The sequence below is a fragment of the Pleurodeles waltl genome, chromosome 7 (assembly GCF_031143425.1).
Source record: "Pleurodeles waltl isolate 20211129_DDA chromosome 7, aPleWal1.hap1.20221129, whole genome shotgun sequence".
NCBI lineage: Eukaryota > Metazoa > Chordata > Amphibia > Caudata > Salamandridae > Pleurodeles > Pleurodeles waltl.
The window spans coordinates 995769143-995841231 of record NC_090446.1 but is presented as its reverse complement, the minus strand read 5'-3'; positions in this window follow the sequence as shown (position 1 = coordinate 995841231).

Genomic DNA, 72089 nt, shown 5'->3' with positions numbered 1-72089 from the left:
TGACGTTCACACTGAGGCACAACAACAATTGAAATAGCCAATTCACAGACATAAACACACAGGCAATGAGTGAATGTACAAAGTTGCATAGCCTTGCTATCCTCTATTGATGCACCACCTGCTCAAACTAGGGAATACCAATTTAAATTCCAAATGTTTGGGTTGCTGTTGCGTCAGTTAAGAGTGCTAATCCAGCACAACAACATGAGTATTATGGTCCACAGTAGTGCGGTCTGCCACATGTGCCCAAACACTGAAACACACAATGCAGGCCCTAACAGCCTATCTCTGTATAGTTACATCTTTCATGTACGTTACAAATGAGAGAAATGACACAAACACAGTTAAAGACAGATATTTTGATGCAAACGCGTCAAAAAAAGACGCATATGCGTCAAATTTTGCTGCATATGCGTTGAAAAATGACACTCACAGCCATTATACATCCATTGGTCGCTGGCAGTAATTCCTACACTGCACCCCATGAAATTGGTTATCAATGAAAAATATATTGAACTTTGAATGTGGGGAAATATTTAAGCATTTGCGTCAAAACATTTTGACGCAAAGCCCGTAAGCGTCATAAAAGTTTCACGCATCATAATAAAAACGCACCGCATTTGAGACAGGAAGTGATGTAATAGGATATCATGTTTACAGAAATTGTACAGTGGGTGTACTTTCACTTTCACTTTGCAGTCTATGATTCTTCTAGACTGTGTGCCTGTGCTGAGAGTTTTGTCTGTCCAAATTGTGCTTTTGTCTCCTGTGTGCCATTCTAATTGTCATCTGTTGTTTTTGTAATTGTCTCAGTTATTCAGTGTAAGTGTGTTTTTCTCTTTTTTGGTGTCTAATTTTGTCTTTGTACTGTTGGGAGTGTGTAGTGGGTATTGTTAGCTTCATTTTCCTCCCTCCTTTCCCTGTATTTTCCTCTTTACCCTTTCCTATTCCTATTATTTCTGTCATGTTGGGTAGGCCACGTCTGGGGAGAATGGGTGAGGAGGAGCTGGGGGCATTCATCTGGCTGGTGTGCCACTTCCTCCCCCTGATGTTAGAGGCTGGTGGCAGGGTGATACAGGGGTATCACACGGAGGCGAGAAGGCTCAGGTGGTCCAAGGTGCTGTACCATCTGAAGCGAATATTCAACATAAAGCGCAACGACCACCAACTCAAGCATTGCTGGGCTGACCATGTTGCCAGAGAGCAAGACCTACTGCACCACCTGGGTGTGGTGATTGGTGGGCCTGTTGGTGAGTACAATTCAGACTAATGTGCTCATTTAAATGCTCTGCAGTGACAGAGTGACAGTAGCAGATTTGTTGACATGCTGCATGCAATGTTTGTGGACATGTGGAATGCAAGTTAAATATACAGTTGCCCTGATTTATACAATATTTGCTACACATTACCGTTGACGCAAAAGCTGCACAAACTTACAAAACGCAACTTGATCTTGTAAATTAGTGCTGCTTTGACGTCAACAGATGATGGTAATGCTGCTCAAACTTATGTTTTATTCACGGTCTGTGAGTGTACCAGGAATGAGATGTATTTCTAATGCTAAAGCAAGGAATTAATGTAGTCCACAATTATTTGGAATACATGTCTGAACTGTATTCATGGCCATACGTACAAAGTTCTTCCTAACCTCTGGTAATATCTTAGGCTGATACTTTGACTTGGTTTGTGCAGGATTTATATTAGAAATGGATGCCAAAGTAATGCACACGGGATAATGTCTAAATGTTTGGTGCTACTTTCCATAGCTGTAGCGTTAAACATGAAGCAAATGCTACAATTGAAGAAACAAATATCTGGCCCTCTATTCATTGTTCCTGTGTGTTTTAATTTGCCTTGGGCACAATTGCTGGAACAGAGCTGATGCATTTGCCATCTGTGTCACTTTATAGCCATGCAATTTTCATAAGTTAATGGTCATCATGGAATACCTGAACTTGGTGAATGCATGTTCACAAATCATTACTTGCATGATGTTGGACAAGGGAAACCTGACCGCTTCCATCATACATATAAAGTGATGAAATAGTTTGCTAGTTTACGTTTGGTACACCCCTGCTGATCTAGTGCAGCACATGTATAATAGACAGACATGGGTGTATGCTACGATCAGCAGACCAGCATTCCTGTGACTGCTGTCATTACCAAGATGCATACAAATTAAGACCTAACTCATCAAGATTGCCACAGTCGGACATTTGCTAAACCATGTTTCAATTAGGGGACAGTGTCAGTTTGTTGTATACCCGCAGATCAACCAACTTGGCAAATGTTAGATGATGAATGTGGCTAACTGTGATTTACAATACCCGATATAGGTACACAGGGCAATGAGTGACACATTTCAGGTGCAATGACTACACCTGTGCCCATGCATTCTGTCACGGATTATCAAAATAGACACTGTCAGTATATATCTCTTTCTTGTTTTGATTTTGATAAATGGCCAATCCATGTTTAGCGTAAGATTGTCATCAAGTAACACACAGGATCCCTGCCATCATGGTGTCATAGGGGGCATATCTGGCTCTGGGTACACTGGCAATGTGGCATTTGTAACCTACAGACAACACAGGCCACATGTAATGAACCATAGAAAGCATAATAATTCAAGAGCTAAACTCAACCCACATGAGAATCACACACTAACTGATTGTCCCTTGATGCACAAGCCACAATACCTGGGTGACTGTGATTGCAGTGCACCAGGAATGTGGCTTTGCAAGTCTCTCATAACAACAAATGAAGAAATGGAGTACCCTCTATAAATGAATCTGCAACCAATTGAGTAATCAGGTTTGTCACCACATGATAGTTAGGGCCACTGCATGTGTGCATATGTGTGTCTATCACTCACTGGAGTGACAGGGTCAATAAATGTTTGCAGTGGTATGTCTGTTGGGGTGTCTACATGCCTGAGGTGCTGGTCTATGATATATAATGTCACACACAGTCATTTTTTGTTCCAAGTGTTGTACAGTGTGCAGACATTAAGCACATTTCACCCTTCCATGTTTTACAGGTGGACCAGCCCCCTATGCAATTGGAGAAGTGGATCGATTTGCGGACCCAGACATAGTCAGTAAGTGTAGATTTATTAGTTCTGTGTTGTGTTTGTAGCTGTAGTGTGATTGACTCCTGTGTGTCGGACACATAGCAAGGTATGATGTGCTGGCACATGATCTGATGTGGGACTTGACTGGCGTTTGCCTTGTTTTTCCATATTTGAATTGGACAACCAGTGGCGTAGAGTCATAGTTAAGAATCTAGTGCTGCGCTGTAGGCATGGGCAGGTGAACAGGGTGATATTAGTTGCTACATTTATGCCAATGAAACTTTTGGTGGTAGCCATTTTCATTATTTAGTCAGCAAGTCATACCCTGATTCACACAGAACAGGGATACCAAATTATTACCCACAGACTTGAGCCTCCCTGTTAACTAATGAACATGTTGGACTGTACGTTTGACTTCCTAGCAGCATCTAGCTCCACATGTTGTGCTACGTTTATGTGGCACTTGAGTAGAATGTCATAGGTGTGCATGCAACTCAAGCCCAGATGGGTGCTTGCATCTGTGTGCTTGTTTTGGGAAAGGTTATTTAGTGGTAGCAAATGATGTGGACAATTGTCTGCAACTAGGAACATAAATGTGGATGTGATTGTCCAATGTTTGTGTCTATCCTAGTTGGAAGCCCTCCTTACCTGTGGTGGACTGACTAAACCCATGGACAGCTGTCCACAGCTTCCTGGCTGTCCTTGATGTTTGATAGTATGTGTTGCATGTCCATCACCCCCTGAGGCACAGTGTTAGGGTTCTGAAGTATGTGTACCTAGGTGTGAGGATCCCAGTGTAGAAGACAGACATGTAAGTCCAACATTCATTTGTTCCGACCTAGGATACCCCCTCATGATTAGCAACTGCATACCATCCTGGCAATTCCATTTACAAATCACAGATCTTGTGGGTCTTGATTGTCATCCAGAAGATAGTCATTAGTTGGCCTGTTACATGTGGACTCCTTGCAGCATTTGTTATGTGACTAATGGCATAACAATGAAGCATAGATCATTTAAGTAGGTACACACATTTTTGAGCATTGTTGTGCTGTTAGATAGGAGAAGCGTAGGCTGCGTTGGCATGTACTTCCTCAGGGACAATCTATCATCTGTACTGTGATTTGGGCTGTTTAAGCTAATTTTGAGGAAGTGTTTGAATATCATCAGTAGATGTATCACACAATGATGTAACTAATGTTTGGCTATCTTATTTTTTAGAGCTGCCAATATGGATGCCAATCAGATCCGAGAATTCCAGAGGGGGGCGATGAGTTACAGCCACATTCTGGATGTGGAGTCTGGGTTCCACAACATGGCACGGCGTTATCGCCATGAGAGAGCCACAGGGGTCTGGAGGGCATTTGCCCAAGGGGGCCCATCTGTGTCCACAACAGCCGCTATCACCAGCACCACCACTCCGACCCAAGTGGCACCAAGGATGACAGCCACCGTTGCAGGTCCCTTGACATCATCCACTCCTGGACCACTAACATCAGCTCCTGCACCTCCCCCTCAAAGCATGGCACCAGCACCTGCACAACCATTCACTAGTGGCACAGAGACCACCCCTGCTGCAGTCATTGTCAATGCGGAATTTAGGAACATGCAACGTGACATGCAACAGATGGGAGAACAACAAAGCCTCCCAAGGCCGGAACCAACCATCTCCACTGCATACTCCTCAACACCCGCTCCGCACGCAAGCACGCCATCGCACTCTGTGACCTGCTCGATACCACTGCCCCAGATGTAGCCTTCCTGACCGAAACCTGGTGGAACAAATCTTCGGCGCCCGTCATCGCCATAGCCATCCTGGACAACTACAAGATCACCCGAAGAGATCGGACCAACGGCATCGGAGGAGGAGTAGCCATCGCCCACAAATCCACCCTCAAAGTCTATACCCACACGGACGACACCCTCAAGACCGCCGAGCACCTACATTTCCGGATCCACACCGACCCCAACACCCCCCTCAGAGGAACACTCATCCACAGGCCCCCGGGGCCACGAGCACCTTTCAACGACTCCATCGCCGACCTCGCCAGCACCCACGCACTCACCTCCATGGACTATATCCTCCTCGGAGACCCCAACTTCCACCTAGAGAACAACAACGACCCCAACTCTACCAAATTGATCGCCAACCTCGCCAACCTCGGACTCCGACAACTCGTCACCACGCCCACCCACATCGCCGGCCACACACTTGAGCCCATCTTCTCCACAAGTGCCCACATCACCTTCAACCACACCACCGTACTCCAGTGAACCGACCACCACTGCATCCACTTCACCTTCAAGAAACAAACCAAGCACCACCACACCCAACAACCACCCCGCCGCTGCTGGAGCAAAGTTACTGAAGACCAACTAACCAGCACCCTCGCCCAGAACCCACCTACCGACCCCACCGACCCAGACACCGCCGCTCTCAACCTCAGACAGTGGATCACCAACTGCGCCAACTCCCTAGCACCACTCAAGAATCCCCCCAACAACCAAGCCTGCAAAAAAGCCACCTGGTTCACCGACGAGCTCCAAGTTTCCAAGCGCGACTGCCGGAAACTAAAAAAGAAATGGCTCCACGAACGCACACCTCACAACCACACAGCCCTCAAGGGCGCCACCCGCAGATACCACCAACTCATCAGACTAACCAAGATGTCTTCCTTCAAAGACCGCCTGGATAACAACGCACACGACAGCAAAGAGCTCTTCAACATCGTGAAAGAACTCTCCAACCCCAGCGCCAACGTCAACGACATCCCACCATCCCAAGAACTCTGCGACTCACTGTCCACCTTCTTCCTCCAGGAGATCACCGACATCCACAACAGCTTCTACACCACGACCACGCCAGACCCCATCCCCGCAAGCACCACCCGCACCAACCGCCTGACATCCTGGACCAACGTCAACGACACAGAGACACTCAAGATCATGAACTCCATCCACTCAGGATCATCGCCCCCCAACTACGGAAGGTCATCACCATCTCCTTCGAAACAGCAACATTCCCGAAATGCTGGAAGCACGCCGAAATCTACACCCTCCTCAAGAAGCCCAAAGCTGACACCAAGGACCTCAAGAATTTCCGACCTATCTCCCTACTCCCGTTCCCGGCGAAAGTCATCGAGAAAATCGCCAACACGCAACTGACCCGCCACCTCGAAGACAACAACATCCTGGGCCCATCCCAGTCCGGTTTCAGACGGAACCACAGCACCGAGACTGCCCTTCTGGCCGCCACAGACGACATCAGATGCCAACTGGACAACGGCGAAACATCAGCCCTCATCCTCCTGGACCTGTCTGCCGCCTTCGACACGGTTTGCCACCGCACTCTAATAACACGCCTCCACGAAGCCGGAATACAAGACAAAGCCCTCGACTGGATCACTTCCTTCCTCTCCGACAGAACCCAAAGAGTCCGCTTCCCTCCCTTCCGTTTCAAAGCCACCAACATCATCTGCGGCATACCCCAGGGCTATTCCCTCAGTCTGACACAGTTTAATATCTACATGGCCCCCCCTCGCACAAGTGGCCGACCAACACAACCTCAACATCATCTCCTACACCGACGACACCCAGCTCATCCTCTCCCTCACCAAGGGCCCACACACCACCAAAACCAACCTTCACGAGGGGATGAAGGCCATCGCCGAATGGATGAGAAACAGCCATCTGGAGCTGAATTCGGGCAAGAGGAGGTCCTCATCCTCGGACCTAACCCCTCTGCCTGGGACGACTCGTGGTGGCCGACCGCTCTGGGAACCCCACCGACACCGACCGACCATGCACGCAATCTCGGCTTCATCCTCGACTCCTCCCTCTCCATGTCCAAACAGGTCAATGAAGTCTCCTCCTCCTGCTACAACACCCTCTGCATGCTCCGCAGGATCTACAAGTGAATCCCGACTGAAACAAGAAGAACCGTGACACAGGCCCTGGTCAGCAGCAGGCTAGACTACGGCAACGCACTCTACACAGGCATCCCGGCCAAACACCTGCAACGCCTCCAACGCATCCAAAATGCCTCCACCCGTCTGATCCTCAACGTACTCCACCGCAGCCACATCTCCCACCACCTGAGAGACCTTCACTGGCTCCCCGTAGACAAGAGGATCACATTCAAGCTCCTCACCCACACACACAAGGCTCTCCACAACACAGGACCAGCCTACGTGAACAACAGACTCAGCTTCTACACCCCCACCCGCCAGCTCTGCTCAGCAAACCTCGCCCTCGCCATCATTCCCCGCATCCAACAAAAGACCTCAGTCGGCAGATCCTTCTCCTACCTCGCCGCCAAGACCTGGAATTCCCTCCCGACCAACCAACAGCAAACCCAAGACCTACTCGCCTTCAGAAGACTCCTCAAAACCTGGCTCTTTGATAAGTAGCACCAGCCCCCCCCCCCCCCCTTCTACAGCGCCTTGAAACCCTTACGGGTACGTAGTGCGCTTTATAAATACTTTGATTGATTGATTGATTGCGCAGGATGGACAGGCGGCAGCAGGAGGTGTCCCGCAACAGCAGGAGACAGCGTGGGATAAAAAAGATCGTTCGGAGGGCAAACTTGTAACTGTTGGACCCTCAGCCATGATTCCATCCCCTCCCTCCTCTTTCCTGGTTCTTATATTTAGTGGGTTTAGGGGGCTTAGTGTTAGGTTTGAATAGGCTGATAGATTAGTTAGTATAAGCGGGTTGGGGGTGGAGGGGACTGTATTTTTACATGTGTTTTATTTGTGGGTGGGTGGGTGGGGATGACGGGGTTTTTGTGTATAAAAATTTTAAAAATGAAAAAAGACCCTCGCCTGGGTCTTGTGTGGATCCTCCTGGCTGGTTCCTGGTCGGTTGTCATCTTCCTGGGGTCTCTCATAGCTTCTGGGATCCATTTTGGGTCTCCTTTGCACATTTTGCTGTGTATGCGGCGCTTTTTGACACTATTGCTGCAAAAAAAGGCGCGTATCCAGTTTGCGACGTCGTAAACCAGATTAAAGTCATTTTCGCCATGTTAGCGTCATTTTTCTTTACAACATGGCGCATTGGTTTGAGTAAAAAAAAATGACTCTAACCAGTGGTTTCGCCGCTGAGCGTCAAAGTATACATTTGACGACCAGGTGGCGCAAAGAAATGGCGTTAGCCGGCGTTAAACTTTTTGATGCAAAACTGCGTTGGCGCATTTGCGCCGCTTTTTGATGCAAAACTGGCGCAAACTTACAAAATACAGTTGTATTTTGTAAGTTTGCGCCACTTTTGCGTCAAAAAATGATGCAAATGCGGTGCTAAAAATGTATAAATATGGACCTAAATTTGGAATGTTGTTTTTTTTCTGGAAAAAGATCTAATTGTGTTTCTTTTGGTAAATAAATTCATTGAAGAGGTAGTTTCGAACCACTACAGCTCACCCTAAAACTCATACACCAAGAATTCTTTGCATGCCCTTTCATGCATTATTCTTTTTTCGAGTGCTAAGGTTTATACAAGAAGAGGTCTTCCTTTTGTTTCAAAGCTTACCAAAAGAGATTTCAGGTGCAAAGGATGCGCTCGAGGGCCCTGCAGATTGACAGTCCTGTCCTAACTGTTGAGAGGAAACATCGATTTTCATGCTGTGTTCTCAGTAACTCTCCCCGGGACACTCAAGAGAGCTTCTCAGATTGAGTCAGTTTTTGTCAGTGCGTAGCTTAGTTTTCGTCAGACGTTTACACAGAGCACGAGACAGAAAGGCAGCAAAAGCTTAAAGAAGGAGGAAGAGAAAGATAGGAAGACAGTTACAAAAGAAACAGACGGAGCCGAGATAAACAGACTACCAGTGTGTTGCGATGTCAGAAAGGGTAGGAGGTGTAATCAAGACTACACAGCAACACTAGCATTCAGGTGTGCCTGGTGGTTCAGAGAAAAAAACCTTTCGTCCCTGCACTTTTATTTTTTTTTGCAAATTAAGCATTTCGGGGCATAAATATGAGAGGTTTGTGCTGCGGGAGTGTCACTTTTATTGACGCTCCGGCTGCACAAGACTCATCTATATTTTTGAGCCACTCAAAGCCTCTTTGGCCCATATTTATACTCGCTTTGCGTCATTTTTTTACGCTAATTCAGCACAAACCTAACTCCATATTTATACTTTGGTGCTAGACATGTCTAGCGCCAAAGTTGTGGAGTTTATGTCATTTTCTGGATGTGAAAACCTACCTTACGTCAATGAGATGCAAGGTAGGCGTTCCCATCCAGAAAATGACGATATGGCCTTTGCACCATATTTAACCCCCGTGCTAATATCTAGCACTAGGGAATGGGGGCCATAAATAATGGCGCTAAACTAGTTTAGTGCCATTATTTAACGCCTGGGTCAGGGCAGGCATTAGGGGACCTGGCATCAGAGACCATGGAAAGTGCCCACAGGTGCCCTTTCCTGGCCCCAGGGGCATCCCCACCCACACCAGGGGGACACCACAGGAAGGGGGACCCATCCCAGGTAAGTCCCGGTAAGTATAATTTTTTTTTTTCCACCCGCTCGGGGGCCCTGACTTGGGGCCCCCTGCATGGCGCTGGCCCCAATCGCCATGCCCAGGGGACATTGTGTGCTGCATTTTGCAGCACCACAGAAAGAGGAAAACACCTCTTGCAATTGTTTTTTTGCAGGAAGGTGTTCCTTCACATACAAAAACAATCCTGCATGCAACACAGGCACTGCCTGCGTTGGCCCCTAGGCAGCCATTTGTGCACCAGTGCAGGGGAAAAGGACAGGAATGCACTATATTTCATAAATGCGGTGCATTCATGCCCTTTCACGTTGGATTATGCCAGCACAGTAAGAAGACTTGCAGTGCTGCCCTAAACCAATTCCCCATAAATATGGGCCTTCTTATTTTAAAAGACCAGGAAGATTTCTGGAGGTAAAAAAGTTGGGAGATGAAGAATATATACATTTATACATTTTGGCAAAGAGTCATGATAGTTAGAACAATCAGAAAAGAGAGAACGGGGCTCAGAGATACTGAAGTCAGAATGTCTTCATATAGATAACACCCACATTCATAAGACGGTGTGAGCAGATCACACAATCGCAATGTACAAGACTTGGACTGAAAAAGACAGTCATTATTGTATAAAAGGTGTTGTAGTAATATTTAGCGGAAACGTGACTAAGATTCAGGTATTAGTCTTTGGTCACAAAGAAGTTAAGTCATCATGGTGGAATTGTATCACAATACAGAGCTTTAAGTACAATGCTACAAAAATATTGTAGCAAAAATATTGACGTTCAAAATATCAACAAGGTAAATATATATATTGGAATGTATAGGTTTACTAAACCTAACTCTGCATATGTACCTTGAAAATAATAAATATATATCTCCATGTTACACAGATGTGGAGTTAAGGATAGTGATGTTATATTTATTAATCTAATATAAACGCCGCAATATTCTGTTTATCGATATTGTTGCTACAACATACTTGTAGCACAGTTTTTCTATTTGCAGTATTTTGAGACACAACCCCTCATGGTACATCTTTAAAACTGCAGCACCTCTTGACATTGCTATTTGATAACTTTCTTGAGATCAATGAGATCGTCAACTCATTCTATACAGTTACGCTAAGCTACTATTGAAGGGGTCACTATAATAGACTGCTTAAAGTGATGATGAGGTGGGCACTCGTCATTCTACTACATGGGGCCCATTAGCTGTAAATAGTTCCAGTGGCAACATATGAATCACTGATATAAAACCATAACAGAACAAGTGCTTAAACTACACTGTAAATTTTGAAAAAGACTTTGCACGTTTTCGATGTGAATAGAGTTGGCTTTCAGTGGCATTGTTGTGCCAGGCATAAGGTGAAGTTATGTGGAGGTCTTTCACATAACAAACTAACCACTGAAATAATGTAACAGTTTCGTAGGCCAACTACCTTTAATGAATGCTTATGATCTGCTCAGGGTGAAGAGCATCATAAACATATACATGACTAGGAACCCCACTCTGCTTTTAAGCTGACATGGTGCCAACTTGAGGGGTTCCAACTATGAGATCCGGTCAACCTGTGGATTTTCACCCTGTAGCCAGCCAGTGATGGTCTGAGGGTCTTAAAAGGCTTTTCGGTGAATGATGTCACAATGTGTCTCAAAGACCAAGCTGACATCATCTAACTATGCAGTATTCTACAATGCCTATTGTTAGTGATTGTTAGTAACGCAGGACTAGACAAAGAGAACTGTCTTTTTCTCAATACTGAATGGCCATTTTAAAGGTGAAACCATGGGACAGGATATAAATCAACACGGAAGAATATTTCTATCTTCTGTGTGTATTTCACACTTGGAGGGTCCTCAGTATTCATTAGGAGCACATTTGGTCTACCAAATGCAGTACAGTATTTCAGTAATGACCTTAGATGTTGAATGAGTATATGACCTATGTTTTGTCCTTTCTCACCCATGTGAATACACAGATTAAAATCCTCATCTGAATTAAAGACTTCAAATTTGCCTAATCATTCCTTGCTAAAAATGAAAGAGTCAGAAAACAACAACTAACACTAGTGAAAAGACCTTCTTGGTAAAATGATCTCCATGTCAGAGAAATATCCATTTGGGAAGCTTTCTAATTAATGAGGGACTAACAATTTTGAAAATTAAAGTAATACTGATGACCAATAGACAAAGGGATTGTTCAGACTAGGGTCTAGCTATATTTCATCAACGATCTCTAGTGTACTAGAGCTAAGAGGTTAAGAGACACAGGGCCATTTGTACTAAAGCATTTTCCCATAGAGACAGAATGGGTAAAATCCTTTGGTACATCTGGCCCACAGTTCTTCAGTCCCTCACCATCAACCGGTGGGGTATGGTGCCAGAATTTCATAAACAAACTCTTACCTCACAGAAATATTGTAACTCAAATATGGTTTACAAAGCCTGATCTACCCCCTCCTAATCCCACTCATTAGGAGATAATAATGACAAATCTACAGCCAACAGAATTATATTTTTTGTAATCAATATTAGGATCACAAAATTTCTGTCAGGCAATATTTAGTAGACAATATACCTACAAACAACCAGTAGCGGTAGTGAGGCTTGGACTAGTCTACCATCTCTGTGTGTGGGGAGCATGAGACAGAATAGATCTCGAGGAAAGGAAAATGAGTTTTATTCATGAACATTTACCTTGGCATATGCTGAAGATCTGGCCCTTATTCTTCAACATATCAAACAATGTACTCCACTCAGTGTATGTGCAATCGTACAGACTGTGGTGTTTATTTTAAACTATTTGTGCCTCAGTGGAGAATTTTTTCATTTAAAATGTGCTGAAGCGCCTGAAAATGGATTTTAAAATGTGGTCAGTTAGGAAACAAATGGACACGGGTTTACTTTGTGTAGAATGTGTTAGTTTCTCTTTGTTGTGAAGGTCCGAGACCATCTCTTATGATTAATTGATATCAGAGTGAGCAGCTTGAGGGCTGGACACTAAGATTAGAAATCAGAATCCTAGTAAATAAACCTGTTGACTTTGCTGAAACTAGAGGTTGTTTACTTTGCAGAAACTAGAGATTGTTTGTCCATCCCTGACGTTTTCTGAATTTACTGATCTTGGTAAAAATGCTACTTTTTGCATTTTTATTGTACTCTCTTACTGTGAGTTGGCATTTTCCCAGTACGGTGTCATCTAAATAAAAAAGATTGGAGTAGTTCAGAAAGTTGTATTGGCAGACTGAGAGTTGCGGGTGAACTAATGCGGTGCTGTGGTAGTTTCGTTGAAAAAGCAGCTGTTTTGCTCAACGTGCAAATAACGATGGGCAGTTACTGGAATTAGAATGGAAATTATACTGGCAGACAATGTGCCACATAATTTACTTTTTTGTCACATAAGTTGGATAAATATGTAGAACAATTCGGTCTTCCATTGACATAATCCTGGTATCTCTGACATGAATGGTATCTCTGACTGTGATAATGCTCTGCAGAATGGTTTAGGGAACTATCATTATTACGATGAAGCATGATATATTTATGTATTTCATGGTTCCCTCTGAAATGGTTTTTTATACCACTGCAATTTGTGCAACAAAAGTATCCCAACATCCTACAGAGAAAGTGTACTAACAAGAAACACAAATTCAGACATTATCACCGCACAATTGTGAAATCATGTGTCATTACCACAGGTGACAGAGATCTGGCTCTTCTGGACCACAGTAATCTTGTTCTTCGCTGATCCACAAACTGAGCATGATGAAGAGGATTGTGCTTTCGCTCTGATTAATACAATTGGCCTAGGCCTGAATAATAACTACCTTTGTTTCATAAAAATCCCATAGAGGAACATATATAAATCATTTATGCAGATGTGTATGCTGTTTGTTAGGGTAAACGCATCATGACCCACTGGAGAGTTAGACTACTCTCAGACATGGTCCCTCCCTTATGGTAATAAATAGTATAGAAAATTCTGCACATCTGCTCTGCATTCAAAGAAATACACCCCCCACCCACCCCAAACACACAGCAACTGGCAACAATCCCCGAACCTGAATCCATTGTTTTTTTGCCCACCATGCCACCTGAGCTTGGACCCAGCCATATGCAAAGCAGTCGTGACCCTGCTCCTCATGGGAACATGGCTCAACCATATTTGATTATTTGCTCTGGGGTGGAAAAAATGTTGAACGGGTTAACTACTACGCTAACTACGCTAGTTCCTGTCTTCCTGTCGTCAACTTTAATGAACCCTTAATAAAAGTTGTTATCCAATGGGAATGCATTTATGTAAATATAGCTAGAGATATACCTAGATACAAATATATGTATGGCCCATAGATTCAAACATATAAACATGCACATTCCACGCATATCTAGGTACATTTATATATAAAACTTTAGTTAACTTCTTCCAGTTATAATTCTGCAATACCGGTTACATGATGAATAGACCATTATCTCCGCAGCCTTGCGGAAGGTACCCATGTAGAGCTGCAGAGCTCCATCATTACACAGACAGAGATCTGAGACTCTTGTTCACGAGGCCCTCGCAGCCCAGCAGCCTGTCATGTACTGATTCCGGAAATAAGTTCCGGCGGCATCAGTCGCAGGCCTCTCGCGTGGTTACACGAGCAGCAGCTGGCAGGATCTAACCACGGAGTCAGCCTGGACAGGGAGATTCCCTGACCATCTCATTAATTCCAGAATCTGCCGCACTCGGAAACACGCATTTATATTCCTGCGGTGCTGAGAACAGGATATTATTGGGTGCCGGGATGCAGGTTGATTGACCAAAGCTCTGTTCTTTTCTCTCCTGTCAGTTCTCTGCAGGGTCACTCTCAGCAGCAGCTAATGAGAAACCTCTCATACATGGAGTCAGGGGTACTTGACTGTTTCTAATTCAAGGATCCAGGTGCATATCACTGCCAAATGCATATGTAACAATATACTTTCCAGAAAAAAACTTCAGTTGAAGAGAGGTTATGGCCATGATCAAGACCTGAAAAAATGAGATAACTCAAAGTTATCAAAGCAATCCGAAATAGGGGCTTGTGCGGTGCAGGTAGCCTAATGCACACTCCATAAAGAGCCTTGAAGCACCAACTGCTAATCTATCAAGACACTGGGAGAAGGGAGAGTGGAGAAGAGAAAGCCATCACAGGGGAAAGTGAAAGCCGGGTGGTCTGTAGAAGCCGCTGGATTTCTCTTGTAAATCATTTTATACATTGATGCTTGCCACAACCTTGTGCTGTGGAAAGAGGGACCATGTTTTGCTTTTGTGGCCGAAGAGAGAATACATTTGATATTCAATATTGTTCTTCTGTCAGAATGTCTGACAAGAAGACACATCCTGGTCCTATACTGAGGCTTGAGCTGGCTGCAAAACTGTAAAGTCTTCTGCAGAGCTCAGACAATGCCCTTCTATCTATCCTGCCAATACAAAGCCACCCCAGCACTCACAGAATTCTCACAGATCTCCTCCATTACAATTTGCATCATGCATTATTAAGACATAACTTAAAAGATCTGCAAAGCTCTCATTATGTACTTCTGTCCTGCTCTATGTAGAGCACTAAATGCCAAGCATGGAAACATCCTCCGAGCTCTCATCTCTATCCTAGCCTGTCATTTGCAATAGAGACTCAGAGACATATGCAGAGATCTCACAATGAAAAGTCTCCTGATTTACATTGGGCTCTGATGTGAAAAAAATGAGAAATTGATAAACAATCTCTCACTATACTTCTGTCTAGCTTGAGATGGTCTTCTTTTGCTGAGATATAGACTCCTAATGGATTTCCAGCCAAGCCCCCACATTTCGCCACTATCCCAGTGCTTATCTATTCACATTGTACCTCTGTTAAGACTTATACATTTCACTAATATCAATGTACTAAAAAATTCACAATGCAACCCCTAGCCTGCATTGCATCGTGGACTAATGGTTATATGACGGAACACCGAATCTTAAACTACTACTAACCTTAACAACGAGGTCGGAACACTGACCTCGTCTTTACTACTAATGATTTTACCATGAATGCCTTAACAACGATATTTCGTTGTAAAGGCATTCCTGATAAAAATCATTAGCAATAGGCACCATTCACCCTACATCCCTCACCCCACCCCCCCAACCCCACCCCAAAACCTAAAACCCCCTGACCCTCCACCCACTCCCCAAAACCAAAAACGCCCCACCCCCCCAACCCCACCCTAAAACCGAAAACCCCCTGACCCCCCCACCCACTCCCCAAAACCAAAAACGCCCCACCCCCAACCCCACCCCAAAACCTAAAACCCCCTGACCCCCCCACCCACTCCCCAAAACCAAAAACGCCCCACCCCCCCAACCCCACCCTAAAACCTAAAACCCCCTGACCCCCCACCCACTCCCCAAAACCAAAAATGCCCCACCCCCCCAACCCCACCCTACAACCTAAAACCCCCGACGCCCAACCCCCCACCCCCTCCCCAAAACCAAAAACGCCCCACCCCCCCCCAACCCCACCCCAAAACCTAAAACCCCCGACCCCCCACCCCCTCCCCAAAACCAAAAACGCCCCACCCCCCCAACCCCACCCCAAAACCGAAAACCCCCTGACCCCCACCCCCTCCCCAAAACCTAAAACCCCCCACTTACCTGATTCGTCACCTTGTCATCTGCGTCGTCCTCCTCAGCCGAATCCCTTGTTTGTACCTTAACCATGCATGTTCGTTGTTCAGGACATGCGTGGTTAAGGCACAAAATAACGAAGTCGTGGTTAAAGAAAGCGTTGTTCCGCTTTCGTTAACCAGGACTTCGTTATAAAAAATTCGGCATAAAGGTTGTTTACCTGGACTAATATATTAGAACGGAAACATCTCCAGAACATTCACAGAGTGCCCCTATTCTAAAGTATAAATGATAGCCTGAGCTCGGAAAATGCAACTCTCCTTGTAGATATAGGCACCATGCACCACTATCCCATAGTTCAGCTAGTCATCTATAGGGCTCTGGCAATTCATCTCTTTACTGACTTACACCGTGTATTATTGTCACTCTAGAAAGACATTCAGAGAGCTTTCACAAATTCATTCACAGCAGATAAAGTGGGGACCATTCAGGAGGGGAATAAAACAACCTCAATTAACCCCTTCCCCGCCACGGACGTAATGGTTACGTCCATGGCAGCGCCCGTGTGGCGCCATGGACGTAACCATTACGTCCTGAATACTTCCCTCGGGAGAAGCGCTAGCGCTCCTCCCGAGGGACGCCCCCCCACCCCCCTTGGTCAGGGCTGACCGGGGAATCCCTTCCCCTTCCACCCCCGACCCCCCCCCCACCCCCCCCTGTGACGTCAGCGCGCGAGCGCGCACTGATTTGTCACAGGGGCCTCCCTAGTCGCGCTGGAAGCTCTGCTTCCAGCGCGATTGAAAAAGAAATGCAAAAGCATTTCTTTTTCAATCACTTGGGAGGCCCGGAGGGGCTTCAAAGGGAAGGAAAAGTATTTCCTTCCCTTTGAAGTCCCTCCGAGGGTTTCAAAAGCCGGATTGCTCGCAATCCGGCTTTTGAAACCCCACTAGACACCAGGGATTTTTTTTTTTCTTTGCAATTGACAAAAGGGAGCGACCCCTTGGGCAAGGGTCGCTCCCAGGGGGGGCATTTTTTTGAAAAGGCCTTTTCTGCCCCCCCGGGGGCAGATCGGCCTTATTAGGCCGATCTGCCCCCAGGGGGGGCAGAAACCTCTAGGCACCAGGGACCATTTTTTTTTTTTTTTGCTTCATTTTTTTTTATTGAGGTGGGGAGCGACCCCTTAGGCAAGGGTCGCTCCCCTTGGGGGAAAATTATATTTTGGCCATTTCTGCCCCCCTTGGGGGCAGATTGGCCTATTTTGATGAGGCCAATCTGCCCCCAAGGGGGGTAGAAACCACTAGACACCAGGGATTTATTTTATTTTTTATTGTTATTGACAAAAGGGAGCGACCCCTTGGGCAAGGGTCGCTCCCAGGGGGGGGCATATTTTCGGGAAGGCCTTTTCTGCCCCCCCTGGGGGCAGATCGGCCTACTATTAGGCCGATCTGCCCCCACGGGGGGCAGAAACCTCTAGGCACCAGGGACCATTTTTTTTTTTTTTTGGTTTCATTTTTTTTTTTTTTTGGTGGGGAGCGACCCCTTAGGCAAGGGTCGCTCCCCTTGGGGGAAAATTATATTTTGGCCATTTCTGCCTCCCTTGGGGGCAGATTGGCCTATTTTGATGAGGCCAATCTGCCCCCAAGGGGGGGTAGAAACCATTAGACACCAGGGAGTTTTTTCTTTGCGTGAATTTCACGCAAAGGGAGCGACCCCTTAGGCAAGGGTCGCTCCCTGGGGGGGAGGGCAATTTATTTTAGGCCATTTCTGACCCCCCTGGGGGCAGATCGGCCTATTATTAGGCCGATCTGCCCCCAGGGGGGGAAGAAACCTCTAGGCGCCAGGGCAATTTTTTTTTTTTTTTGTTCTTTCATTTTTTTAGAGATGGGGAGCGACCCATCAGGCAAGGGTCGCTCCCCTGGGGGGGCAAATTGTATTTAGACCATTTCTGCCCCCCTGGGGGCAGATTGGCCAATTTTAGGTCAATCTGCCCCCAAGGGGGCAGAAACCACTAGGCACCGGGGATTTGTTTTTTGGCGCCAATGTCACGCAGGGGGAGCGACCCCGTAGGCAAGGGTCGCTCCCGGGGGGGTTGGGGGGCAAATTTATTTTAGGCCATTTCTGCCCCCCCGGGGGACAGATCGGCCTATTATTAGGCCGAACTGCCCCCGGGGGGGGGGGGCAGAACACTCTAGGCACCAGGGCAATTTCTTTTTTGTGTTTTTTTTTTGTTGTTGTTTCTTTTTTAGAGATGGGGAGCGACCCATCAGGCAAGGGTCGCTCCCCTGGGGGGGCAAATTGTATTTAGACCATTTCTGCCCCCCTGGGGGCAGATTGGCCAATTTTAGGTCAATCTGCCCCCAAGGGGGCAGAAACCACTAGGCACCGGGGATTTGTTTTTTGGCGCCAATGTCACGCAGGGGGAGCGACCCCATAGGCAAGGGTCGCTCCCGGGGGGGGGGGGTGGGGGTTGGGGGGGCAAATTTATTTTAGGCCATTTCTGCCCCCCCGGGGGACAGATCGGCCTATTATTAGGCCGAACTGCCCCCGGGGGGGGGGGGGGCAGAACACTCTAGGCACCAGGGCAATTTTTTTTGTGTGTTTTTTTTTTTTTTGTTGTTTCTTTTTTTAGAGATGGGGAGCGACCCATCAGGCAAGGGTCGCTCCCCTGGGGGGGCAAATTGTATTTAGACCATTTCTGCCCCCCTGGGGGCAGATTGGCCAATTTTAGGTCAATCTGCCCCCAAGGGGGCAGAAATCACTAGGCACCGGGGATTTGTTTTTTGGCGCCAATGTCACGCAGGGGGAGCGACCCCGTAGGCAAGGGTCGCTCCCGGGGGGGGGGTGGGGGTTGGGGGGGGCAAATTTATATTAGGCCATTTCTGCCCCCCCGGGGGACAGATCGGCCTATTATTAGGCCGAACTGCCCCCGGGGGGGGGCAGAACACTCTAGGCACCAGGGCAATTTTTTTTGTGTGTTTTTTTTTTTTTGTTGTTTCTTTTTTTAGAGATGGGGAGCGACCCATCAGGCAAGGGTCGCTCCCCTGGGGGGGCAAATTGTATTTAGACCATTTCTGCCCCCCTGGGGGCAGATTGGCCAATTTTAGGTCAATGTGCCCCCCAGGGGGCAGAAACCACTAGGCACCGGGGATTTGTTTTTTGGCGCCAATGTCACGCAGGGGGAGCGACCCCGTAGGCAAGGGTCGCTCCCGGGGGGGGTGGGTGTTGGGGGGGCAAATTTATTTTAGGCCATTTCTGCCCCCCCGGGGGGCAGATCGGCCTATTATTAGGCCGATCTGCCCCCGGGGGGGGGGGGGCAGAAACCTCTAGGCGCCAGGGGAATATTTCTTTTTTTTCTTTGTTTTTTTTTTTTTAGAGATGGGGAGCGACCCATCAGGCAAAAGTCGCTCCCCTGGGGGACAAATTGTATTTAGGCCATTTCTGCCCCCCTTGGGGGCAGATTGGCTGAGTTTAGGTCAACCTGCCCCCAAGGGGGCAGAAACCACTAGGCACCGGGGATTTGTTTTTTGGTGCCAATGTCACGCAGGGGGAGCGACCCCGTAGGCAAGGGTCGCTCCCGGCGGGGGAGGGTGGGGGTTGGGGGGGGCAAATTTATTTTAGGGCATTTCTGCCCCCCGGCCCCTGGGGCCGGCTGAGCTACAGGCCAAACACCACAGGTAGGCACCTTGCAAAAAACACCTCTGTTTTCTGTGAAAAAATATGTTGTGTCCACGTTGTGTTTTGGGCCATTTCCTTTTGTGGGCGCTAGGCCTACCCACAGAAGTGATGTACCATTTTTATCGAGAGACTTAGGGGAACGCTGGGTGGAAGGAAATTTGTGGGTCCTCTCAGATTCCAGAACTTTCTGTCACCGAAATGAGAGGAAAAAGTGTTTTTTGGGCCAAATTTTGATGTTTGCAAAGGATTCTGGGTAACATAACCTGGTCAGAGCCCCGCAAGTCACCCCATCTTGGATTCCCCTGGGTTTCTAGTTTTCAAAAATGCACTGGTTTGCTAGGTTTCCTCAGGTGTCGGCTGAGCTACAGGCCAAAATCCACAGGTAGGCACAGCTTTTTATAAAAAAATGTGATGTGTCCACGTTGTGTTTTGGGCCTTTTCCTTTCGTGGGCGCTAGTCCTACCCACACAAGTGATGTATAATTTTTATCGGGAGACTTGGGGGAACGCTGGGTAGAAGGAAATTTGTGGCTCCTCTCAGATTCCAGAACTTTCTGCCACAGAAATGTGAGTAACGTGTATTTTTAGCCAAATTTTGAGGTTTGCAAAGGATTCTGGGTAACAGAACCTGGTCCGAGCCCCGCAAGTCACCCCTCCTTGGATTCCCCTAGGTCTCTAGTTTTCAGAAATGCACAGGTTTGGTAGGTTTCCCTAGGTGCCGGCTGAGCTAGAGGCCAAAATCTACAGGTAGGCACTTCGCAAAAAACACCTCTGTTTTTTTCCAAAATTTAGGATGTGTCCACGTTGCGCTTTGGGGTGTTTCCTGTCGCCGGCGCTAGGCCTACCCACGCAAGTGAGGTATCATTTTTATCGGGAGACTTGGGGGAACGCTGGGTGGAAGGAAATTTGTAGCTCCTCTCAGATTCCAGAACTTTCTGCCACAGAAATGTGAGGGACATGTGTTTTTTTAGCCAAATTTTGAGGTTTGCAAAGGATTCTGGGTAACAGAACCTGGTCCGAGCCACACAAGTCACCCCTCCTTGGATTCCCCTAGGTCTCTAGTTTTCAGAAATGCATAGGTTTGGTAGGTTTCCCTAGGTGGCGGGTGAGCTAGAGGCCAAAATCTACAGGTAGTCACTTTGCTAAAAACAGCTCTGTTTTCTGTGATATGTCCACGTTGTGTTTTGGGGCATATCCTGTCGCGGGCGCTAGGCCTACCCACACAAGTGAGGTATCATTTTTATCGGGAGACGTGGGGGAACGCTGGGTGGAAGGAAATTTGTGGCTCTTCTCAGATTCCAGAACTTTCTGCCACAGAAATGTGAGGAACATGTGTTTTTTTTAGCCAAATTTTGAGGTTTGCAAAGGATTCTGGGTAACAGAACCTGGTCCGAGCCCCGCAAGTCACCCCTCCTTGGATCCCCCTAGGTCTCTAGTTTTCAGAAATGCACAGGTTTGGTAGGTTTCCCTAGGTGGCGGCTGAGCTAGAGGCCAAAATCTACAGGTAGTCACTTTGCTAAAAACAGCTCTGTTTTCTGTGATATGTCCACGTTGTGTTTTGGGGCATATCCTGTCGCGGGCGCTAGGCCTACCCACACAAGTGAGGTATCATTTTTATCGGGAGACGTGGGGGAACGCTAGGTGGAAGGAAATTTGTGGCTCCTCTCAGATTCCAGAACTTTCTGCCACAGAAATGTGAGGAACATGTGTTTTTTTAGCCAAATTTTGAGGTTTGCAAAGGATTCTGGGTAACGGAACCTGGTCCGAACCACACAAGTCACCCCTCCTTGGATTCCCCTAGGTCTCTAGTTTTCAGAAATGCACAGGTTTGGTAGGTTTCCCTAGGTGGCGGCTGAGCTAGAGGCCAAAATCTACAGGTAGTCACTTTGCTAAAAACAGCTCTGTTTTCTGTGATGTGTCCAGGTTGTGTTTTGGGGCATATCCTGTCGCGGGCGCTAGGCCTACCCACACAAGTGAGGTATCATTTTTATCGGGAGACGTGGGGGAATGCTGGGTGGAAGGAAATTTGTCGCTCCTCTCAGATTCCAGAACTTTCTGCCACAGAAATGTGAGGAACATGTGTTTTTTTAGCCAAATTTTGAGGTTTGCAAAGGATTCTGGGTAACAGAACCTGGTCCGAGCCACACAAGTCACCCCTCCTTGGATTCCCCTAGGTCTCTAGTTTTCAGAAATGCACAGGTTTGGTAGGTTTCCCTAGGTGGCGGCTGAGCTAGAGGCCAAAATCTACAGGTAGTCACTTTGCTAAAAACAGCTCTGTTTTCTGTGATGTGTCCACGTTGTGTTTTGGGGCATATCCTGTCGCGGGCGCTAGGCCTACCCAAACAAGTGAGGTATCATTTTTATCGGGAGACTTGGGGGAACATAGAATAGCAAAACAAGTGTTATTGCCCCTTGTCTTTCTCTACATTTATTCCTTCCAAATATAGGGGTGTGTGTAAAAAAGACATCTATTTGAGAAATTCCATGTAATTCACGTGCTACTATGGTCACCCCGGAATTCAGAGATGTGCAAATAACCACTGCTCCTCAACACCTTATCTTGTGCCCTTTTTGGAAATGCAAAGGTTTTCTTGATAGCTATTTTTTACTCCTTATATTTCAGCAAATGAATTACTGTATACCCGGTATAGAATGAAAACGCACTGCAGGGTGCAGCTCATTTATTGGCTCTGGGTTCCTCGGGTTCTTGATGAACCTACAAACCCTATATATCCCCGCAACCAGAGGAGTCCAGCAGACGTAACAGTATATTGCTTTCGATAATCTGACATTGCAGGGAAAAGTTACAGAGTAAAAAGTAGAGAAAAATTTATGTTTTTTTCACCTCAATTTCAATATTTTTCTTTTTCAGCTGTTATTTTCTGTAGGAAACCCTTGTAGGATCTACACAAATGACCCCTTGCTGAATTCAGAATTTTGTCTACTTTTCAGAAATGTTTAGGTTTCTGGGATCCAGCATTGGTTTCATGACCATTCCGGTCACTGACTGGAAGGAGGCTGAAAGCACAAAAAATTGCACAAATGGGGTATGCCCCAGTAAAATGCCAAAATTGTGTTGGAAAATTGGGTTTTCGGATTCAAGTCTGCCTGTTCCTGAAAGCTGGGAAGCTGCTGAGTTTAGCACCGCAAACCCTTTGTTGATGCCATTTTCAGGGGAAAAACCACAAGCCTTCTTCTGCAGCCCCTTTTTCCAATTTTTTTGAAAAAAACGAAATTTTCACTGTATTTTGGCCAATTTCTTGGCCTCCTTCAGGGGAACCCACAAAGTCTGGGTACCTTTAGAATCCCTAGGATGTTGGAAAAAAAGGACGCAAATTTGGCTTGGTTAGCTTATGTGGACAAAAAGTTATGAGGGCCTAAGCGCGAACTGCCCCAAATAGGCAAAAAAAGGCCTGGCACAGGAGGGGGAAAAGGCCTGGCAGCGAAGTGGTTAAACACTTCAAGTAATCCAACTTAAATGTGACAAAGAAAGTGGTTCAGTTTCATAGACCTATCCAAATGTGGATGTAAATCACTTAATCGAATGGTAAAAATAACTTTTCTATGCCAAGGGAAGAGCGGAGTGGTCTGTTTGCCGTTATACTACACATTCTTCTGAGAAATGTGGGCTACCTGCAGTCTATATTTTTAAAAAGATTTAAAGTGCTTATTGTACAGGTGACCAGTAAAATAAAAGAGTTCAGAAGGTTTATATTGTCTGTCACCCAGATTTGTATGCTGCCTGCAGTTAGCAGGTTTTTGTCCCATAAATGCCTCGTAGTTCATTGCAGACGTGCATGTGTGTGCGTGTGCGCGTGTGCGCGTGCGCGTGTGTGTGTGTGTGTGTGTGTGTGTGGGCGAGAGAGAGAGAGAGAGTATAGCACCTGGAAGTCATAGGTGCCCTGGCTCCATCAGCTATCTCATGGGGTTAATTTGCCTGCTGTAGAAGTCTGTGTTTACCCTACAGGTCACAGGTTACAGTCCTAGTCAAAGGTCTGATAAAAACCACAGTTCGATCTTGAATATTAACAGGGTCAGGCGTGCAGTTCTCATGGTGGTGAACGCTCCGGTTATTTCCTATTTATAATATAACAAATCCACTTTTTTTCACACCGCTTTGCTAAATGTGGGAATACAGCTTTGTTTTGTTATAAAATGTCAGCAGGGTTAGCTTTTTATTTCTGGTGGAACTTCAGATTTACAAGTGCATTTAGTAACTTAAAAGAAAGCAATAACTCGTGAGGTCATGAGCGTAAGGGCAATATCCTGGTCTCTCCATGTAAACAGGATAACAATTTCAAGTCCTAATAGGGTTATTGAAGACTTTAATCCCCAGTGCCGTCTCTGTTTGACTAATGATTTGTACAATTACTGGTTTTACTTTCTGTAGTCTCTGCATGAATACATCGTTGATGGTAATGGTGCTTCAGGTTTTAAACTTCATGAAATCTTTATGAAGACATGCATTCATTGCGGTTACAGCCAATCTCTATAGAATGCCTGATGGGTCATCTGTTGACTGTAAGTGGAACAACTTCCTTTCACCAGTGTAGTGAGTGATAGATAGTTCATGTGTGACCCACGTGCAGACATCTTTCACATGTGAGATGAACTGTGTGCCTTCACGTAAAGTATGTGAGCTCTTCCAGTTTCTGATGGGGTTACTGCAGGCAGGGGCGTAGCATAAGGAGGGTGTTTGGGGTGTGATACTTGTAGTGAGTACCTAGGGGTACTTGCACCTTGCACCAGGCCCAGTTATCCCTTATTAGTGTATAGGGTGTCTAGCAGCATAGGCTGATAGATAATGGTAGCTTAGCAGAGCAGCTTAGGCTGAACTAGGAGACGAGTGAAGCTCCTACAGTACCACTTAGTGTCATATGCACAATATCATAAGAAAACACAATACACAGTTATACTAAAAATAAAGGTACTTTATTTTTATGACAATATGCCAAAGTATCTCAGAGTGTACCCTCAGTGAGAGCATAGGAAATATACACAAGATATATATACACAATACCAGAAATATGCAGTATAGTCTTAGAAAACAGTGCAAACAATGTATAGTTACAATAGGATGCAATGGGGACACATAGGGATAGGGGCAACACAAACCATATACTCCAAAAGTGGAATGCGAACCACGAATGGACCCCAAACCTATGTGACCTTGTAGAGGGTCGCTGGGACTATTAGAAAATAGTGAGGGTGTTAGAAAAATAGCCCACCCCAAGACCCTGAAAAGTGAGTGCAAAGTGCACTAAAGTTCCCCAAAGGACAAAGAAGTCGTGGTAGGGGAATAAGGCAGGAAAGACAGAAACCAACAATGCAACAACGCTGGATTTCCAATCTGGGGTACCTGTGGAACAAGGGGACCAAGTCCAAAAGTCACAAGCAAGTCGGAGATGGGCAGATGCCCAGGAAATGCCAGCTGCGGGTGCAAAGAAGCTTCTACTGGACAGAAGAAGCTGAGGTTTCTGCAGGAACGCAAAGGGCTAGAGACTTCCCCTTTGGAGGACGGATCCCTCTCGCCTTGTAGAGTCGTGCAGAAGTGTTTTCCCGCCGAAAGAACGCCAACAAGCCTTGCTAGCTGCAAATCGTGAGGTAAGCGTTTTTGGATGCTGCTGTGGCCCAGGAGGGACCAGGAGGTCGCAAATTGGACCAGGAGGTAGAGGGGACGTCGAGCAAGACAAAGAGCCCTCTTAGCAGCAGGTAGCACCCGGAGAAGTGCCAGAAACAGGCACTACGAGGATGAGTGAAACGGTACTCACCCGAAGTTACACAAAGGAGTCCCACGTCGCCGGAGACCAACTTAGAAAGTCGTGCAATGCAGGTTAGAGTGCCGTGGACCCAGGCTTGGCTGTGCACAAAGGATTTCCGCCAGAAGTGCACAGGGGCCGGAGTAGCTGCAAAAGTCGCGGTTCCCAGCAATGCAGTCTAGCGAGGTGAGGCAAGGACTTACCTCCACCAAACTTGGACTGAAGAGTCACTGGACTGTGGGAGTCACTTGGACAGAGTTGCTGGATTCGAGGGACCTCGCTCGTCGTGCTGAGAGGAGACCCAAGGGACCGGTAATGCAGCTTTTTGGTGCCTGCGGTTGCAGGGGGAAGATTCCGTCGACCCACGGGAGATTTCTTCGGAGCTTCTAGTGCAGAGAGGAGGCAGACTACCCCCACAGCATTCACCACCAGGAAAACAGTTGAGAAGGCGGCAGGATCAGCGTTACAGAGTTGCAGTAGTCGTCTTTGCTACTATGTTGCAGTTTTGCAGGCTTCCAGCGCGGGCAGCAGTCGATTCCTTGGCAGAAGGTGAAGAGAGAGATGCAGAGGAACTCGGATGAGCTCTTGCATTCATTATCTAAGGAATCCCAAGAGACAGAGACCCTAAATAGCCAGAAAAGAGGGTTTGGCTACCTAGGGGAGAGGATAGGCTAACAACACCTGAAGGAGCCTATCACAAGGATTCTCTGACGTCACCTGGTGGCACTGGCCACTCAGAGCAGTCCAGTGTGCCAGCAGCACCTCTGTTTCCAAGATGGCAGAGGTCTGGAGCACACTGGAGGAGCTCTGGGCACCTCCCAGGGGAGGTACAGGTCAGGGGAGTGGTCCAGTTTCACGCCAGAGCAGGGCTAAGGGGTCCCTGAACCGGTGTAGACTGGCTTATGCAGAAATGGGCACCAAATGTGCCCATAAAAGCATTTCCAGAGGCTGGGGGAGGCTACTCCTCCCCTGCCTTCACACCATTTTCCAAAGGGAGAGGGTGTAACACCCTCTCTCAGAGGAAGTCCTTTGTTCTGCCATCCTGGGCCAGGCCTGGCTGGACCCCAGGAGGGCAGATGCCTGTCTGAGGGGTTGGCAGCAGCAGCAGCTGCAGTGAAACCCCGGGAAAGGCAGTTTGGCAGTACCAGGGTCTGTGCTACAGACCACTGGGATCATGGGATTGTGCCAACTATGCCAGGATGGCATAGAGGGGGCAATTCCATGATCATAGACATATTACATGGCCATATTCGGAGTTACCATTGTGAAGCTACATATAGGTAGTGACCTATATGTAGTGCACGCGTGTAATGGTGTCCCCGCACTCACAAAGTCCGGGGAATTGGCCTTGAACAATGTGGGGGCACCTTGGCTAGTGCCAGGGTGCCCTCACACTAAGTAACTTAGCACCCAACCTTTACCAGGTAAAGGTTAGACATATAGGTGACTTATAAGTTACTTAAGTGCAGTGTAAAATGGCTGTGAAATAACGTGGACGTTATTTCACTCAGGCTGCAGTGGCAGGCCTGTGTAAGAATTGTCAGAGCTCCCTATGGGTGGCAAAAGAAATGCTGCAGCCCATAGGGATCTACTGGAACCCCAATACCCTGAGTACCTCAGTACCATATACTAGGAAATTATAAGGGTGTTCCAGTAAGCCAATGTAAATTGGTAAAATTGGTCACTAGCCTGTTAGTGACAATTTGAAAGAAATGAGAGAGCATAACCACTGAGGTTCTGATTAGCAGAGCCTCAGTGAGACAGTTAGTCACTACACAGGTAACACATTCAGGCACACTTATGAGCACTGGGGCCCTGGTGAACAGGGTCCCAGTGACACATACAACTAAAACAACATATATACAGTGAAAAATGGGGGTAACATGCCAGGCAAGATGGTACTTTCCTACAGATACCTCCTGAATAAATGCATTCTTGCCTTGGTAGTTGGATCTGGGGGTCGTGCCTTGTGTCAGCCATCTCTGTGTCAGGTTTTCTCTTTGTGAGCCATGAATGAAAGACAAAACTGTGACCTTTGATGTAAACGGAGAGAGAAAGAAACTAGCAAGAAAGAGAGATATCCATCTGTGGCTGAATTGCAAAATGTGAAAACAGATAAACTGGAATAAATACTGGCTTCACTGCAAGTCCAAATTGTGTGATCCTTGGGAAATATTTCATTTCAGAGCCTCATTTTTCATTATTTCTTTATTATCACATATGAGCACACTTTTATATACTTGAGTTCAGGATGTGCAGTGTACTAGTGCCTCTTATATTTGCTAAAGTAGGCTGTAATGTTGCTCTAACTATAATAATAATCTAGGCCACGTTTAGGGTTTACCTGACTACTGAGTTGCCTATTAGTTCTCTACTGGCATTGTCCTTGGGGGGCGAGCCATGATTATTTCACATTTAAGTAATGTCTGTTTATGAAGTGATATCTGATGTTCTAAGGTGAAATGCTTCCACGTGTTAAAGAAATACACTTTTTAAATTTTGAAGAAATGTATCATATTTTTATATTATGTTTGTTGCACAATACAAATACCAAATGCTTCTGTGGCTCAGCTTGTGTACGGACTCCTAAAGTTAAGCCAGACTCCAGGCTTTTCTCTGGCTCGACCTATTAATTTTCCTGCACACCCTCCTCTGTTTGTGACTTGGGTTTTGTACATGGGGCCGTCAGTCACTTGAGAAAATTATTTGTTAAAGGTGAGGAAGGGAATTATGGAGTCCTGGCCACATGAAGCAGTTTGATCACCCTACCATAAAGGCTTCTTGTAGCAGAGATGAAGAAAAGTGTGTGCAGAGAAAATACATTTAAAATAAGTGATTCCCAAGTCAGGGACTCCATGCTGTTGTGCTGCATGTGACTATAGTCATGAGTTCCCAGGGGGAACTCTCAGACCAAGGTGGGATGGACAGTGGAGCAGCTTTAGGGTGATGTTTGGGGGAAATTACACCTTTCAGATGTATTATTGCTGTGGTAGTTGTGGCTGGGGACCCCGAGTCGGGTCTGCTATGCTTGTGTCCTTTTTTTTGTTGCTCTCATTTCACTAGAGGTCTTAACCTGTTAGGTTTTTGGATCTGGATTCTAAATGTATATAGTGACAGGTTAACGAAAAAAAGTAGTAGATCTGCAACCACAAAAGTACTCCTTGAATGGGTGCAAAATTACTACTATGTAGAATTCACAACACAAATATTGGTAATTGTAGGCTTGGAAAGCTGCACCATCCTCGATTTTCCAGGCATAATACTGGCAATCAAACACCCAAAGGTGATGGGATGAATTTGTGCATATGGTCTAACCAGTGGCAATCACTATTTTTGTTGCCCACTGTGCCATTCTAGACAGAGGCCTACCTAATGCAAATCAGTACTGACCTTGTTACACAAGGAAACAGTCCATCCTGAACCTTGGTCACCTTACCCCCTCCCCCCTGCAGTCCATTGCTTTTTTAGTTGGGAAATTTGAGATTCACACCTCCCGAATCTCACTGACAAAACCTCATCCCTGACTGCAGGCTTTAATCTCCATGCATTCACTATGGGTACTCACAATCATTTTCTTTAAAAAAAAAACAATTTTATTGATTTTAAACGGGTAAAATCATAAACAGAAAAGAAACATGACCACCAAGACAAAACACAATCACGTTACATTACCACTAAGCACACTATCATGGCAAACTATCATCTCATACTTAAATGTGTGCCCAAGAGGACATCAATAAAGCGGAATGCCAAACCCAAAGTAGTACGACAAAATTCAGCTGAGATGGACAATGCTCTCCTTATGGTGTTCAGAGAATAATCTCCTTTTGAAGTTAAGTGTGCACTAGGGTATCACCCTCTGATCCTGGATGTAAATAGAATAAGGGCACTGTTGCCTTAACGGGAAGAGTGTCCCCTTCATGCACTACGATTCCATCTCAAAATGAGATTAGTCGGTGAGACGTAGTAGCATGTTTAACTACTCAGATTAACAAATCCCCTGAAGAAGAGCTGTGGCCCAAAATGCATCAGGACTTTAAAGCGTTCATCCATACATTGAATGTATATGATTTGATAATGATGAGATATAACATATGAAGACAAATGCAGATTTGATGATGAATAAATGCAACTGATGCACATCAGGATTTCCATTTGTACAACACGATTAACAAAAATCTAATTTTGAGACGGAATCGTAGTGCACGAAGGGGACACTGTTCCAGTGAAGGTAACAGTGCTTATAGTTCAAACCCAAAGTGTCCCAACCACTTGCCCCATATCATTTTGTGTTTCTTTGGACAGCCTGTGCTTCATAAACATGTTTTTCCTGTTGAGCACACCAGTCTACCCCTCAACACCATTGAGAAAGTGAGGGCAGTGTGGGCGCTTTCCACCCCCTGCCAAAATCCTGATTCACAACCATTATACTTACACCAATCAATGCTTGTTCAGTACTTCCCCCACCCAACTCCCCAAAAATTCCCAGTAAGGTTATCTTTGGTGAAATGACCACCTCGCAGCCCAGTACTCACGACAGCCTCTGTCCCACCTTTCCCCAGTAACTGGCGATCAAAGGGCACATCTATACCATGTGAAAGAAATCTACTGGTTTGTAGGAACACCTGAAGCAAGCTGGACTAGAAAGGAAGCGGCCCAACAGAGGTGGACATGGTTGAAGTAGTATACATGGTTGAAAAAGAATACTTCAACTTTAAGCTGGAAGAAATTGCAATGGGCCATCCTGGCGTCTCACCACTCCTCCTCCTGTAAGTGCCTGACCCACCCCTCCCACTGAACCCACAATGGTGCAATTGTGTCTGATGCGTAATGACCAGGGAGCTGTAATTTTGGGAAATCCCTGTTGGATAAAGTACCCATAAAAAGTTTGGCCTCTAACGGATTATGCTCAGGGAGCACCATGTGTAAGGTGATGCATGCCCATAGCGGTTGTTGAAGTTGCAGGTATTTGTGAAACTGTGTAGGCAACAGCTCAAATGGCGGCTGAAGCTCCTTAAAGTAATGTATGTGATCACTGGACCAGATGCCTCACAGCTAGGAGATACCAATCAAATCCACTGGGCAAAATCTTACAGCCCAACAACCTCTTGCAGCCAAGTCCCTCTCCATGGATGGATCTGCATTGAAAGTTTATTGCCCCAAACCATTAAACAGAGAGCTGCATGCCAGCTAAGAAAAACTGCTTGAGTGACCCTGGCGGAGTGTCTGAAGAAAAGGATTACTGTATAACATTCCCATCACTGCGTCGAGGCCCAATGAGGATAGCTCAGCCCTATGTGCCAGGTCCAACCAGCCCCGTTAAACCAATCGTTAATGACTAGTGTTTGGGATACCTGGTAATACAGATAAAGGTTAGTCATACCCTTGCCTGCATCATACGTGGTCTGGGAGCGCTTAGACATCACCACTCTCGGTCTGGATTTACTCCACAGATAGGTCTTTGCTATAGTATTCATCTCCAGGAAACCCTAACCCGATATCACCTACAGACAGTTTTGGAAAAGGTATAAAAAACACAGTAATACCATCATTTTGTATAGTGCAACCTTACCCATCACTTTGAGAGGGAGGAACTCCCACTTCTTCAAGTCAACTTTCACCCTGTGGACCAGCGGAGCAAAGTTAAAGCTCCATTCTATTTCAGGAAGGAGGACGACATGCATCCCTAAATAGCGAATGCTTAAGGACTGTATTGGGATGGACATCTGCCTTGAAAAACAATCCCAAGTTGGGTGGAGTGGAACTAAGACAGACTTGCCGTGGTTGACTTGCAGGCCCAAGGCCTCTACGTTTAGATCAAGAATCTGCAGGCTACACGGGCCTTTCATATGCATGTTTGGCCAGAAATAATAGGACGCCATCCGCATAGGGAGCTATTCTATTCTCGCACCCTGCCTCCTACAGCAAGCCCTGTACATGCGCATCACAGCAAGTAAGCCTTGCCAGTGGCTCAATAACAGGAGGAGGGGAAAGGGCTGTCAGCCTTGTCTGGTTCCCTGTCAAATAGGGAGTGGATCTGAGACCACTCCAATGCACCCACATGGATGGTTGACATATCAACAGAAGTGGGGTCCCAGTCCTGCCTTATGGAGGATCTGGGTCAAAAAGGTCCAGTTTTTCAAAGTGAATTAGTAGAAGGGTGCTGGAATGTGATAGCATCTGCTGGGGTGCCAAAACTACATGAACCCTCCTCAGGTAGTTCCATTGTACCGCTGGATGGCATAAAGCCGCACTGGCCTGGGTAGATAAGGGTACTCAGAGTGCATTTTAACCTGTTGGCCAACATATTGGCAAATAACTTAATTTCAGTTAATCAAAGAGATGGGCCATTAGGTTACACATTTGTTGGTCACTGGGCCAGGCTTAGGGATAATCATAAAGGTTGCTGTATCTCGCTTTGAGGGGAAGTGGCCTTCGTTAACTACCTCCTTGTAAAGAGCTAATGGGTGTGGGGAGAGTATGTCTCCGTATATGCTGTACAATTCAGCAGGGTAGCCATCAGGGCCAGGCGATTTCCCGGAAGGCAGGTCAGAGGTAGCCTCAGTGATTTCTTCAACAGTAATTGGCAGGTCGAGCTCCTGCTGAAGAGACCAAGTTATTGTGGGTAGAGAGATATTATCCAGCAATGAGGAGGGCCTTTCAACCACTAGCTGTGGGTCAGCAGCCCAAAGCTGCTGGTAGAAGTTTGCAAAAACCCTGCACTATGTCAAGTGTGGCATGAAGTGGCTTCCCTGCAGAGTCTAAGATTTCGGGAATGCTCAAGACGCCAAATGTCTGGGCACCAACCTACAGAGTAGATTACCATTTTTGTCACCCTGTTCCTAGATCCTTACTGTGGAGGCCCACCAGAACTAGCACACTTCCTCCATCGATATCTGCCGTAACTCTGCACGGACAATGGCAAGCCGATGGGTGCTCCCACTCTGGGGGTTGCCTGGAAGTTGCACTTCCAGGCGCAATATTTGAACGTCTAACAGGCTCAGGCACTGGAGGTATACTTTTTCTTTCTTTGCGATGAAGCTTTTTTCCCAGACCTTCTAATGGTTGCCCTACCTTCTGCCCACAAAGTGCCTGTCGACTCACCCGTGCCTGGATTAACTTGCTAGCATATGGGAGAAAGCTTTATCTTTAAGGTGCCAGACATTGAGGCACTGGATAAGCCGCTGGCGGGGAGCCTCCAAGCTGCGCAGAAGTAGTATGGTAGAGTGGTCTAAAATTTCCCTAGGCTGGATCTGCACATCAGCAGCACATAGAAAGTCAGTAGCAAAAGGTCTTTATGGGCATGGGAATTATGGGCTGCCGATGTGTGCATGTATTGCCTTTGTTGTTGGTGCCACTGTCTCCACACATCGCAGAGACCAAGGGTGTTTACCCATTTGGATAGTTGATGGGCCCAAGTGCATCTACTTCCTGATGGGGTACTCGTGCAGTCCATGCTGAGATCTACGATAGTGTTTAAGTCTCCCCTCCCCCAATATCGTGGCACCTTGTGGGAATTCTAGTATGATGTTCATCGGGGCTTGGAAAAGAGACTCACTGGCCTGGGGAGGAATGTAGACACAGATCAAATTGAGGACCTTGCCCTCGACCCGCCTCTCTAGTGCAACATATCTGCTGTTGGCATTAGTGAGGACCCGAGAAACCACTGAAGGGAAGAACTAATGGAAAAGGATTACCACCCCAAGGGAAACCTGTGGAAAACCTGCGTGGAAAGCTCTGTCCTACCTGTACCAAAACAGGAAGGGGCAGTGGGTTCCCAGCAGGTGTGTTTCCTGAAATATATGGACAGCATAAAGGAAGGGTTGTGCGTACCGCAATACTGTGGATCACTTAATGCGGTCTAACAGCCCATCAACATTCCAGGACAAAATAGGGGTTGCCTTCATGGCAGACATGAGTAAAAGCATACAAAATGCAATGGAGCCTCCTGACACATGGTGAGGTTGGAAGCAATGCTAGACACCTGCCGCAGTGCCAGCAAGTGAGTAACGTCATACATAAGTATTAGCGCAATCGGGTGATTATGTTGCAACAGTAAACAAGAAACCCATCCATTCTAGCAAAACAAGCCCACCAATAATCCCCCACCCCATACTTCCACCCCTGAAGAATGTCATCCTCATAACAAAAATACAGCCCTCAAACACTCTTACAGACTAGACTTGACCCCCTCCAGAAACGATCTCTGAATAGTCATCATAACAAGTTCACCCGAGCTTCAACCACCATTTAAAATGGAGAGACCAGCAATCAAGGCTTCAGTCTGACACAAATCTCCAGCTCACCTCAGGGAAGTGAGGGGGAAACAAATCTCCTGAGGCTTCTGTGGGTAGCGCCAGATCAAAGGATACACCAACTTCAAGTGCTGAGTATTGCTGATACTGCTACTGCGATGCAGGTGTGTCAGCCCCCAACGAAGGCGAGTGGGCTGTGATATATCTGCAACCCCTGCAGGAGCGAGTCCGGGCCCTCTAACGTGAAAGGCAACGTGCTGGTCTCCTTCCAGAAGGTTCACCCTGGGAATCCTGGTTGGAGTGAGTAGGGAGGTGGATGCATTTTTTTCAGTCTGCTAGTTCCAAGCAGTATTATGGTGTGCCAAAGAAAAATGTTTTACCATTGAAGATAACCTTCGGACGTGTGGGAAATAAGATAATATGTTGCAGGCCCATGGCTTTTAGTTTTTGCTTGACCTTTGCAGACAACCTCCGCTTATTTTGACCCACCCGGGTTTAGTCAGGAAACACCATTATCCTGGAGCTTGAAAGCATAGACTTTGGCCTGCCGAGCTTCGTGTACAATAGTATCCCTGTCCCAGAAATTCAGGGTATGAGCTTTCATCTGTGTGGACCCCCTAGAGGTGGTTTAGGCATCAGCGCTCTGTGTGCTCACTCCACTACAAACCAGGTTGACAGTTTAGCCAAAGGCATCAAGGATTTTAGCCACTACTCTGGGAACATCATTTGATCTGATGCTCCAAAGTTTACAAGGAACCCAACAAACCGAAGATTGTTATGTCTGGATTGGCTTTCGGCATCTTCAGCTTGGTCCTGTGGTTCTGCAGCCTGAGACATTAGTTTAGAGACCTTTTTCTTCAATCCCACAATATTGTCTTCAGCCATATTTGATTCTCTGTCTTCGTAAATCTTCCAGCCACATTGCACAAATCCTGGCGCAACAGCACTACATCGATGCAAACCTCCTTAATTTTATTTCCCACCACTGTTTGAGATGTTTGGATAGCCCTCAGGATAGTGTACAAATCTCCGGAGTTTGGGCCTGCCCACAACCCCTCAGGCTCTCCAGATTGTACGGTACTGGCTACTGGCACTATGGTGAATTTGTTAATGGGCCTGGTGGGTTTTATTCTTCCTCATGTTTCACACAGTCGTTTTCTCAGGTGGAGACTTTCAGTGTGACATCATCCAACCAGCTTAACCCCCAGAGGTGAGGCAAATGGGGCTGTGAGGAGACAGAGTAAATGTTAGGGCTTGAACAGTGTGGCAGTCCGAAGAGGCAGGGTCAACGGACACGAGGAAGGCCAGGAGCAGCCTCAGCATCAGCCCCCTCCACTGTGCACAACAATCACTCCCCAAGAAATGGAGAAGCACCTGTCTATGTCCCAAGTCTCTTTCCTTCATATGAGGAGGAGCAGCAGGAGCAGCTAGATAGGAGCAGCCGAGCCAGAGTAGTGCGGCAAGCAGATAATGCAGGTATCAGTAGTTGGTCAAATGACCAGGAGAAGACCTTCAAGCTTGCCCCTCCACTGTGTGTGCAGCCCTTTATCGGATGAGCAAATGGGGTACCATTGCAGGCCACCAGTTGCATCTGCTCAACAGCAGTGTGGCAATATGAAAGGACTGAAAGCCCCAACAGGTATGGTAAGCGTGCAGAGGGACACATGTTGCACTCCATCAACTTCAGAGACAGGGAATGACAATTATTACCTGTATCAGGGCCAGCAGGACGAGAATAGATGTAGAAACCCCCCTAACAGCCCCAATGCTCATCCCTATCGGTAGGGTGATGCGGCTCCCCCGCAGGTGGTGCAGCCTCTGAGGATCCAGGGGAGCTGGTCAAGGGAGCGACTCCCACTCAGGCCAGTCCTCTCCCACAGGACTGTTTCTCATCGCCGGCCGCTGCAGGCAATGCTTCTCCACACCAGCAGGCTCCACAGGTGCTCTGCAATCCAGAAACAAGAACACAGTTGGACTGGACCTCATGAAACTGGCATCAGAGCCGGGAGCTATCTGTTTCCTTCAGGACTCAAAGGAGCTTGCCATCTTGGATGCTGTCGATGCTCTGCCGGTCGGCCAGGCAGCCTCTGACCTAGCACCTGGCTATGCCTCTCGCTGTCTCCTTCAGATGGTCCTGGTTCCTATTGATTATGTTGGGTGTTGTTAGAAATGGGGTCTTTGGTTGGCAGTCAGGTTACCCCCTGCCCAAGCAGGGATCCTGACTCTAGTCAGGGTAAAAGAGAATCGCCCTCAGCTAATCCCTGCTTACCCCCTTGGTAGCTTGGCACGAGCAGTAGGCTTAACTTCAGAGTGCTAGGTGTACCAACACACACAGTAACTTAACGAAAACACTACAAAATGACACAACACAGGTTTAAAAAAATAGAAAATATTTATCTAAACAAAACAAGATCAAAATGACAAAAATCCACAATACACAAGTCAAGTTATCAATTAAAAGGCAAAAAGAGTCTTCATGTAGTTTTAAACACACACTAACACTGTTAGTCTGAAAATGTAGCTTGGGTGCCTCAAAAATAACCCTGCACGGGCGAGTGTGCATCAAAAAGGGCTTGCGATGTGTCGATTTCACTCACGAGCGAGACCTTGGGTCGTTTCTCCTTTCGTTGGGTCGGGGCGCGTATTTCTTCTCTACGCAGGAGAGGGATGCGTCGATCCAGTCAGCACTCTCGGGTCCGGGCAGGCCTTGCGTTGTTTTTACACACCCGTTGGAAATCCAGCTGCACGATGATCCGAAAACCACACAGCACGGGGTTGCGATCTCATCAGCCTCCGTCAGCAATGCTGCGCATCGTTTCTCCAGCTCCGAGTGTTGATTCTTCGGTCGCATTGCAGGTCGCATTGCGTCAAAAAGGGCTTGCAATCTGTCAATTTCACCCACAAGCGAGACCTTGCGTCATTTCTCCTTTCGTTGGGTCGGGCATGTCGTTTCTTCTCTCGGCAGGAGAGCGATGCGTCAATCCGGTCAGCACTATCGGGTCCGGGCAGGCCTTGCATTGTTTTTACACACCCAGCAGTATTTGCATTGGAAATTCAGCTGCACGATGATCTGAAAACCACGCAGCACGGGTTGCGATCTCACCAGCCTCCGTCAGCGATGCTGCGTGTCGTTACTCCAGCTCTGTGCATCGATTTTTCAGTCGCGTTGCAGGCGAGTGGCGATTTTCAGCCGCGAAGCCGGCGGCGTGTAGATTTATCAGAGTTGCGTCAATCTTTTCCCCGCACTGCGTTCTGTGCGTGGATTTCTTCCTCTTAGGCTGCCACCTTCTCCTTTCAGGGTCCCCGAACTGGATGGGCACCACAGGGCAGAGTAGGAGTCTCTCCAGAGACTCCAGGTGCTGGCAGAGAGAAGTCTTTGCTGTCCCTGCGACTTCAAATAACAGGAGGCAAGCTCTAAATCAAGCCCTTGGAGATCTTCACAAGAAGGAAGGCAACACAAAGTCCAGTCTTTGTCCTCTAGCACAGGCAGAAGCAGCAACTGCTGGATAGCTCTACAAAGCACAGTCACAGGCAGGGCAGCTCTTCTTCCCCAGCTCTTCAGCTCTTCTCCAGGCAGAGGTTCCTCTTGGTTTCCAGAATTGTTCTAAAGTCTGTTGTTTTGGGTGCCCTTCTTATACCCAATTTCTCCTTTGAAGTAAGCCTACTTCAAAGTAAAGTCTCTTTTGAATGTGAAATCCTGCCTTGGCCAGGGCCCAGACACTCACCAGGGGGGTTGGAGACTGCATTGTGTGAGGCAGGGACAGCCCTTTCAGGTGTGAGTGACCACTCCTCCCCTCTATGCTAGCACAGATGGCTTATCTGGAAATGCAGACTACACCCCAGCTCCCTTTGTGTCACTGTCTAGTCTGAGGTGCAACCAACCGAACTGTCAAACTAACCCAGACAGGGAATCCACAAACAGGCAGTCACAGACATGGTATAAGCAAGAAAATTCCCACTTTCTAAAAGTTGCATTTTCAAACACACAATCTTAAAATCAACTTTACTAAAAGATGTATTTTTAAATTGTGAGCTCAGAGACCCCAAACTCCACATGTCCATCCGCTCCCAAAGGAAATCTACACTTTAATCAGATTTAAAGGTAGCCCTCGTGTTAAACTATGAGAGGGACAGGCTTTGCAACAGTGAAAAACGAATTTAGCAATATTTCACTGTCAGGACATATAAAACACATTACTATATGAACTACCTTAACCATACACTGCACCCTGCCCTTCGTGCTTCCTAGGGCCTACCTTAGGGGTGTCTGACATGTAAGAAAAGGGAAGGTTTAGGCCCACTTTCCAAGTCAAATTTACAGTTAAAACTGCACACAGAGACACTGCAATGGCAGGTCTGAGACATGAATACAGAGCTACTTATGTGGGTGGCACGATCAGTGCTGCAGGCCCACTAGTAGCATTTGATTTACAGGTCCTGGCACCTCTAGTGCACTTTACTAGGGACTCACCAGTGAATAAAATATGCCAATCATGGATAAGTCCAACACAAATCAATAACCTGGGGAACAGAGGTAAAAAGTTAAGGGAGACCATGCCAAGGATGAAAAGTCTAACAGGTGTTGAAAGGCCTGGAAAATGCCAGAGCGTGCAGGCTATATGTAGCGGATGACAGAGGGGGTTCGAAGAACTTTCAAGGTGCTAAAGCCATATTGACGCCCTAAGCCACACCCCCACAAACATTTTCTAAAAGACCAAAGCGTACTTTATGGGGCTTGACTGAGGGACGCCTAGATGTACACACAAAAAAACTAGGAAAAACAACCACTGAAGCAAAATAAGATTGAAAAAATAAAATGGTACATTCTTCTGAAAACCTACTTATTCATTGACGGTTCTCCCATTGACAGCACTTGCTGTCACTGTCTGGCCTTCTCCCATTTGCACCTACAGAACTGAGGATATTCAGCTAAAAGGGGCACTACCAGCTGCACGCGCTGCATTAGAATCACACTTTCCGGGCTGAGGCGAACTAAGCTGCTAAGTGTACAGGGTCATGGGGAATTACAGGGCAAACCCTTCCCATACCTTCATCTCGTCACAGAACACCTGTCTCCACAAGCGAAAAAATTGTCAACTCTTTAGGTTTTTGTGTTGGCGTTATCTTCTTGCTGTGGTGAGGTGTAAAATCACTAACGAAGAAAGTTGGAGCATTTACATTATACATATATTCAAATATTGAAATAAGTTCAAAGCAAATATGAAGAAAATGTGTGTGATGATACCTATAGAGCAATTGAGGCCTACAAATTATGGTGGCTTCTAGTTAACATACCCAGGAAAATACTACATTCAACGCATGTTTATTTTTAAATGTAGAAATGCAAATTGATGTGTTTCATTATGCTAAAAATGACCACTGACACAGCACACAATACAAAGTAAACTGAATGAAAGAATGAGTTTACATCTTCAAGCGTTCAGAAATGCGTCTTACAGGTTACATGGAGATACTTACAACATCACCATAATGAGCTCAGCAACTTTACTTGGATTAGAATTGATAGCCCGTAGGTTATAACTTGTAATCTGCAGGTTCCAGACAGTGTTCTGCAGCAGGAGTCATGCAGCCATGTTATTCTGATTCAACCCAGGGACTAGCAGATCATGCAGATCTTTGTAATGAGTACACGGGTGCCGGTTTACCAGAGTTACAACATGAAATATTTGGTATGATCATCACTTAAAATGCTAACGGGCCCCCACCTCTCCGTACATTATGAGCATGCACAAGCGCACAATTGCCACAAGCCACAGGACATGGTGCTGCCACTGTTCAAAATGTTGAGACGCCCATGTACTTATTGCATATTATAGCATGATGTCTGTTACTCACTTGCTGCACAAGGCCCAACACGTTGCTCCTGAAAGGATAGGTTTGAAAAGCGTTCACATGATTAGTTGAAGTACATATTACCTACTCTAATGGTCCAAAGTGCATAGGATTCCAAAGACAACCAGAAAGGAATCCTTAAGCGTTTGATGCTTTTCAACAGCAGAAAAGTTGAAGTTGCCCATCACATTGGTCAAAAAATGATGAGATTAAAATACCACTTAAAAAGGGTACTTTAAAAAACATTTTATTCAACATGCCACCTCAAAACTTTCCTTATATTCCTTCATACTCGTGTTGTAATTAGTAAGTTGCCCTGTACTTCAAGGAATCACCTCTTACACTCTGTTTAAGGACACAGTCTAATCCTCCACCTCCCTCCCAATTGATCCATATTAAGGCATCCTTGTCCAGACCACCTATGGACGAAATCTTTCAGACGACGTAGGTACATGATCACCAGATGTCCAGGATCCATGTTTAAGGCCGATGTAAGGGATTTACCCATGCTCCTTGTTAATGGTCATCCTCACCTCCAGGTCTCATATCATTGAAGAAGATTTTGACTAGACTGCTAGAAATTGCTAATTGGAGATGTCCAGTACAAGAGATAGACAGAGCTGATTTTGGAAACTATTGTCAATTAATGACTACTAATCAATGCCACCAATCCTGGACCATAGAAAGAAGCAGCTTCAGACTTTGGTCCCACAGACACCTGCACAGGGCCGTCTCTATCTGCAGTCATGCTCACAGACCAAATCACCATCCATGTTTAGTATATTGACTCTCTGCACTCAAGACCAAACAGTAATACCTTAAAACCTACTACACCAAGGCTCAATAAACACTCTCTGCATTATCAACCAAGATCTGATGAAAAAGGAGCACCCAAACCCACAAATTCTGATGCAAGGATCTGTGAGCAATAATTTTAAAAACATCATCCAATCCTGATGCCAACAAATCCTGCATATGCTCTTGCGGATCTAAAAACTGGTTACCAGCCTAGGGCTTCCTAACTCCACAATCTGCAGGAGCTCGTGACACAGCCCCTTGAATCGCCTCTGCTGTCCCTCAAAACCCTCACCAGTACTCATAAAGCTGCTTAAAAGTACCACATGCCAATCAGTCACTGGTCCTTGGAATCTAATGCCAAAAGTCAGGATGATATACTCTACCATCCTAACTGTGCACTGACTGTCAAGTAGCATGCAAGGTTCTTACAGCATGGACTCTGACAACAACATTTAAGAAACTGCACCCCAGTGCCAGTCCTCGAGTATGCACCACCTGCTATTCAGTCCCATATATCCTGCAATGGAATGTATGATGGAACAACAAATCCTAGAACCACGCATGCCTAAACAACGTGGTCGGAGCAACAACCCTGTTGTTACCACAAATGTTTTTACCACGCATGTCTTAACAACGATTTTTCGTTGTAAAGGCATGCCTACTAAAGGCATGTGTGGGACGGCATGTGTGGTTCCAGCATGCAACCCCCCACCTGCCCTAATGCCCAGAAGTACCCCACCCCTAAAACCAAAACTACCTGAACCCTTGCCCCTAAAACTAAAATAACCTGACCCCCCACCTCTGCCCCTAAAGCTAAAACTACCCTGACCTCCCACCCCGCCCCTAAAACTAAAACTACCCGACCCTAAAAACTAAAAGTACCCTGACCCCCACCCCTAAAAACTAAAACAACCCCAATCCCCGCCGCTAAAAACTAAAATAACCACGACCCCCACCCCTAAAACCAAAACTATCCCGACCCCCCACCCACCCCTAAAAACAAAAGTACCCCGACCCCCACCCTGTCCCTAAAACTAAACCTACCCATACCCCCATCCCCCAATACTAAAACAACCCTGACCCCCACCCCTAAAAACAAAACTACCTTGACCTCGCCCATAAAAACTAAAACTACCCGACCCTAAAACTAAAACTACCCTGACCCCTCACCCCCTAATACTAAAACATCCCAACCCCCCACCCTTGCCCCTAAAACTGAAGCTAAAACTACCCCGACCCCCCACCCCACCCCTAAAAACTAAAACAACCCCGACCCCCCCATCACCGCCCCTAAAAATAAAACAACCCCAACCCTCTGACTACCCGCCCTTAAAACTAAAACTACCCTGACCCCCCACTCCACCCCTAAAAACAAACCTACCCCATCCCCCCACCCCGACCCCTACAAACCAGAACTACCCCATCCCCCACCCCTACCCTTAAAAAACTGAACTACCCCAACCCCCCACTCCCGCCCATAAAAAACAAACTACCCCCACCCCTAAAAACTTGCCCCAACCCTGCCCCAATTACTTGATTGTGTCCTCTCCCGATGCTGACTCCTTTTTTCTATGCCCTAACCACGCATGTGTATTGTTCAGCACATGCGTGGTTATGGTATGGAAAAACAAAGTCATTTTTCACGCAAGCGTTGTTCCGCTTGCGTTGTTCATGACTTTGTTGTTCCTGAGTCGTGCTTTCGGATGTTTCCCCCTGCAATGTAACATTGCAGATAGGACACAGCTCCATAGCCCCATACATCTCTGCAAGGTGCCAATAAGCATCCAGTCCAGCAAGCAGCCTTGGGTCCTGCATCGCAGGGGCACTGGATGGCACTAACGACACCCCTATCCCCAGCTATGTCCTCATGACACGCTTTGGTTGCTGGTGAGTGAAATAGAGAATGTTCTTGGTATCAAGGAATCTTGTACAACTGACAGTCACAATGACAAGTGTACAAAGGAATCATGACAGCTGCTTCCTTTGCTGCACGTGATGTGGGTCAGTTGTAGTTTGCACTCAGATGGGGATGACCCCAGTCTGACCCACAAGGTGCAAAAATGAAAACAGTTGTAAATGACTTTCTTCCAGACCAGCACACATACTGTATCCCAGACATTGTGACTGCAGCAGCCACAGCCAGTCGGGGAAGCCCTGCAGAGTTGAGCCTGAAAAAGTCAAGTGAAGTGACAGCTACAGCGTGATCTCAGATGCCACTCCACCCGCACGCAGTGACATGTGCCGCAAGGTGGCCTTCACAGGAGTGGTAGATTTCATGCTCCCTGAGGGCCATGGTACAAAGGTGGTATCCCAAAACACTCTGTCAACAAATGAAAATAAACAATCCCAAAGGGAAGTCATCTGATGTTGTGGGTTCCCAAAAGGATCACAGCAAAGCAGATGCGTTCACTAGCTCAGTGCTCTCATATCTGCTAAAAGGACCGCATGTTAGGTCTGACACTGACACCCAGGCCTATATTTCTAGATAATAGCGCCTTGCATGCTAGGGTTTTTTATAATCCCAGGCTAGCAGTTTTAAAGGCAGAACAGCGTGTCCCAGAAGGCCATTACACATTGGCTAAAAAGCAAGGCTTGCTTTATGTGAATTTTGGAACAATTCCAAATAGGATGAGAGATACAAAAACAAAATCATTGATCAAATTACAATGCACCTTAAGCGCGCAGAAGAAACACGAGTTCAAAGGCAAGCAATTATAAAATTTAGCCTAAAAGAAGAAGGCGTGAAAAGTGATGCTGTGGGTTCGCACCACCTAGCCTTGCCTGATTGCAAGGTCTCCCAAGTTTTATCTCCTCTCTGATATACTGTAACTTGGCCTATAGGTGTATTTCGTTTTCGTTTCCTCCCTTCACCTCCCCAGTTTTCATTTATCACTTCAATGTACAACACAGAAAGCATAATTTAACACACAAAGGGGGTCATTCTGACCCTGGCGGTCATGGACCGCCAGGGCCAACGACCGCGGAAGCACTGCCAACAGGCTGGCGGTGCTTCCATGGGCATTCTGACTGCAGCGGTACAGCCGCGGTCAGAAACGGGAAACCGGCAGTGTCCCGCTGGTTTCCCGCTGCCCCTGGGAATCATGGGGATTCCGACCCCCTTCCAGCCAGCCTGGTTCTGGCGGTTTCCACCGCCAGAACCTGGCTGGCGGGAACGGGTGTCATGGGGCCCCTGGGGGCCCCTGCAGTGCCCATGCTATTGGCATGGCATGGGCACTGCAGGGGCCCCCTAACAGGGCCCCACATAGATTTTCAGTGTCTGCGTGGCAGACACTGAAAATCGAGACGGGTGCAACTGCACCCGTCGCACCCCTTCCACTCCGCCGGCTCCATTCGGAGCCGGCATCCTCGTGGAAGGGGGTTTCCCGCTGGGCGGGCGGCCTTCTGGCGGTCGCCCGCCAGCCCAGCGGGAAACTCAGGATGACCGCCGCGGTCTTTCGACCGCGGTACGGTCTTCTGGCGGTTCACGCCAGGCCGGCGGCATCCGCCGCCGCCGGGGGTCAGAATGACCCCCAAAGTGTTTAGGGAATGCAATAAAGAATACGCCATCACACGTTCAAATGTAAAGCAATCACAAATTATATACACTGCATTTTTAATGAGATAGAAAGCAAATGTTTTCAAAGCATGTCCTCGTCTGAGTTAGTGCTCCCACTGTGCCACACTCCTGCACTGGTATCTTATTTAAAATTCCATGTGAAAATCATAGAGATACATTTCCTTCAGATGAAGCTTGTTCAGGAGATTGTTATGTTTCTATAACACATTCAAGTTTGTTATCTTAGTAACTCGGAATAATGTCTCATGTATTTTTTATGTGCCCCCTGCCCTTGGTCTTTTAGCCACATAGGGGGCCCCCGCACTCCACAGCCAAATGGGAATGGGCTTTTTGTATAATTTGTCATGCCGTGCACCCTCTCCCATGTCCCTTGAACGCTTGGTGTGTGAAGGTAATATTGTTTCAAAAATATCGATTGACAGAAATATTTTGCCAAAAATATTTTGACATCAATGTTATTGTGGGACAGAATAGTTCAGGTGTGTCTTTTTTTTGACACATGATATATATATATTTTTTTAAATACAGTTGAATATCACATATTTTTTCATTAGTTTGTTGTTTTATTAGTTTGTGTATTATACGTTTTTAGTATTTTAATGTTAAATTTGTGTAATTGTTTTTAGTATATATTATTTTTATATGCCAATATATATTGTTTTTTTTAATTTTAATTTGAATGTATTTATTTATTGGTGGGTTGTGAAGTTTATAGGGAATAAGGGTTGGACGTTTTTTGAATATTTATTTTTCAATTGTTTATCAGTAGTTTATTTTTGAATTTGATAATTTGATTATTAATTATGTTATGGCAATATTTTGTATCACAACATTTGTGTTGGTGATATTCCGTTGTACAGTTGAACCTGAAGGTGTGCAGCCTTCCTCAGTATCTGTTTGAATCTTGGAAAACAATAATCTTTAGTCTTGTATGCCTTCAAGGCCCGCAGGCCCCTACAGCCCAGAGGTCACGCTGGTAATTTCCAGACCATATAGGGGCAGGATTTGGTCTTTAGCGATGCTCCGGCCAGAGTCCCACTGCCACAGAACTTGCAAAGCATTGCTTTGACACGTGTGTAGTGGTCAAAGGAGCAAGACATGCCCCCCAGCGATTTCCCATTCTCACAGAGCTAGAATGACATGGCATTTGACTAAAGCCAGAGGCCTCATAACTTTAAATGCAGACTTTAGAAACACCATGCACCAAATCCTGCTACCCAAGAGCCCACTAAGCATGTCTTTTGATAGTGCCCAGTTGGTTCTGGTGCATGGTTTGGTATTTGTCAAAGACCAGTAATTTTAACTGTGACCACATGGCTCTGACTGTGTGAATGATAGTCTGCAATGCCCTTTGCACAGTCTCTGGTTTATAGACCCACCAGAGTTCAGATTGTAGTCATGTCAAATGGTATTCCGGAGCACCGTGTACAATTTATTCATGCCTTGCGCCCATTTCCATACTGCAAAACCCACTGTGCATAGTCAATGGACACTCCTATCAAGCTCCGGGAGCACTTTTGGTCTTGGGCCATGCCATGTGCTCATTCTTCCTAGCCAGAGACCCTACATGACACGATCTTTAGCTTTACATAGCAAACACTGGGTACACCCTGTGTTCAGTTCCACTACTCACAAAGAAGGGTCTTTGGACGTTCACACCAGTTAATGGGCAAGGGATGTGGCATTTAGTCACACGAGGGGACCTATTCACAAAGATTGTACTGTGACTTACTCTAGTAGTATTCATAGATTATGCTTAAATTCAAGTAAGTCACACCTATTCACAGCACAGTCTTTCTGGGTATGCTCAACAGTGTCCAGTTCCCCTACATTCAGGTCTTCACTGAATGGTCTCCATTTATTCCTAGTGGGCACGAAGGGCAAGACCTGACCATTGACCACACACTGAACCCAGTGAACATATACTCCACATTTATTTACTGTTTTACTTTTCTCCGGAACTTCTTCCATTCACTTCTTCCATAAGTACGTTTAGGCATCTTAGGTCTAAACAAATTCTTAAAAATGTATAAATTGGTGTGTGAATCAGAACGCCAACTCCATAAAAAGGGGAGACGTTCATGAACTGGACAAGGGTTCATACACCAATTCAGGAACCCTTTTTCTTAAATTTGACACTTGTTTCGGGCATTTTCCATCGTGTATGTTCAACCCCTAGCCCCCTCCCACCACCAGGGTTGTTGTGCACTCTGTATGAACGTTGCCTGAGATAATTTTCCTTCAGGTTGTTGAACTGGAAGAATTCGTTCTTGATCTGACAATGGCATTTAGTTTAGGCACTAAATAAGCCAGTTCAAAAACCCTGTTAATTAATTATGGGTTTTAGTCTTGTGATAAATTATATTTTTCACAGCTCCGGATTGCATGCTGGCCCCCTTTGACATCGAGGCGTGCTCTCCCTAGAATCCACATAGGCCAGCACCTTTTTTCATAAAGAGTTTTGTGAACGGAGGAAGTCAGTGTACAAATTGTATGACAGAACAAAAATGTCTAAACCAATTAGTTTGTTCCTCAGATTAAGGTTTAGTTCATGAACCGGTTAAAAAACATAACTGCAATTACTATGTTAAAAATTGATATTCTTCGAAAAAATGCTGGGCAGATTTAAATCAATTGTAAACCACCAAAACACTGAAAGTGGACCAAGTACTAATTTCTGTTTCAAGTTCGGTGCAAATGGTTTTCACTTTAAAATTGAGCAAACATTTCTGGGTGGAATTTTGATGGTAACCCCACATTTTGGACTTCCCTTAGAACCTACATGCTTCCATGTCATGGCATCCCCACACGACCAATTAGCACAAAACTTCATAAGATAAACAATGAATCTGCGCATCCTTCCCTTTGCAAAATTCCATTCATCATTGGTAAGAGGGTACCAGCGTTTCTAGCATTCAACAAAATCATTTATCAATCGTTATTACAGAGTCGCTATAGCTGGCTTTTTATTAGTTATATACCCACACTATGCAATGTCCATGATATGGAGAATACAAAACTGAATGAGAACACATTTACTGTAATGTGTTTGAAAATAAATATTCCCCGTGAAAATGTATCCCTGGGTCTGTGCAGTTAAAGAGGGCTGCTATGCCAACCTATCCTTCCTCAAAACAAGACTCCCTCATTCCTCCATTCAAAGCATGGCAAAGAGCTCAGTACTGCTCATTACTACCATCTCCAGCAACATCCCTTTCTTGGCTGTGAATGATGTGACCATACTTTAGCGTTGCTTCAAATCTGTCTATTCAGACATTCTAGGGGTCATTATGAACCCGGCGGTGAGTGTAAATATGGCGGTACATACCATCACATTATGAGAATGGCAGGTTGGCTTCAGCCAACCTGCCACTTCTCCACTCATACTGCCATGGCGCTTTCAGCCGCCGGTCCAGAGATGTCAATCTCCAGCCCGGAGGCCGGCTTAGTACCACCAGCGGCATTATGAGCCTGCCTACCACCATGGTTTTTGTGGCGTTAACGCCACGAAAACCATGGCGGTAGGCCCTACCGGTGACAGGGAATTCCTTCACTGTCACCGGTAGGCGGCTCACCCACACCCCCAACACTCACCAGACACCCCCCCACACTCCCTCCATCCATACTCCACCCCACCCCCTCCGATCCTCACACTACCCCACCCCCCATACACGCACACACCCGCAGACATGCACAACACATACACCCAATCACTCACACTGGCATATACGCATTCATACACGCATACTGGCACATGCTGGCACACATTCTTACAATCACACTGACATGCAGACACGTACTCACTTCACCATTCTTACACGCATTCACTCACTCGCATACAACCACGCAAACAACACAATACACACAGACGTATTCACACACACACTCACACATTAATGCACACAACCAGACACACACACACAACACCCCTCGCCCCTCTCCCCTGTCGGCAGCCCGACTTACCTTTGTCGAGGAGGTCTTCCGGCAGGGAATGGGAAAGGGCGCTGCTACCGCCAGCAGCGCCCGCCAGCAGAACACCACTAGGCCGTATCACAGGTCAATATATTGCTGGCAGCGTTCTACTGGGGTGGTGGTGCTGGTGGTAGCAGCGCCAGCTTACCACCATCTGCCAGTATGATCACTGCCGGATTTCTGCCCTTCTTGCCCTTCTTGTGGCGGAAGTCCGGCAGTGATCATAATATGGCAGTCGGACGGTAGCCGTGGTGACTGTATGTTGGCGGCCGTTACTACGGTGGTAGGCGGCTTTTACTGCCATTGTTATAATGACCACCTCTGACTTTTTCCTTTACTGATGTCTTTTCCTTTGCAGTACTGAGACATCAAAGACTCTTTCCTTCTCCAATGTCACTGCTAATGTTGATCACACCAAGACATATTAATCTTGCCTTCCCATGATCTCAGGCTGGAGAAACAGGAAATTCTGTGTCTTGAGAGGATCTGGTAAGAATCAATGGACCCTATCAATTAGAAAAAAAACAACAATAATTGAAACAAATGAAACGTATAGTCTCTCCTTTCTCATCAATATTGCAAGAAAATCTGTTACCTTTCCCCCTGGATGCGTCCTCCAACTAAGAAATCTCTGACCCTGAGTCGCAAGTGGCAAGTGTAGCATCTTGATGTTATGTGCACAAGAGTCCTGTGGTTCTGGGCAGACTCTGAACAGAAAGTGCGTAATGTATGGGGAGGTGTTACAGTGTGGCTAATAGAAAGCATGATGTAATGTACAGTGTGTTAGTGTGTGCTGAGGAATAACGTAATGTGTGATTGCAGCTCCTGTGTGGTGTAATTCATTTGCATGCTTCAGGCCTGGGGAAGACACTACAACTGGCGCCAATAGAGGATATGTGGCCAAGAAGACAAGACTCTCCCTGAGCATTTGCAACGATATGGCAAACTGCACAGGCGTGACACTTGTGTCCAGAATCGATATAGAGTGGCCTGCGACTCTCATATGTGAAGTCAAGGCCCTGCTCCAGCCCGTACACAGCCACTGAAGAGATTGAAGGCCCTGCAAAGGAGCACATTCAATACCCCAGCCAAAACTGCTAAGGAGGTGGTCGACAGACATGCTGAGCCGTGCATGTTATTTTATGTTATAACGGATTTTTTAAGCACATGTACACCCTGAAGAGTTTCATGGTACTAGAACAGTGATGCAGACTGCTTTGACTTAGCTATAGACCTGTCTAAAGAGCCAGGTTTTCAGCAGACACCTAAATTTCATATAAATGGTGGATTTCCTGATCTCCAAGGGAAGAGAGTTCCATAACTTTGGTGCCATCACTGCAAATCTGGAACCATCAAGTCTTAGTCCAATACATTTTAGAACCTCAAGGAGGCTTTGGTGGGATGATCTAAGGTTACACTTAGGCAAATATTTCCTGGTTTTAGCTGAAACAAATGTGGGACTCTTCCTATAAGGAGCTTTAAAGCTTAGGCATCCAGTTGTGAAAATGGCTCTCTAAACTATTTGGAACCAGTGAAGTTTTTCCAAAAGAGGAGTGATGTGACAGGATCTTAGCTGGCACCACACCAGGCCGGCCACCAGATTTGGAACCAATTGCAACCATTGAGTTAGCTTCTGTGGGAGTCCCAGGTAGAGGGAATTAGCATAGTTAACCTGGGTCTTGACGAATGCAATGATAATCTTAATAATAGTATCATTTGTAAAATATTTCTGGACTTTCTTTATTTTTCAAAGCTGAAAGAAGTAGGTCGAAGTGACGGCACCGATCTGGGGCATCATGGATAGATCCTCATCCACCAGTATCCCAAGGCTTTTGACCAAATTTTTGGGCACCGGGGTAGAGACCATTTCTTCTGGCCAAAAATAGGGCATCCACCACTGCAGTTTATTGTCAAATGGCACAATCTCAATTTTATCCGAGTTAGGCTTCAACTGATAGAATTTCATCCAATTATGGATGTAAAACAAGGTCATATGGAAGAATTCCTAGAATTCAAGGTACCCTTGATGCTAAAAATCAATTGCATACCATTGGCGTACATTGGCGTAGTAGTACATTTTTACACCTTGCCTCTGTAGGGTGTGGATCAAAGGCCAAATATAAATATTGAATAAGTGAGGGGATAATGAAGAGCCCTGCTGCACACCACAATTTAGCCTACTCTTGGAAGAGCAGAAAGGGGTGAGGCTAACTGATTGAGACTGATCAGTGAGGAAGGATCTCATCCAGTTAAATGCCGGACATTGCAGACCTGCGACTCTGACACACTCAAGAAGAATACCATGATCTACTGTGTCAAAGGCCACCAATAGATCTAATAATACTAGTATCTGGGGAATGCCTTTGTCTGTACCTTCCCTGAAATCATTGACTGCAGATAATATACAATGTCTTGATTGAGTGGGCAGGCCGAAAGCCTGCCTGAAGAGGATCTGGAAATGCGGAATCCTCTAGGAAGGAGCATTAAGACTGAGCAACGTGAGCTTCAAGTAACCTGGCTGCAGAGAGGGCACACGTTAAGGTGCTTTTTGGAATACTGTCATTAATTGTTTGTATTTTGTCAACAAAGAACAGATTCAGGTCATTTCACAGTTTCTTAATGGAAACCACCGGTGGATTGACATGGTCTGGGTTTGCAAGCTCAGAAACTATATCAAATATCTCTTTAGACTTATTTTCTGAATTTAAGATTTTGTTGCTAAAATAATTAGATTTAACTGTCTAGATTGCTTTCTTGTATGCTTTTAGTCATAAGGTAAAGCTTTCTTTCCCATCTGGTAGATACGCCCTACGCCATTTCCTTTCCACTTGATGCAACTCAAGCTTAGCTTTCCTTAAATCCTCTGTAAACCATTTGGATGCTTCATTGCACCTTAGTGGTTTAGTTTTACGTCGAGGGGCAAATAAATTGCTGGCTTCTCTGCGCCAGTCGGTTAAGATCTCCACTGACTCACTTACAGTCTCCTTGATAGATAGCACCAGTGATTCATAAAAATTCTCAAAATCAATGCTTTTCCAGTTTCGATAATGGGTCAAGGGAGTTTCTTCAGTGTAATATTGTATATTACAAACTCAATTAAATGATGGTCTGGCCAGCTGAATGGAAGGACCCTTTGATTTGCTGTAGTTAAATTTAGCGACCAAACATGATCAAGAATGTAACCTTTAATATGTGTGGGCATGGCTATGTGTTGGACAAAGTTCAAGCCTTTAAGGGCGTCAGCAAGGTCAGAAGAGGCATAACCAGCCTTCCTTCCTCAATCCATATGTTGAAGTCGCCCAAGAGCAGAGCATTCGCGTAGTCTACCACTAAGGCGGATAAAGAATTCACTAAAGATGAAGAAAAATGGGAATTAAGCCCCGTGGGCCTCTAGATCAGTATACATGTTAAGCTGGAATAAAGTGAATCCAGTTTTATTACTATATTTTCAGCTATTGAGGTTGGTAGGAAGGCAAGTTTAGTAAAAACCCAGTGTTTTTTTATTATAGTGGCCACCCCTCCACCTTTCTTCCCCTGGTGTGTGTTATAAGAGAGGATATAATAGTACTCTGGAAGCGCCGCTAGAACATCTGGCACAGAACCTTCTGTCAACCATGTTTCCATTAGAAACAGTGCATCAAATAGAAAAAGATTTTTCAGGCATAGCAAGAGATAACAATCATGTCAGCAAGGTATGAAAAACAGAAAATATACTCATCATCAAGGTCGATTGAAGAATTTGGCGGCTCATACTTCATCCACGACCTGTGCTTGCAGAAGTTGTTGGTGCCACCCTGTGCGGCGAAAGCTGTCCAAACAGCATTTGCTGTCAGTGACAGCAGAAGGGAGCATGAAATACAATGCAACCGGGTGCTTGCAGCCATTCCCACCTTTTAACACTTCTATGAAGAAAAACATTGTGGCCAGGAGGGCTGCATGGATCAAAGCATTCAATTACTTCATAGATATAGTAGAGGAAGAAGATGACAAGCAGATCATCAAATATGTAAAAAACCTTGCGTTAGATGGAGTGAAAGAAGTGCTAAGGAAAATCTCACAGACTGATGCAGAATCGTACCAAAAGGTAAAAGAAGCATTAGAGGCCAATTCAATCCAATGCCAAATGTTGACTATGAAAAGTATATCTTCAACCAAGTGCTACAACAGGTTGGTGAAACAATGGATGAGTTTACTGAGACTTGATGTACTCATTAAATATTGCGAGTTCTGCCACCTCACTGATGATGATGCCATGTGCCTAAGAATCATTGGAGGCTGCCTTTCAGATTTGTTTGGAAGGTGCATGCTAAGAAACACACACAGCCTAGAGAAAATGCCGATGGCTGCGACAGCAGAAGAACAAGCAGATCAACAAGCTTCTGATATGGAAGCAGGAACGGAACACCTTGAATCAGCACTGACCGTGAAAAGCAAGCACAAGAATAAACAAGACACACATAAGTTGACGTTGTCATAGAAAACAAAACTATTCTTCTGATGTGGATTTCTGTTTCCCCACAAAGGCAATTGTTCAGCTGTAGGGCACGTTTTCATATGTTGTGGGAAAGAGACCCATTTCATAACTGTGTGCTGAGGTTATGAAAACTCAAGTGCATCACAACAGCAAGAGAAAATGGCCACAAGAATGTTCCAGAAGCATTTGCGCCATGCCCCTAAAACCGAAAATCAACATCAGCTAAGACAAGTAGAAACCAGGCAAAATAAATTGTCATTGAGCTCCTTGTACAAAGGTTCTTCAGCGAAGAATTGGAATGTGCACTGATGATATCCACCAAATGACGGTATGCACATGTGAGGTTGGCTACATGTAAGGAAGATCATAATTCAAAGAAAGTTCACCAAACAGAGCGACACACATCATTTGAACATTGTCCCAAAATCAAGTTGAAAGTGAATGCTCATTCAATAAACTTTATCATAGACAGTGGTGCATGTATTAACATCATGCCAGTAGAAAACAGCCTATCCCCTGTGCCTCGCCTCACTTCAACAGGCATGAAGGTGTATCCTTGGGCTGCTTCTGAGCCATTGCAAAGCCAAGGGTCATTCTTAGTGATAATGCGACACAAAAAGACATTAGTGTGAGCCACTATGCATGTTCTATAGGGGACTTTGTTGAGTCCCTGTTTACTGAGTTTTGCCACTGCAGCTGTCTTGGGACTGATATCCCTCAACTACAACCTTTGCCTTCAGGCAGAGATTACAGGCCAGTTCCCACCATATTTCCATGGCTTGTGAAATCTCAGGTAAATGAAAGTACAGTTTCATATCAATGAAGATGTTTGCCCTGTTGCTCAATGACACCGCAGGGCTCCTTTTCATCTACAAGAAGCTGTAGGGAAAGAGTTGGAAACCCTCTTAAAACATGACATCACAGAATGCTCCACAGGCCCCACACCATGGGTTTCACCCATAGTAGCAGTACCAAAAAAGGACACATTTGAATTCACACGCCCTAGGTAAACAAAACCGTTGAAAGGGAAAGACATCCCCATTCACACTTAACAGACATGATCATGCAATTGAACAGAGCCAAGGTGTTGTCCCGTCTTGACCTGAATAATTCAATAATAATTCAATTACACTAATAACATACTGGTTTTTGGGAGAATGGCAAAGCCCTTACCCAAGTGTGCCAGGTACTCACTGATTCAGGTCTCACTCTGAATGCCGCAAAGTGTGTGTCTCACAAAACCAAACTCACATTTTCTGGGCCCATATTCTCTGATGGGGGAATGACTCCAGATCCGGAGATGTTGCAAGCACTATCACCCTCTTGCCTCCCCCCTCAAGATGTCACCATGCTGCGATCCTTTTTAGGCATGGCTAGTTATTGCTTACCTGCATCTAGGGGGTCTTCCGGAAGGGGAGGGGACGGGGCGCTGCTACTGCCAGCAGCGCCCACCAGCAGAACACCGCCAGGCCGTATTATTTGACATAATATGGCTGGCTTCGGTCTACTGGCATGGCGCTGCTGGTGGTAGCAGCGCCAATTTAACACTGTCCGCCAGCATGGCCACAGCCGGATTTCTGCCCTTGTTGTGGTGGAAATCCAGCTGTGGTCATCTTATGGAGGACGGATGCTAGCTGTGGTGACGGTCTTTTGGCGGCCGTCGCCGCAGTAGTAGGCGGCATTTACCGCCATTATCATAATAAGGGCCATAGTAGACTATGCAAGTCGTAGCCTGTCTGATATAGAACATGCTTACTCTGAGCTGGAGAAAGAATGTCTGGCTGTGGTGTGGGCCTGCAAACATTTTCATGTATTCCTCTACAGAAAATGATTCACCATCATCACGGATCGCCAGGTGTTCCGCACAGGAAAACTGAAGGCTAAGATGCACCTTCGTATCGAGAGGTGGGGGTTAGGCCTATAAGAATATGACATGCGATTGTGCACAAACCGGGGAAGGATCAAAACCCAGCAGATTACTTTTCACAAGTGCTAATGATGGTGAATTCCAAAAATTAAAAAATGTACAGGATGAGTTAGCAGTCACCAGCAGTGACTTGTCCTTAAGTGTAGCGGGGCCATGCCCCCGCACCTTTTGGACATAAAGAGTGTCTGTCAGGCTGAGCCAAGGTCAGCCTGACAGACACTCTTTATTTTCAGGTCAGGCAGCCAGAAGCAAGACATATGCTAAATGTGCAGGCTCCTGGCTGCCTGAGCTGAACTTTGCTGGGCTATGGAGGTCACAGCTCATGTGGGAGTGACCTGCTCAGCTCAGCAAAGGTCATCGAGGCCCTCCCCCTCGTGACGAGGGACAGCATCAGTGATAGCCTTGTACTTTGACGTTTCAGGTTTAAACTCCGAAGTGGCCAGGACCGAGTGTCTATCACTGACACCTTGTCACAGAGTGGGCGGGGTCAGCAGTCTCTCTGAACTTATCCCTCTGTGATGAGGTGGGGACTGCTGCCTTCCCTCATTGGGGAGGCAGCTGTCCCAACCCTTCTAGCACCACAGAGTCTTCTCTTCATGAGAGTTGCAGCAGGTAAGTGTTGTTTTTCTTTATTGAGTGTTTGGTGCATGCATGTATTTATGAATGTATGTGTTTTTGTGAGTGAATGTTGTGAATGAGTATGTGCGCGCGTGTCTGCATGTGAATGCATGAGTGTAAGTGAGTGTGCTTGTGTGTGTGCCTCCTCAGTCCCTCTTCCCTCTCATTTGTATTTACCGGCTGCCACTGGCAGTCACCCAAGAAGGCATGTTACTACGAGGCTCGAGAATTGTCATACCTGGAAGCCTCAGACAGCGGGTAATCGAGCTGGCCCATTAAGGATATTGTGGTTTATTCAGCTACCAAAACAAAAGAGCATTAAAAGATTGAGTGTGGTTCTCTCGGCTAGATGAGGAAGTCAAGAAAAAAGCTGAAGGCATGCCACATTCGCAATTGTTTGTCTTCCTAAGTGATGCAACATCGAGTGACAATGTTTGATCTTCCTGCCCATGCCTGGGAAAGAGCTGCAGTTGACTTTTTTAGGCCTTTAGAAAATGGATATCATCTCATGGTAGTCATTGACTAATATCCATATTTTCCTTTGGTAGAAGACCTATCTTCGACAACCCATGATAAAGTCATAGAATGGCTTGATGACATCTTTGCAACATGGGGCATCCCAGAAATCCTCAAAACTGATAATGGCCCGCCCTTTAACAGCAAAGAGTTCAAAGAATTTCCCATCTGACTCAACGTCAAACACCAAAAGAGTACACAACTTTGGCCCCAAGTCAATAGTGTAGCTAAACAACTCATGGGTACCTTCAAGAGGGTCATTCAACGAGCGTCCATGGAGGGAATCAACTCAAATCAAGCCATGTCAGGCCTTCTGGGCCTATCAATCAACTCCTCACTCCACAATTGGTGAGAGTCAAGCCACTTTGCTATTTGGGAGAGCCATTAGAAAAAAACTACCTCAATGGACCCCAGATCGACCAGTGAATACTGACAGATTTGAGACACTGACAAAGCTTGGAAAAGAAAAATGAAGAAATTCACAGATCAGCATCACCATGCCCAGGATTGTTTGACAAAGGATACTGGGTATTGGTTAAGCAGAACGCAGACGAAAAATGTACACTCCTTTTGCTTCTGATCCTTTACAGGTTTTGGCGTGCAAAGGACATATGGTGACAGAACACTGCCCGGGGTAATCCCTCACTCAGGACACATCACATTTCAAACACCTACCACAACACTTGTTGAAATCTGAAACTATGGGTAGCTACCAAGCCAGTCATTCCGGGTAAAGAGCATATGGAACTTTTGCCTGATTAGAGTGAACCTGTCATCTCAGATCATCCAGCCGGCAGACAAGTGAGATGTCCTCACTGACTAATCGAAGAAATGTGATTTTGGTGATGTCTGTCACCTTTTTATATAACAAAGGGAGATATGTAGCATCTTTTTTTTTGCTCACTAGAATCCTCATGCTTCTGGGCGGACTTTGAACAGAAAGTACATAATGTAAGGGGAGGTGCTAAGATGTGGCTAACGGAGAGTATGATGTAATGCACAGTGTTTTAGTGTATGATGAGGGAAAAAGTAATGTTTGAACTTGGTTCCCGTGTGGGGTAATTCATCTGCATGCTCCTAGGCTGGAGAAGATGCTACAGTAAGGAGAGAGGAAGAACAATTTTATTGAATCTTACAACACTGAAAACTAAAATAAAAATATTTTAATTCAACATCAAATCACTTAAGGGTTAAGGATAGCACATTTCCATTCTTCTATTATATTCAATCACCTTTACAATATTATTTTTGAACCAGTGTCTAGGAGGCAAAGACAACGATCCTTAGACAGTCCTGCTAATGTTTGGAACCTAGTTAACTCTAACAATTTGATATACTGTACAACAGAAATGTTGTCCATATGTCACCTTTTCTCTGACCAGAATTCTTATTGCAACAAACTCACAAACAGTAATAGACTATGTGTAAAAGCTTATGTATTAAAGATCTCTTTATTCCTGTTCTTTCATTGACCACAGAGTTTTACATCTCTTTTCAAAAACAGCCATCAACCATTCATGTCTATAAATAAATCCATGCACCTTATTATCTGGTTGTCATGTGGGCACAGTAGGGACACCACCAAGTGCTTCAAGTGTGCTGACATGCCATACCGCTGCAGAGTGGAGTTGGCATCTAACCTTGTGGCTGCTGACTAGAAAAAGCTAGAAAGAATATGTGCAACTCACAAAAGGAAAGTGATGTCTGATCTTACAGCTTTCCGACAGGAGAGGGGAAGAGCAGTTGTTAGGCAGCTATGCAGATGGTTTCCCTGGTTCTTCAACCACAACACAGATTCTTAAAACAGTTTTCCATTCAAACACAACATTTCCAGAATGTCAAACTGTGTACAGGAATACACCAAGGCAGGTGTTGATGACGTTTATGTAGATTTATGTGTCCCAGAGTCCATGACCAGACCTTGTGGTTTAGGATCCAAAACACAAGCACCAGGACTTGCATTGGATCACAGGGGCCCTAACAAAGTGGTACAGCTGATGCTTACCCTATCATGAGGGTGGATGAGGTGCTGGAAAGCTTAGGATTTCAAAATGTTTCAGAGCGGGTGTGGCCGGCAGGTGCAAATATTGCCTCTCCAGCTGGGCCACAATAGAGCCTGCATAACCCATAATGGTGTTATTGTGGAAGATCAAGGAGGAGATGGATTGACTGCAGTTTTTCCCCCTTGTTGCTCATGCTTTCCATGCAGCTTTTCTCTTTCTGCATGGTTTGGTTGTAGAGTAGGCCAGGGCATGACGTATCTAGTTTTGTGGTCCCTGTGCAGGAGTAATGGCATGAGATGGCCTCAATGAGAGAGCCAAAATGAGGGGCACCCCATCCTCCAGGAAAAGCTGTTCTAATGAGCTGGACCTTAGAAATGCATTTCAAGATTGCAGACTTTGGCACCTGCATAGGAACAACAGACTGGCCATGGATTGCAGAGGCTCCCTAGTTGTTGCGGCAGCACAGAATATGTTCTGCCCCTTGGGATGCATTGCCCATAGGGGGTGGAATGGAGACCAGGGGTTGGCGGGGCCTGCTCTCTTGACATGGATCCAGGCCTGTCCTATCAACGGATTGTCTAGTGGAGTACAATTTCCCCATCTGCTCTTTCATGTGGTGACTGCTTGTGACCCTAACATCTGACACAAAAGGAATGGGAACTCTCTGTGCACTTCCCAAACACTGTCCCAGGACTCTCACAACAAGTTGGGCTCATGCTTTGGGGGATGGTTAGTTGCTGTGGTCAAGCAATTGAATACAGGGAGAGAACTTTTATGAGTGTACCTCTCTAATCCCTCTTAGTAATAAGGGAAAGGGGGAATCTAATTGGTTTTATAAAAGAACGCTCATCCACCAGTACCGTCAGGTCTTCACCCAAGACACCTCGTCTTAAGAGTTTACAATGTACTCAGGGTTGACATGTTTCAGCCCATAAAAGTTTACTATTTAGGTTGTCTGGCTTTCTTCCGGACAGGATTCTAAGATTCTGATTGACTTTTATCTTAACGAACAAACACTATTTGTTTGGCCCACTCATTCATTTTTCTTGCACCTGTGATACATAATGCATGCCTATACAGACCAGACATAGGGAACTTCCCTCATCATTGTATCTGTAAAGACAGACAGCAAGACATCAGTTATTATTCATACCTTAGTACAACATGTAAAGTGATCATTTGTGGAACACTCCCAGCTCTCAGATAGTGGTGTGAGTTCTCATGCAGTTTCTTTGCTATATAATATTATGATACAGGGCAAACACACACTGCCCTTGGGTCAAGTTGGGACCAATATTGGTACACATAAATCCATGTGAGACACTCTTGTGCATATAATACATGCAGACAAAACAAAACAAAATACTGGGCCCAACATTTATTAGATATGTTTAAGGCCCAGAGCCAGTAGGTCAGGGAGGTGGGAGGACCCTGTAGTCACACTTGACAAAGGAAAGTACTTGTTAGTATAAACAAACTGCATTGTTTAGTTTGTAGTATGAATGCCCTCTATGTGGAAGAAACACTGAAATTAAGTCTCCCCCACCTTACTTCGTCAAGGGTTCACGTCTCACCTACGTGCGTCCTCTCAACCCTGCATCTTAGTGGTTGGACGTGTGTGGCTCAGTATAAAGTCTCTTCCATGTTATGGGAAGCGTAAAAAAATACACTGATGCTACTGGGTGGTTAGATGGGGTAACACGTGTTTTATTCTAGACTTGATGGGAAATGTAGTCTGTTGGGGTGTTGCTTTCAACCTAACTACAATACACACTTTAAAGACCATGCTTCCTGATATGTATTGTTACATAGTTTAACAAAATCATTGGACTAGTCCCAGACTGATAGTCTCATAGATGTGGCGAGGTTCATTTTCAGGAAACCATGACTGGCATCTCCTGTAGTCTATATTGGAATGTTACATTTTTGTCTTGATTCCAATATCAAGACAGTCCCTTCTAATACATATCGACATATGCTGTAATGAAAATGTCAAAATCACCATAAATGATGCCTGACTTCTTTGCCTTAGTGGAGAGCGTTTTAAAAAAAATTATATGAACAGTCAATAGTGTCCAGATCTCCATCCTGTCGGTCTCTAACTGTGCGTTTGTATTCCCCAACTACATCTCGTAGTTCTTAATGTTACCTCTGCTTTGAACGTACAAGTGGATGTTTACACCCACTTGATCCCCATGTCTGGCTCAAGATGTTGTCATGTTCTGCTACTGATCTATCTAACACACTGAGGATGTTCAACCAAATGGAATGCCATTAAGGTGGGTTTATCTCCATATTGCAGCCTGGCAGTGTCATTTAAGGGTATGGTGTTACCTTAGTTATAGATTGTGCTGAATGTTATCACATGGAATGTTATCATTCTGACCCCTCTTGTGAGTTGTTAACCTGTAAATCCAGAGCTGTTTTTTCGACAAGTACTCTTTCGAGGTTTTTAATATTGTTGTCCAACTGTTCTATTTCTACCCACTTCAGATAATCAATGATGTGTCCACTAGATATATACTGTTCAGCCGTTTTTGTGTATGCTTTACAACACTGCATATTACTGAGGTACTCACATATCTTTCTCCTTACTTTAAAGATTGTCTTGCCAATACAGTGGCAGTTGGTATGTTTCCTAATGAACCACACTGAAGGAACCTCAGTTCCACTGTTTTTGTTGTCGTCATCAAATGGCAGATACTACAATGTCGACACGGCTAATGTCTGGTCACTTCAGGAGCCCAAAGTGACTATCCAACATGTTATCTTTGCTTGTGGTCTTCCTTGGTCCCGTATGTACCAAGGTATCTCTGAGACTCCAAGTCTATCTGTGTGAAAACATAGGGAAATCCTAAGTGCAGGTCCTGCATTCAAAATTTGCCTATTTCAAGCGTTGTTCTCGCTATATTGAAAGCTGAATTGACATGGTTGAAAGACAAAACAAGGATCGTATAAATGAATTCTCAGACCTCCTTACCATCTCATTCATCAGACATGCCCATTTCACCAGCCTCAGTGATTTCAACCTCCTAGAAAATGTAGGCATGAAAACTACAAGAGGCACCCTCAAGTGCTTCATCATGTCACCCAACCAACACACTTCAGAACCCACACCCTCAAACATGACTTCTCAACAAAACCAAACATTAAATGCAAACCACCCAAATCTCTGAATTGTATTGACCATCTAGCCATACCCATCACCCAACTCAGCCTCAAACTCGGTTCTCCAGCTGAGACCCTTCCACATAGAGTATGGCAGACAGTGTTGCTGGAGGAGGAGAGAGCTGCAAATGTCTGGTTGATAGGCTTCTCTTAGGTTTGGAGTGATTGCTGAGGGAACTTCATTGACGCACTTTTGCCCTCTTGTCCCATGGTTAACCTTAGACTCTACATGGGCATATTTGGCTTGGTTAGTTCTTAGCTGTCATGGAACAGGTAGCCAGGTGACTGTTTTCTTAGTCTCTGATGATTTGGACAATTCTGTGGTGAGCTGGAGAGGAATACAGTAATTGGAATCTTTCTAAATCCTTAACTGGTGTAAGGAGATGGCAAAGGAACAAATGATAACAGCCAAATGCTCATGCAGTAGGACAAGATTGACAAATTCACTAAGCCCACAAAAACTATGAGCCAACAGTACCAATGCTGGGATTGCTGGCCTCTCCATGGCAGTGATTCTCCAAGACATCAAGAAAACAAAGTCCTTCCTTGAAGGTAGAATGGGAGAGGTGGGGTCGATGCCTGCTTCCTCCACCTCAAAACATGGCGTATCAGGTAACTGAAAAATAAACTATCTGTTGATGCAGAGATGTGATCCATACCCTTCAGGGAACAGTGTGCCACATTGTGGTATTGAAAAGGTGACTGGAGGAGAAAGTGGAGAATGCAGAGGGTCGATTCTGTTGTCATGATCTGCAAATGGTGAGGAAAAACAAGGGGGGGGGGGTTGAAGGCTCGAATATGAGGCAATTTCTTCATGGCTGACTTATATCCTCATTGCTGACAAATACCTAATTGTCCTGCATTGTGATAGGGGGGTACATCATGAACAGATGGATAAAACCCCACCTGGTGCTCCTGCAAAAACCTCAAAAGCCAGACTCCTCAATTATATTGCTAGAGACAGCATCTTCCTAGCTGCTCGCCTGCAAAGAGACCTCAGATAAAACTCACTTGAAGTATCGATCTTCTCTGACTATAAAAGTTTGGTTAAGCAGCAAAGGAAATACTTTACAGAAACTCAGAGCTATGTGACTTTACTATATGTTGCTGTACCCCACTAAGATGAGAGTGATCCACCACAACAAGACATTATTTTTTGACATCCAGGAAAGTCCTTAGGACAGGCAAAGGAGAGGAATAACCTTGGGCGATATGGTGAGGGTAAGGTTGGTCTAGAAGCAGTCACCCTGCACCAGGAGTCGGTCAAAAAGAGCATCAGCACAAGAGGCATCAGCAACATACATAGAAGAGTATTCTGACCAGTGAAGAAAATAATACAGCCATGCCTGGGCAAGCTTTTGCAATGAGACTGAGCCATCAATAATACAACACATAATTCCTTTGATCAGTGTGTCCCTCTTTTTCCTTTCTTTGCTTTGCTGATCTAAAAGGGAGGGACCAGAAAATACAGTTATCAGTTTAACCCATAGCAGTGGCCCTGAGAGCAATTAGCCCAGGACTTGGCTGGGCATTCGGTCTGGTCCTTTGATAGGGCATGGAGAACTACAAATAGATTTTAGGGTTTACTTCCTTTACAGTCAAGAAGGGTTAGGTTTAGTCATGTCTTAGCATGAAGTTTGTGTTAGATGACAAATGCTTCTGGTGTAGACATATAGGATGGTGAGGGAGAGGGTTATTGTCTGGTTTGTTTTTCATTTTTGTATGACCAGCAGGGATTTGTTCCAGAATATTCCTTGGCCCTAACCATTAACATGCATAGAACAGGCTGAGGGCTCAGCCGTCTACTATATCATGCCATGGAATGTTGTTGGTCTGAACAAAAAGATTAAGAGGAAAGCAGTCATGCATTTCACTAAACGCTATTCCCAGAACCCCGCTACCACAGGAACCACACCTATTAAGAACCAACTGTTCCTGGGACAGCATGGATTGTGGGTGTTTTTCACTAGTGGCTCCTGAGGGATGGCTATTCTTCATACATCCTTTCCTTTTATGATGTCACAAATACAGGCTGGAAAGTTGGGTCTATAAATACTGGTGACAGATACACTAGAGGATTAACCCTGGAGTGTCCTTAGTGTTTATATTCCACCCTTAATTATCACTGGTCTCCTGGTAGGAAAACCTCAGGGAATGACAATTATAGGGCCACATTCAGTGCCTTGGTGAACTGAGACATGAACCCGGGGCTTTACTTTACTATATTGGGACTCACAAATGCATTTCCCTCTCTATGAAGGCCTCCTCATTGGGAGCCATCTAAAGCATGGGGGCTTGGAACACCGGCGACCATGCTTACCCTGTTCATCACCAATCTTTCACTTGTCTAGATTACTTTTGTCCTGCCATTGATCAGTGTTGGGAGTCTCATACCCTCTCAAGAAGCTGATCAGACCACTGTCCAGTGGAACTTTGCTTGTTGCTCCTTGATGAGAAGTCTCGTCATTTCTGCATAAGGAACTGGATTCCTACCTTAAATTAAATAGTCAGGATAGCCAGTATGTATTATGTGGGATTTGCCCAAAATGGCAATCCAGGACTGGGACATAAAGTATTTAAGCCACAGGTGCCCTGCCAGCTGGAATCCACTAAAATGTGGCTACAAAAATCATCATAGATGTCTCCAGACCTGCATGGGTGGCAACCATGCGCTAGGGCTACAAGACCAGTGATAAAGCTAGTAAACACCTCTACTGGGTGGCAACATGAAATGAGGCATCTAGTTTGGTAGCCCTGGTGTATGATGAAGTGGGTTCTTGAGTCACCAAATCCACCAGAATCTCAGATACCTGTGCCTAAAGACAACTATGTGGTGCTCGACAGCCAACAGGATGAGAAAAGGCAGTTCCTCAGCTCTGCGATCTGCCAAGGCTGTTGTAGTAGCCTTTGAAGCGTGAGGCCCTTAGCTCCCCACTGTCAGTGGAAGAGATGCTGGGTGTGTTCAAAGGGGTGCAATCTGGAAAAACTCCAGGTCGAAATAAGTTCCCTCTAGAATTTTATTTTAAAAAACTTCTCTTTAGCCCCATACTTTCTAAACTTGTTTAATCAAGAATGTACTCTTAGTGAAGATTTACAAGGAGCATTGATTTGAGTCCTGCTGCTGCAAGACCGGCCACCGGACATGTGCTCGTCTATGTAACTCATCTTCCCATCACTGCAGACACAATGCCGTTTTCAAAATGTTTAGTGAATAGAATTGTCAGGGCCATTGCTTTCCTGAGCCACCCAGATCAAAACAGCTTGATGCTGGGTAAAGGCACAAGATATTCCCAGTGACAAATACGGCTGGCTTTGGCCAGGGTTCATGAATTCTCCTGATCCAGCTCTCAGATATTAACAGCCTTCGAAGAGGCAAATGATTCCCTTAACTGGGGTTTCCTTTATCTGGTCCTTTACAAAATTAATGTTGGCCCTTATTTCCTGGTACTCGACAAAGCCTTGAATTCTAAACTCGGGGCTTGTGTCGGTACAAACAGCATCTTTTCTAAACCTTTTCGCATCAAGAGAGGTATGAGCTAGAACAGCCCCCTGCTACCCATACTCATTGCCCTGGCCATACAACCATTGGCCAATTGTATTCAAATGGATGGGCTGATGCAAGGTTTCCAGTGGGATAAATACTTTAAAGATCATGTTCCCTGTACGCGTACAACATGGTCCTTTTTCTTAGATATCCTAGATGGACATGTTAGAGGTTGAAAGAAATCCTAGATCTATATGGAGAGGCACCGGAGCTGACAGTCAACTGGGACAACTCGGTTATTGTACCTACTTGGGGGTGCCTTGGTGACTCATCAGAGGAAGTTGAAATGAGGAGTTTCCCACAGATAGTTTCAAAAACCTAAGACAACGCAATGAACCAACATTGAAGTTGGGGTACTAACATAGCATCCATCCTGGAGAAGATGGGAGATGAACTGAGGAGGTGGTGCTTACTCATCCTTACCTTATTAGGCAGAGCACCTCTTCTTAAGATGATCGCACTGCTAAGAATATGCTATACACTACAGAGTTACCCTTAACATCATTATGTTTATTTTGATATAAAAATAAACCATAAATTACACTCATTATTGTCAACACTTTGGCATTTAAAACCCTCCTTGAATGCAAAGCTAAAAATACATGAATCAAAAATACAAAGTGCTCAAGTAAAAATGTTATGCTAACATACAGCATACATTTAGAGATCAAAGTGAAATATGCAGTGTCCAAAAATGTCCACATAAAGGTTTTAATGAATTACCCTTATGAGAGCCATTCACGATTCTTGGACAAGGCACAAAACCATGCATACACTCTAGTCTGGTTAGACAAGTGGCCAACGGTGTCCTTCCCAAAAAAAATGTTATTCTGTATAGGAAGGAGAGTTGGGTTTGGTGGACCATTGGCACTACTGCTGGGATACTCAACTCCAAATGGTAAAAGACTGGCTATTCAGTGACAGAGTTGAGCTTGCGCTTTGGAACGTTACTTGTTTGAAGGTGCCGCCCTCACTGGTTTCTTATATGGGGCCCCATTCCAGAAACACTTCCACTTCATCATCAAGGTTACTCTGGTGTGCTGGCAGAAAGCTCTACGCTCAATAGGGTAGAAGGGTAAACTCAAGCAGGAGAGGCCCTTTTGGCTTGGAAAATGGTTTTCCCTCTCTGCAGCCCTTGATTCAGAACCTGAGAGCTCATTGGGATTGCCACCTTAGGCGATATACCGGAAAGAAATCATATTAAATAATTTCCCTCATTATGGAAAGATGTTGACCTACATAATTTGCAATTCTGTAATTACCTCCTGATTAGACACTCATTTGGCCATACCGAAAAGAAGTGCTGACTGTTCCTGAATTTTGCCCATTGGAAGCTAAGATCACAATGGAGTTGCTGGCTTGAACAGCAACTCCTGCATCTGTATATTCCTGGTGATAAATGTACAAGACTTCTTTCTACAACTCAGGTCGCACTGGGAATACCACTTGGGATCATTGGGGGACGAGGAATGAGTAGAGGGTAAGATGGACCCCCAGAAAGTAGCAATCTTGACACGCCTTTGCTTTCTCAATTCATCTTTTTCCATTCAGTTTACTATAGTCCTGAAGGCCTGTGGAAAATGGCCAAGTACCATTTCCATAATGGCAGATCATGCCACTTGGCAAAGGGACGTTTTTGCTAAATTAAAATCACCTAAAGAACTTCCCACATTGTAATTGGTCAGGAAATCGTACTTTTACAGTCAATCCAATTAGAGTTAAACCCCAAATCAAAGATATAACTAAACTGTCTTTCACATGTTGATGATTGGCTCCTTTTCTCCTGTTCCCATCGTCTGGCTCATCAGGTAACAATTTTGTAACACTCCGTACTCCAGTCTGTGCATCTATTGTTGGTTCCTGGGAACATCACTGTCTCACACATCAAGTTAACATTTGTATATTTTCGAGTACAACATGATTCTACAAGCAGGAAGGGCATGGCCGGGTGGCCGATGCAGTAGGTCAGGGAACCTCGGAGCGCCGAGGAGCCGGCCCTCATCGAACCCATCCTGCAGCTGTAAGGTCCTCCACGGGGACCCAATCTGCCCTATAAGCTGTATAAGCCCTGTGAGACCCCCAGGAGTAGACAAACCGACAAGGAGAGAACTGATCTGGGGCCAGAGGGAGCGGCCCGCTGACAACCCAAAACACTGTGAGGGCCTAAAAGATGTGGCCGCCTTCCCCCATCAGATCGGGGAGAGGCGGGGAGTCGATAGTGCGCCCCAGCGGATCCCGCGGTGTGTGCCGGGGGCCGGTGCCTCACAGGGAGTGGTGTCCACAGTGCCAGAGACATCAATATTCGGAACGGAGGTGAGGAGAAAGCGCCGGCGTTGGAGGAAGCAGCCCGCAGAGGAGGAGATGTGGGCTCTCGCATACCGGAGTGCGGACAGGCGGCAGTTGCTGAACGCTGCTTGCGCGGGGCTGTCTGCCACCCTCGTCCCCCCCACAAAGAAAAAACACAGAGATATTTTGCAATGAAGAAAGCTGGGAGCCCCACCACAGACTGAAAGACAGTGGGGGTCCTGTAGGCCCTGGTGTTGGGGCGGATGCAGGAGGCTATGGGGGAGGTGATTCCTCCCCCCCCTCGCGACCGGAGAGAGACTCGAACACTGCAAAGTGGGGGAGAGGAGTGGAGAGAGGGGGGACAGAGATGGCCGGCTAACTACTGGGCCCTGGTGGCCGCTGGACGCCTAGAGGGAGCAGAACAGCGTTTCATTTTAGCGCAACGCGACTCACTGATCCCCACAGCTATGGGGAAATCTAGTAAAAAATGAGACGCGACGGTGGGAGACCAGATGAGAGGATCCCAGAGTTCCGAAATGGAAACGCAGGATGGCCACCCAGTTTTGGGGAAAAATGCACCCCACTCCCACGCTTCAAGATGTGCTGCAGGCAATTGCGGTCTCTCAAGAAGCTTTGGAGCAGAAGATAGATGCTATGCGCACGCACCTGGGGCTTCTACGTGATGATCATAGGTGTCTGGCGGAACGGGTGACCGTGACAGAAAGGGAACTTTCTGAGATGACCCCAGTGGTGACTGAGGTCAGTAATAGGCTAAACAACGTGGCATGAAGACTGAAAGCACTGGAGGCTAGAGCGGAAGATGCTGAAAATTAAGCCCACCGCAATAACATCAGAGTGGTGGGCCTCCCGGAGAGGATAGAGAAGAATGATCTGGTGGGCTATCTGGAGACATGGATTGTTCAGAAGTTAGTCCCAGAGGGGCTTTCCCCCTTTTTGTGCTTTTAAAAGGGCACATCGGCTACCCGCCAGAGCGCCTCCTCCAGGGGCGCTGTCACGTATGATAGTGGCAAAATTACTATACTTTAGAGATAGTGATCTTATCCTTCGGCGAGCCCGCCAGAACAATAACCTAATGACTGAAAACCATAAAGTGCTAATCTTCCCAGACTTTTGTAAAGAAGTACAATGCCAGCGAGAGGCCTTTGGCACGGTGAAAAAGAAGTTACGAGAATTGGGAGTGGCATATTCTATGCAGTTTCCAGCCCAACTCCGAGTGGTCACGCTGACCAGTTCTTCCTCACTCCACAGGAAGCTTGGTACTGGGTGTAATGTTAGCCCGTACAGGGCCCTAGTGGGGAACCACACACTGGGAAGAGGAAACGCTGCACGCAATCTCAGAGGAGGGGAAGATCAGCGGGGATGGGATCCCCCACAGCAGCAGAGGCGCACCAGAAAAGGCTGAAAGCGGTTGAAGAGGTGGCTTCCATCAGTGGCAAGATGTCTGGAAAACGAACACCGCTTCCGCCAAAAGCTATTGCAGGCTGAGACTCGAAGAGTGACTCGAATATATCGCTCCCCTATAGTGCCGGCTTACCAATGGTGACCCCCCGCTAAGTTGATGATCTGATATGATATGATAAGTTATCTCTGAGAGCGATAATGAAGTGCCTATTAGTGGGATGTGCATTCAGTAGGCATCCTCCTGGGGGGATGAGCGCAGACTCCTCTAATATCTCATACATGTCCCTGTGATGGAGGAATACAGGTTACTGCATGCAAAATTATGACTGGGACCCAGTGGGGGCTGGGCTTCTTCAGAGCTGGCTATTGCCTGGTTACCTCCCTGAAAGTTTTACACTGAAGTAGAACTGTTGATTAATCTGATGTTTGGATAGTCCTCGGGTGTGGGAGTTGGGTTGTTAGTTACTCAGATTTAGTTGGGGACTGTTGGGATTCACCGCTGGGGTGGAAAAGTGCGTCAATTCATGCTGGGCTGATAAGGGGAGTACTGTGTAATTTCCTATGGAATGATGGGCTGAACGTCTATTTCCCAATCCAAATTACATAACCTCATGGAGCACAAACAAAGCTATAAGATAATCTCCTAGAATGTCAGGGGCATACATACATTAGCTAGGCAATATAAGGTATGTATGTAGTCCCAGTATGAACCAGTCACTCTTCTTTGATCTATTGACAACACGGTTACCTCATGTATTAATGAGTAGGGCAGTCTTGGGGAGTGATTTTAACTGTGCAGTGGATCCCGAGATGGATCGATCTCACCCCCCCTTGCTGGACTCGCCTGCACAGAGGGCGGCAAAGGCACTGATGAAATGGCGGGAACACTGGGGGCTCCAGGATAGCTGGTGCACTCTCCACCCCCTAGATGGAGATGGAGAGAGGGACTATACCTTTTTTTTTCTAGGATGCATGAGTTACATGTCCGATTAGATTTTTTTCTGTGCTCCCCGAAAATTCATATCATGGTGGCATGTATTGGAGGTGCTGGAGGACCCCCCCTTTCAGGAAAAGACATGTCAACAAATAATGCATTACTTTGTAGACAATGAGGGCTCGGTCTCAGACTCTTGAGTAGAGTGGGAAGCGTTCAATGTGGTGACTAGAGGGCATTGTATTTCGGAGGCTGTTTGGGTTCGCACCTTGATAAAGGACATTAGAGATGCAGAAACTAAACTACAGTCTTTAGAATCGGATAGGCTGGGTCACCCAGAATTAGATCTGCAGGAGGTCGGGGAGCAGTTGGCGGAGCTCACAGAGCGACTCTGCTCCTTTGACTATAAGGCTTATATGCAGAGAAGCAAAACGAAGGAGATTGAGCGGTAAAACTATTGGCTTGGCTTGCGAACCCAGCACGGAGGGGCTCCCTAATAGTGAAAGTAAATTTGAGCTCTGGGACACCTCTGGAGACTCAGGAGGAAATAAATGCCTACTTTGCCACTTTTTATCGAACCTTATACCATAGCAGACCCTTAGCTGGCACCACTCAACAAACTAGATTCTCACAAGGTATCACTGTTCCTCACTTGAGACTTGACGAGGCAGCAGCACTAGGGGAAGGAATAACTGTGCATGAGGTACTGGGGTCCATTAAAAGAATGACCTGAGGCAAAGTACCAGGATCAGATGGCCTGCCGCTTGAATTTTTATAGTACTTACTCAACAGACCTGGCCCGAGACTAGTGAAGATGCTTAACGAGGCACATACGCTAGGTTGTCTGCCGCCAACTAGCAGAGAGGCAGTGATCATCCCTTTGCTTAAACCAGGGAAAGTGGCTTCAGAAGTGGACGCGTATCGACTGCTTTCCATGATGAATATCGATTATAAGATCCTGAGAGCCATTTTAGCCCCCTGACTTCTTCCCTTTATGACCAAGCTAATCCACCCTGATCAAACAGGTTTTATCCCCAAACATAGTACTGGACTTAACATTAGACGTCTTATGGCTATACTTGCTGATACTTCATATGACTCAACGTCTGCTGCTATATTATCTATAGATATCGAAAAGTCGTTTGATAGCCTCGAGTGGACCTATCTCTGTGTGGTCATGATTCTTATGGGAGTTGGGCGGGGATTTGTGACCTGGACGAAACTTTTATATACTATGCCCACGGCCAGAGTGCGGACAGGGCAGACTATCTCAGAGAGCTTTGAGGTGGAGCAAGGCACGAGGCAGGGATGCCCACTATCCCCCTTGCTCTTCGCTATCGCCATGGAGCCACTGGCGGTTTTGGCCAGATCGGGAACTTCCTTCGAGGGACTTACAGCAGGGGAAGAAGTGCAACGCATTGCATTATACGCTGACGATCTGTTACTATTCTTACGAGACAGAGGGAGGGATCTGCAGGGTGCACAGGCCCTGCTGGAGCACTTTGCAGAGGTTTCAGTGCCCAGAGTAAATTGGTCCAAAACAAAATGATTCCTGATTGAGGAAAATGGGATCCCAGTTGATTTGCCCAGGGACTTGGAGGTGGAGCCCCATTGCCTACCATTTCTGGGGGTCAAAATATATCAAACTGCTCGAGATATGTTTGAGGGTAATTATGGGGTAGGCCTTTCAAACCTGAAGACATCTATAGCCTTTTGGCAGACGCTTTCCATCTAAGTGATGGGCAGAATTTCACTCTTGAAAATGGTGGCTTTACAGCGATTGCTGTACTTATTCGGAACACTCCCTCTGCAGGTCCCCCAATATTACTTTAAGGAACTAACCTCACTTAGTATGGCATTTATATGAGGCAGGGGGCGGTGGCGAGTGGCATATGCTACACTCCGGTGTCCGGTGCGGCGGGGGGGCTGGCGGCTCTGGACTTCGAATTGTACTATTTGGCAGCACAATTGCAGAGGCTTGGCCGATGGCTGACAAGTAGGCGGCAAGGGGATGGGCCCATAGATGGGTTTATACCAACGCAACGTGCGCTACTTGGGTTGCTCCTGAGAGTTGAGGAGCGAGCCTGCAGGCCTTTAAGACCATGCAGAAATGCTAGTGAGCAGTTATGAAAACAACGGATATTCAAGTGCCATACTCCCCGGAACTCCCCCTCTCTGTCCTGCCGCTGCTGAGAGGAGAAGGAATTGGCATAGCTTGGCAACATGGACTTCAGCAGGCATAGCTAAACTGGTGACTTGTTCCAAGATGGGATTCTGACCCCCTTCAAGACGTTGAGCACAGAATTTAGTCTTCTGGGAGGCCAATTTTTGAACCATGGGGCAGCACTGGCAGTCATACGTAGACATTGGAAAACAGAAAATGTGGAACCGCGTACCCACGCATGCTGTTCTTATGTTCTACAAGCAACAGGGACAGTAAAAGCGATTACTTGTCTCTACTGACATTTACAAACGGAGACTCTCCGGCAATAGATGGGGTACGGACCAAGTGGGAGACAGACCTGGGCACCCCTATTTCAGAGGCTGATTGGGAGGGCATTTTGGAGAGAATCCTCAGAGCTTCCAGAGGTGCCAGATTTATATATCCTATACAGAGCATATTTACACCCAGATAGGATTAATAGATATTTCAATACACAAGAAGTGGCATGCTATCACTGCATAGAAGTGGGGGCGTTCTTTATACACATGATGTGGACATATGATACTGGATGCAGGTTGTAAAACCCCTTGCAGAGAGTATTGAAAAGCCGATCCCAACTACACCCGCCCATTGCTTATTGCATTAATACCCTCACACTGCTACGAATAAAATCACCAGCAGGTTTCAGGATCACGGCCTATTTTTAGCCAAGAGGGAAATCACGAGAAAATGGAAAAACCCCAAAGGCCCTTACCTGCCATCCTGGGAAAAGGAGTTGGAGAGATGGGCAGAATGTGAAGGGACCCTGCTGTGTAGAGAGGTGCACACGGGGATAGGAACAATGGAAAATGTGCGATCCTGGGACCTACTGGTTATGTCCCTGAAGAAACCCCAGGGGTCTTCAAGAGAGAGAAGAAAAGGCTGCAGGGAAATAGTAGGAAAGATCGTGAAAAA